General features: G+C 36.4%; 1 long non-coding RNA gene across 1 annotated transcript; it reads right to left on the bottom strand.

The window, feature by feature from the left end:
- Positions 1-17,101: 17,101 nt before the first annotated feature.
- On the bottom strand, positions 17,102-36,612 carry LOC122180505. Its single transcript, XR_006179116.1, has 3 exons — positions 36,466-36,612; positions 18,980-19,068; positions 17,102-17,218 (listed from the first exon to the last, which is right to left on the bottom strand). It is a non-coding gene; the product is annotated as an uncharacterized LOC122180505 (long non-coding RNA).
- Between the last annotated feature and the right edge of the window lie 35,477 nt (positions 36,613-72,089).

Here is a 72,089-nt window from a genome sequence, read left to right on the forward strand (position 1 = left end):
ATGCAGATGCTTCTATTGACGCATCAAGATTATGAAATATAATTCCCTCTCCTCTATTACAGTATCTCTTTCCAAAGGTGTAGAGCACAGTTACTGTGGTTCAGGCAGCTAGAGGAGACAGACAGTGAGTAAGTTACCAAAGTTGCTCTGAGATTAGTCAGCTGGAGAGCTTGCCAAGCCATGGGGGTGTGCCAAATGGACAGGCTTTGAAGATAGGGAAAGTAAATCTTATATGCTCAGGTTCTTGAACACTAACAAAGAGGCTTTAATTCTGAAGGGAAAAGGACTGATACATAGCCTGCTTTCTTACACTGACCTTTTTTTTTAAGATTATAACAAATATTCCAGGAAATATTCATATTTGGCCAAACTCTGAAAGCAGGATATAGGCCAAGAGACCAGCATCAAAGTGAGGGTGGGATAGAAGGAAATTTACCTCCATCAGGCCAAGCATCAGCACTACACTGTCTGCTTCAGAGCTGCAGAAGCCCCCTAAGGCAAGTTTGCTTTTTTTCCTACCCCAAGCAGTATATTCATCTGCATATTCAGCCACAATCTCAACCTGAGCAGAAGTTTTATGCTTGTGGAATTAAGGGAGAGAGATGTGAATCACAGAGCTCTGCTGAGTTGTATAGTACTGGTACTGCTTTTGGGAGAGCAGGCAGCACTTAAATTCTGAACAATCTCCTCCAAAGCATTTCTTGTGAAATGTGGTGGTGTGGCAACATGCTGCCTCTCAGCCCACTGCCATACTCCAGATTTTTCCAAAAGCATAGGAAGGCTGTGGGATGAGGTGTAACCAACTGTTGACCCAAACTGGACCATTAGCAGCACTGCAGCAATGAGGCTCATCAAGAGGTAAAATTATAGTGAACAGCAAAGATATTACTTTTAATGCTGTGCACTACTTGTTCTCCCTCTTTTCTATGTTCACAATAAAACATAGTTTTAGACACTTCATATTCTGAAATCAGATGCATTTTCCTGGAAATTGATATAAGTATTGATTAGATGCAGGCTAACATCTGCATCTAGATCTGGAATCAAATAGCCTCCTGGGATCTGACCTCAAGGACCAAATCTTTAAATGAGAATTTAGGCAGCATACTATAGCAACACAACTGGCTTGTTGGAAGGTTTGTATAACACCTACCAAACTGAATTTCCATCAGGTTACAGTAATTACACACTTCAGTGGCTTACCTTTTATTCCATTTAACTATATTTTATTTAACTCTTCCTCTGCTGACAAATACTCAGTTTCCAATCATTTTTGTTTTGTTTTTTACTTTTTTTTCACTTCAATAGAAATTGAAGTAAAACATGTGTTCTCTAAATTACTAGACTTCTATATTAGAAATAACTGAATTACTTCAGATTCATATCCCAGTATTAAAGAGAGTAAATTTGATGCAAGCATAGAGCAGGAGTTTAGGCAAAAGTAGAGCTAATCTGCTTCAGTGGGAAGGTCCAAAGCTGACTGAATAGCTAGCTGAAACAATTCAGAAATAAAAAAAGTTTGAAATATTGGCCTCTTCATTCATTCATAGTGAAGTTTTAAATGAGTGTCTGCTCAACCTTCTGAAGGCCAATAACTGTTCAATAATCGTATTAAAACAGTTAACAGAAAGGATGCCTGTAAAAGTCAGAGGAAAAGTGAGGCCAATGGACTGAGATTGATCACTTAATTCACAAGCTTTATCCTGCTTTTGTTCAGCTCATAGGAAGGGAAACAAGAGGATATTTGCTTTAGACATGGACTATGAACTGAATTGGTTATACAGGGCTATGCCTGTTAAGCATATGTATTTGTTATGCTCAACTGTGCATTTAAATTTAAATATCAAACACCAGTACAACATTTTAAAGGAGGAATACTGGTAAATCTAGCCCCCAGAATGTTTTAATTAAAATTATTTTAAATAGCATTTACAAAGTTTATACTTTTAAAATGTTTCCTGCATGTTGACTGCTAGATGTTTTTTAGATATTTCCTTTAATGTTGAGGTCTAATCCTGTGTTATACTCTGTGAAATACTATGAAACAGCAGAACCCCAGGCTCTGTTTCAGCCAGGAGTTAAGGTGAGGTGCAGGAAAAAAAAAGACTGCAATAGCTGTGCAGTCTTGTCACAGCTGTGTATGGTCTCATCACCCCTCTACCATGTCAGCCATACCGTAGATATTTTTGAATGCTATCACAGCATCTGTGGAACACTATTCCAGCTTTTCTCAGACTTCCTCATTTCTGGAAGCCTTCCTCTGCCTCAGCTCCAACCACAAACATCCACAAAATAGAAATCCAGTCTTCCTCTAGAAGATCAGTACAAGACTATCCAGAGATGAGACCAAAATACCTCTGATTTTCTTACCTCCATCTTTGAACCTTTGGAATTACAAAGTAAGGCATTCATTAGTTCAAAGTAACACATTGATGCTACTGTGAAATAACTTTGAGGTCACACAGAATTGTGTGCTAATGCCTTTCCCAAATTTACTGAGGTCTTCAGTAAAGGTATGCCTGAGCTGCAAATCTAGAAAAATAAAACATGCTTTGTTTAGTCACAAAAAAGCCCACAAGCATGGAATGAATATGTTTCCTGGCCTGTCTAAAATTTATCAGGTTGCTTGATGACAGCTGACATTCTTGTCACTTTCAGATGTCACTAGCCATTACTTGCTGCTGTGCTACTTTAAATTTGAAGTTCCAAAGGATCCTTTCCTTTGCTCTTTCCTTCTTGGTTACAAAAGTCTTCCTACTGTGCTGTCTAAGGACTTGGAAAAGCATTCTCAATACACAAAACTCAGTACTTCAAATTTGGAAGGAGAGAAGGAGATCTTCAGGATCCTGTGAGGATGTCTGCATCTATCTGATTCCTGCTGTGTATAAACTCAAATCTACTATTCAAAACTTCACTAGATGCTTGTTTTTAAGTGTTAGGATTCTTACATCTCACACTGGTTTTGCAGAATTCCCCACTAAGTTGTCTTATGCAGCTCATAAGAATACATATTTCATTAAGTATATGTGTATGTACATGTAACATGCTAGTGTGTACCCATATAAAATGTTTTTTAAAAAATTGCATCATTACCACCAAACTGTATTCTATGACTCAATTACTCTAATTACAGGATTTGCTGCAACGTATATTACTGGCATACTACAAGAATACAGAATGTAACAAATGAGTGCAAATTAACAAAATAGAAATATGGGGACACCGAAAACACAAATTTGCAATTGTAGGCTTATAGACCTAAGAAACGTGGAGCAGTTAAGCCTGCACATCCATCTAGTTACTGGACCATATTTTTCAAGAGATATCTTTCTTGTGTTCTAAACTTTTCTTATGTTGCAAGTTGTTTTTATTCTTGTTTGTATAATTTGCTCGTTCTGATTCTGTTAAAAAAGACAATCGTTCTGAATTTATAGAAAAAAACAAACTAATTAAGCTGATCATTTCATGATATTCAAATTAAATATGAAAGTCACAAAAGTAAGACACATTATTATAACTGTTTTTATCATTACATAAAGACATTATCATAAGGACAAAATTTACATGGCTCTTCTTGTGCAAGGCACAGGGAATCGATCAATGTATCCATTATCATGATACTGAGAAGTATATTAGCATACACATATTAGGGTACATCATTTTCATTCCTTGAGAGTCCAAAAGGGGATACTAAAAAGGAGGATTATTTTCCTCTGCAAGTAACTGTGATATTCCTTTCTTCAGGATGACATTACATAGCCAAGAGTTGATACGGTCTATTTTTTCCTTTAAAGAATTTTCTCTGTGTAGGATATTTTGAGTAGTCAAGGATAAGATCACAAGAATAAAGGTGAGTTGCATCTACGCAACTGCTAACTTCTAAATAATAATGTAAACACAACTTTTCTTATAGATATGTTATTCTGTAACAGTCTGAATTTCCTTCTACTCCAGTATACCAGTGCTGAATTTATTAAAGAAATTATTACAAAACTAGTTGGTGTAGAGAAGAAATACCCAATATGGAAAATTATTCACAATATAATCAAGAAATTTGTGTAGAAGCAAATTTTAAGATAAGGAAGGTTACTATAAAGACTACTAAAATTACCATATTATTCAGATTTTTTTTTTTCTTGCTGCTTTTTTGGCAATTAATCATTTTTCCAAAGAATTCAATAAATTAGAGTGGAGATAAGTAACAGACCAGCAGATTGAGATCACACATGGATGTGTATGGTTGCTTGTGGGGAAAAAAAAAGTCTTTCCTTTGGTTTAGACTTTTTTTTCTATGGAAGTTTTTCTTCATTTCTATGACAATAGAAAATAATATTTAATTACTTTATTTAAAACCTTTACATGATTTTTTTTTTTGGCTTTAACTTGGGTAATGTCAGAGTGGTGGTTAATCTAGGATTAGGAAGATTATGACACTTGGTGGTGTGGCAACCACAGATTTATTGTTTGTTCACCGAAAAGCAAACAAACGACCTATAGATTTTCAAATTTATTTTCCCTACTGAGCATTTTACGTGCAGTTGCTAAAACTAACCAAGTACATAAGTGAGAGAAAATGCATTTTATATTGTCTGAGTAATACATGCTTAGACAAGGACGAATGCAAGTCCCATCTTAAGTGGGTAGGGAGCTGTATGTTCATGAATTAATTATGCACCAGGGTGAGAGGAATAAAATACTATGATAGCAGGGAAACAATTCCCTTCATAGGTCTAGGTAATCAGAGCTTAATTTATATCGTTAGCAAGGCATTTGATACTGTCCCCCATGACATCCTCATAACAAAGCTGAGGAAGTGTGGGATAGATGAGTGGACAGTGAGGTGGGTTGAGAACTGGCTGACTGGCAGAGCACAGAGGGTGCAGAGTCCGGTTGGAGACCTGTAACTAGCGGTGTTCCTCAGGGGTCAGTGCTGAGTCCAGTCTTGTTCAACATCTTCATCAACGTTGAATCACTTGATGAGGGAATAGTGGCCACCCTCAGCAAGTTTGCTGATGATATGAAGTTGGGAGGATTGGCTGACACACCTAAAGGCTGTACTGCCACTCAGCGAGACCTGGACAGGCTGGAGAGCTGGGCAGTAAGAAGCCAGATGAAGTTTAACAAAAGCAAGTGTAGAGTCTTGCATCTAGGGAGGAATAATCGCATGCACCAGTACAGGTTGGGGGATGACCCAAGGAGGAGCTCTGCAGAGAGGGATCTAGGTGCCCTGGTGGACAACAGGTTGGCCACGAGTCAGCAGTGTGCCCCTGTGGCCAAAAAGGTCAATGGCATTCTGGAGTGCGTTAAAAAGACCGTGGCAAGCAGGTCAAGGGAGGTGATCCTTCCCCTCTACTCTGCCCTGGTAAGGCCTCATCTGGAGTACTGTGTCCAGTTCTGGGCTCCCCAGTACAAAAAAGACAGGGATCTCCTGGAAAGAGTCCAATGGAGGGCCACAAAGATGATGAAGGGCCTGGAGCATCTTCCCTATGAAGAAAGGCTGAGTGATCCAGGTCTGTTTAGCCTTGAGAAAAGAAGATTGAAAGGGGACCTGATCAAGGTCTATAAATATCTAATTATGGTGTGGAGGGCAGAGTGGTGAGGCCAGACTCTTTTCAGCAGCACGTGGAGACAGGACAAGGGGAAACGGCCAGAAACAAATGTGCGCAAGAACTTTATGGTGAGGGTGATGGAGCACTGGAACAGGCTGCCCAGGGAGGTTGTGGAGTCTCCTTCTATGGAGATGTTCAAGACCTGCCTGGACACCTACTTGTGCAACCTGGTGTAGGGAACCTGTTTTGGCAGGGGGGGTGGACTCGATGATCTCTGAATGACCCTTCCAACCCCTATGATTCTGTGATATCAAAATAAATAAAATTTTTAAAAAGTGGAGATTCACAGAGCTGATATGCAGTTCTATGAATCTGTAATTTGATAGCAAGATGTGTTAAGAGATCTTCCCAGTGTATTCTTCTCATCTTTTTCCTCACCTTTATCCCAGAAATTTGGTAGCATATTGCCCAGATAAAAGTAAAAACTACTGGCTTCAGAATAATACAGCTTCTTGATTTGTCTTCCAGGTTGGCCATCATGAAATGCTGCCCCTGGGAGATCATAAAATCTTTGGGATACGGGACTTCAAAATAATTGCCCAAAGTATATTTTAGTCAGTCAAAATATGAAATTTACCCTAAGCCCCCTGGGAAATGGGAAAAACTGCTACCCTATCCTACCTGTTAATGGTATTAGGTGAACATTATTGAAAGAAGATGGCACAGGATACAGAATTATGTGTTTCTTCCATAAACAAACATCTTTTGATGCTTATTTTTCTAAATCCAGCCCCTAGGTAACAGAATATGGTAGACGTATTTAATGTTGGAAGCTTTCCATATTTACTTGCCATAACTGCCCTTAGAGACTCATTAATGCTTTAAAGCTTCCTATTAAGTGGAAACCTCACAGTATTTTCTTTTTAATAAAATAAACTGAAAGGTGAAAATATTTTGTGTTTGTTTTTTAATTATGAATGACTGTCTCAAAAAATTGCTCCTAATTTGTTGGATTACTTTAGTTTTATGTCCTTCCATAGACACATAAATGAATAATGAAAAAGGTGCAATAAAAGCAAACAATAATTATTCATGTTGACCTAAGGCATTTAATGAAACAGAAGAGAGTCTAAAGAAACAGATTTCCTATAGCACTACTTTCCTAAGTATACTAAGGTAATTAGCTTTAAGAGGAGATAATTTCAGTTCACTGAGGTTGCTCTTTTAAGTCTTTCTGGGAAATTTGGATTTTCCATTGATAGTAGTTTTAACATGTCACACTGGAGCCAGAGCAAATTAAAGTGAAGAGCTGCACAGCCTAAACAAACAGTCCTTCCCATTATCAGAAGCCTGACAACATAACAGCATAAACTATAGCCACATACCCACAAGTAATGCAGGAACAATTAACAAAATAATAACACTGCAATCCATAAGCAATATCTGATAGCTTTGACTGACTAACATTTTAAGCTGTCCTATTTTCCAATATGATGTACACTTTCCTACTGATCTTAAGGAAATAAGAAATATTTCCTCTGTTCTAGAGTCTTTTTTCTTGATTAAATGGTGACATAGCAGTCCCGAGCAATTCCTCATGAAAATAGCTTACCAAGTCCTCAAAATGTTCCTAAACTACAGAAAACCTTCACTTGTCTTTCCATCTTGAAAGATAGTTAGGATGTTTGTGGTTGTACTATTTTGGATGCACCCCATATTCACTGGTATTTTCCTTCTCTTCCTTGCTCAGGCAGGGCTGGGGATATACCTGGGTCCTTCACCCAGCTCCAGCTGAGACTTAGTCACAGGTGGCCATGTGGCCATCACCCCACAGTGAGTGAGGGGATGAAGCCATCTCTGCAAAAAGTGATGAAGAGCCAGAGGGTGATACATACTTCAGAGTGTCCAAATGAATCCTTTAGCTGCTGGGTGTAGTCTCTGCTGCTGACACCCCAAGTGACAATACCATGCTTTATGATTCCCTACTCTGCTTTGGTTACTCCTCCAGCAGGGCCTTCACCTCAATGTCAGCTGCAGCCAGGATGGGAAAAAGCCATTCCATTATCTTTTCTCAAGTGTGTGTTATTGCAGGCGTTCTTGATGTTTAAGATATGTTTTTTTCCCTTACATCTCTGACTAAGTTGAAAATAAATAGTAAAATTGATGGCAATGCCTCTCACACATCTCATGTATGTACAGAAAAGAAGTGCTTAAAAAAAGACAGTGCCTCAGTGAGTTCCCTCGCAGGATAGCAAGTAGAGGGAGAAGTATATAAAGATGACTTTAGCACACAGAATGAGCACATGCATCTCAATACAGTCATTTACCCAGCTACCCTAACACTGCTGACATAAAAGGATATTAGATCTCTTTAAGTAACACCTTGCCCTTTCCCAGCCTCAATGTTAAAAATTTAGACCAAGACATGTGACTGGGAACTATGCAGGGAAAGAAAAAGCACAGTAAATGAATTTTGATGCAGGACATCAACACTGTTCTTAAAACTGTCTGGCACAGCATGGAGGAGCCTAATAATATTGGTTCCTGTTTTTCTGTTGTTGTTGTTGGTTGTAATTTTTTTCCTTCACTTTAAGGTATTATCACTATGGAGGCAGAATTTAAAATTTTTCATTAATGTGATTTTAATCGTTAATTCTTGCTTACAGATGTTAACAATATATTTTCTTGTGATTTCAGTTTGAATTATTTTTCTTCCTTTCTGCATCACATCAGCAAAAAACCTAAATCTGCAAGCTATTATTTGTGTTTTCTAAGGAAAAAACAGCATTTCAAAAAAGATAAGAGACATGAGGGTTCTCTTACAATCCCTAATATGGAGAAAGCTCATCAGTAGTTTTCCCTCTATAAAAAAAAGTAAGCAAAATGAAGCTAAAAGTTTGTTGTGTATTGTTATGGTTCCATGCTAATCACAGCAGTAATTGTAAGAAGATGCAATTAAAATATTAAAAGCCTAAGTGAATTAGGAGCCTACACGGCATTTTAGAATGACCTGAGTATTAGGAATAAACATTTTACCCAGACTCCTACAATCAAGACCAGATGCTGTTCTAAATACTACACTGTAATCCAACCATATTTTTATTGGATACAGTACAGGAATTACAGGGTGAAATTCCATGGTTTCTGTTATGTAAGAAGTCAGGCTACATGATGGTACAACCCCTTATGTCACTAAAGTGCCTGAATAACTGAAGATGTCTTCCCATCTTATTTGCTCAAATTTCATTTTCCTTGTTATTGTGGCATCATAATCCCACTCAATCTCCAGCCACTGGAAGAATTTTCTAGGGAAAACTTTGCAGACAAGACCTGAATTGTTTTTAAATGTAATAATTGGAAAATAATAAAAATAATTAAATAAAAATAATAAAATAATAATAAAAAATCCCCAAGCCCTGCAAAAACTTATGTGGCATTTTCAGCTTGCTTTATGTGTTTATTTAACTACAGAACAAGCTGAAGAAAAAGAAAGCATATCTCCATTTTGCATTCACTTTATAGTTATATGATAAGGGAATACAGTGAGGAAAGCATGCTGGGTTCATATCTTAAGCATCAACTTTATCAGAAAAAAAAAAAAAAAAAAAAAGAATGCAGATAAATAGTGGGATCTGTTTCTGAAATAGGACTTCCCATTGCTTTGCAAATTATACTGTCCACTGAAGAAACAGATTTTTTTTTTTTTAATATTATATTCACTCCTCATGAGATTCAGAGATTCTCTTCAGCTTCGAAAAATCTTTTAATTGGTTTGCATTATAAAAGCATGCCATTCAAAAGAGTGCACTTAGTGATAAAACTCCTGATATTTAATCTCTCTTTGAGTTTCAAATGACTTTGCTTTTCATATTAGACAAGATCATTTGAATAGAGGAAAACTGGAGATCAGCTCTGACAAATTTAACCCTCAAGAACTGGACAAAAATCTGACCCAAACCCCACCTCAAACAAGAACAAAAATCAAATCCAAAACAACCGAAACAAAATAATCCGTAGCAATCAGCGTCAGTGGGAAATGGAACAAAACAATAGGTATAGTTTGACCTCACAATTGTTTTCCTGAGGATTAAGTCATTAGAAAACTAGAGTTCCCTCTGCTGGCCAAGTAATAAATCTGTAGCCTCCGAACGGCGCTGACGTTCCCACGGACGCTTACATGCAAGCGAGTAGCTGCTTGGAAGAGAAAGCCACGTTGACTCACATAGGAAAAAGCACAAAGGAAAAAAAAAAACAAAAAACAACAACACAAGGAAGTATAAGAAACTGCAAAACTACTTGGGGAAACGTTTCAGGCAAGTCAGGGAGTACTATAAAAAGAACATGACATTTAATGTTTACCTTTTGAAGGTTTTCTTCTTATATAAATATACATATATTTGTATACTTAGCCTCTTTGTGACGATGTTGGGATTTCTGTGCTGTCAACTGACTGTAAGTGTGCTTCTGCTATTCCTCTTATAGTTGAGATTGGGATTCGCTGCTGCTAAGCAGTGGAATAACTAGCAAACCGTTTTCACATTTAAAAATACATCTAAACATTTCTTTGGAGTGGAGCATTTCCTTCTGTTGCAGAGATACGAGATCACTTTTAAGCAGAAACTGGTGAAGTTTAAACTTAGCTTTACCTGTTTAAAATAACATGTATTTGGTACCTTACAGTTCACAAGGTTAAAGAGGTAAATGGTTTCATGTATACCGTAGCCCCCCACTAAAAAGAGGACAACGATGATGAGCCAGCCACTTTTGCAGAGGTGGGAAGTAACTAGTTAGCATAGTTAATCTTTTGAGACACATCCGTGGCATTAAGTGGATTCTTTTCATTCAGCTGAAGGCGCAACAGCTGGATTCTGTCATCCCTGACTGGGGCGGTCTTGTTAGTGTAGGATGACCTCTGGAGCACTAACACAGATAATACTGGCACCTCTCTCTGCTCTAATCAACTACCAGTCTGAGCAATTCTACAGGAGATGGGGGCATTAAGGCCATATTATTCTAAACAAAATTCAGTGATGGTAGCAGAGTATTGTGACAGCAAAAGACAGATTCTACCTTTCCCACCGAAGGTTTTTAATGCTAAATTTAGAGAATGGTCTGTAAAAACAACACAGTACCGTATTTTCTCCTTTTTCTTAAAGTTATGTCTTGCAAAACTGGACTGTTTGTGTCAAGTATGTCTAAGCTAAAACTCTCACAGTTTTACTGCCACATATAAAGCTGTTCATTGCAAACACACATAGTTAATGTGGTCTCTCCATCTCTTTCCACATACATTAGGGCTGGCACAAAAACAAGGATTTCTGAACATTTAGCTGGAATGCAGAAGACTCAGGTTCAAGTTACCACTCAATTCTAGAGCAAGACATTGAACTAGAGCCTCCTACATCTGAATTGAAGAGCCCTGTGGATGAACTAGGGGTAATTTTGGAGATTGAAGTCCTGAATTTTGAACATTTTCAAAGAAGCTTCATCAGAAACTGACCAGTTTCCATGATATGCATGAATTTTCAGTAAAAATATTTCCTGTTGTAAAGTTTTCAATCATAGCTAATATAACATGCTGTGGATGAAGCAATAGACAACAAAGCTTTCAGTGGCTACGAAACAGCAAAACAAATGTAAATAATAACAAAAAGGGATGTATATGCCACATAGACAGCACTCTACCAAGTTGTTCAGGATCTCTCACAGGCATTTGGTGTACCTCTACTTCACGTACACAGATGTGCCACTAATAACAGTGTATGCACAACACACGTAGTATAAGATACTAATGTTACAGTTAACAGCAATTCTGTTTATCCTCATGTATGATTGATTAGAAAATAACCAAGCAGTCAACTTAGCTATAGAATCAGTTACATGAAATTCTATGATACAGGCTTGCAGGTGTAAAATGTTCATAGCCCGAATGCTTTGGTGTACTGTGACTTTCTCTAACTGTTACAAGTGCTTTCTGGATCACTGGGAAAGTGGAGCATTGCTACAGAGTCCTGTGCCTGAACAAGAGAGAAGTATCAGCTTCAGTTGCATTTGAGGGTGAACATCCCTGAAGTTCAGCTTCTACTGTAGAAATCATATAAGTAAATGTCCACCTCCAAGGCAAGAACACTTACATTTATTTTATTGACAATGGATAGGAAAAGGGTACTATTTATCCAACCAAAATAAATATGTAGAGTGCAAATGTCTAAAGTTAAGTAAGAAATCCCAACATTGATTTGCCCATCAAGTAAAAGAAGCAAAGCTATCTGAAAAACTTGGGGTGCTTACTTGCCTGCAGTCTATCATGTCAAAGACAGAAATAAAATCCAGTTCTCCAGAGTGGCATCACTGAATTGGTATAAGCATTGTGTTCCACCCTCTGTTGACAATTTTACTATGACAATACCAGTTTGATTTACTAGAGCTGTGACTGTCTATTGGAAGGGAAATACATTGATGTGAGAGGCAGGAGTACAGAGCGTCCATGCAATTAAAGACTGTGACATAACGAACACAGCCATGCAAGTCAGAAGCACTATTTCTTTTACATTAAGATGATGTAGAAGTAGTGCTGTTTTATAATTTCTTAAGGTTTTAAAAAAGCATGGAAATTGAAATCCCAATCCTCAAGAAAATCAGCAGCTGAATACTTTTGGTAACAGCATAATCCTGTGACTCTCAAACCAATGACAAAAAATGGATAGTAGGTGTCATCCTGTTTGTAAACCACTAAAAGGCTTTTTTAAGCTATAGTTGTTGTGGCATTCAGTACACAGAAAAATAAAGTTAATTCAGTTTTCCAGCAGAACAATTTTATTGGGGGGGTTGAAGTTAAGTAAATAGAGACAGTGTAATTCTGATGCAACTTTCAGCAATAAATATATACAAATGTTCACAAAGACTATACAATTATTTATTTCAGCTAAAAAAAAGAAAAAAAAAAAAAAAAGAAAAGAAAGAAAATCATGGGAATGACCACTAACTTGTTGCTTTGGCCAGTCAGCAGGGCCTTCAGCTTCTGTTCCTTATTTATTTGATATGGTCCAGTAATATGCATATAAAATATATGTCATCCTGATCTTCTGTAACTTGTAGGAGTTACTCTGCTGCAAGGAAATTCTTGTTCTCCTTTAAGCCCTTCCCAAATTAATGCTTAAAGTGCTAAAGCAAATGATATAAGCTTCAAAATCATGACAAATCAAGTTTTGCATCCTTTTGTCTCTACCTTAGGTCAGGTTCCAGTCCCAGATCCCACGCCATGTGAACTAGTGACAGGGGACCTCTTTGCCATCACCTTCCCTAGTGTCAACCATCTTTTTCTACTTGTGATCACCTCTGCTGTGTCTAGTCCTTGTCATATGAGCTTCCTCAAAGTGGTTTCTTCTCATCACTGTGCCCTCAAGCCCTTCCAATTCATTTTCCCGATTGAACGCTGTCAGCAGGGGGAGTGTCAACAGCACAGGAGTCTCGCATAGGGGTTACAGGTCTTCAGGGAAGGGACAGACCTACTAGGTCAGGTAGAAATTTGGCCAAGTTATACAAACCAAAGACACAGTCACACTAGAAAGCATTGACGCATATGAAGGACAGAGAGCTCTTTGTGAAATGGAAAGAAACCCACCTAAACTTATATTTGAGTTGCCATAAAAATAACACCAAAACTATCACATGATTGGGCTTGAGATCTTTGCCTTATTATTACTAATTTATTTTAAATAGCAACTCCTTGTTGCATACTTTTTTCATTATTTACTAGAGAGTTAGTCCACTGCTGGTGAGTTATAATGAGAATGAATTATGTTGAGATTGACCAAATAAAACATAAATCAATTTTGAGTATGCTGGTATTGAAACAAAATAGCCTGGGTAATCTGCACTGTCTGAACATTCTGTATCCCTAGATGATTCTTCCCTTCAGTGAGTCATAGTGTTCTAGTAAATGTTGATTACATTCTACGTATGTTTGTGAAAAGTTCAGCACAGCTAGACTATTGTAATTAGTCCAAACCTCAATATATTATCAGCATATACTTCAGGAAAAACATGCATTCAGGATAGTAACTTAAGAATCCAGATGCTATTGTACATAACACAATACATGAATGATTACATACAGTTTTCTTGCAATATTTTCATATACAAAAAGGAATAAAATGTAGAAATACACACACACACACAAAAAAACACTTACAGCAGTACAATAGAAAATGCAACAATAACAGCAGAGCAGCAAGATCCCAGACTGCAGCAAGTAAGGATTTGCTCAAGCACAACAACAGTAGATGCAGACATAAAGGAAAGAAGCTGCTTACCTTCAGAAGGCCTCAACTGTACAGGAGCCTCTACTGCCAGCCCTTAAAGAAGATCTGGGAAAGGAACTGATGCTGGCTCCAGCCCTTCTAATCACTCAGGTACATTGCATGCACATGAGCTCCCCTGCGTTTGCCCTGCCTTCCCACCAGGTGCTTAATCACTGGTTCAAGCTGTGGCTTAGCATTTCCACTACAAATACGAACACCAAAAAGCAAAACAAAACAAAACATTCCCCAAAAAAACAAAAAAGTGAGGTTTACTGTTATGTTGTTGAAAGAAGTCACATAGAGAGAATGTTTGAACTGCCTAAAAACAAGGTTGGACAAAGACAAGTTAATGGCCAAACCAAATCTGTTTAGTCAGGAGAACTAAACACTAGATAAAATTAAAATTTTAAAATTCTCTAACTCAAATAGAATTTAAGAGCCCTAGGTTTTCTGAAGTAATGCTACCTGGCTGTGTAAGTTTTTGCTTGTTAGCATTTGTAGACCTGACTGTCTTGTCTGAAGCGAGTAATGTGTGGCTACTTAGGAGTCACAGATAAACTGTCCCTATCACTGAACTCCTGGAGGTCCTGATGCAGGAGATACCTTTCAAAATGAGTTTTAAGTCATACCAGTGATACTGCATTCAGACATAGCTGTTATTTTCAGAGGAAAATATGATGCTGGCATTTATGGTGATAACAGTGGTGCACTTTTATTAGTACCCCACAGTTAGGGCACCTTTCCAGGTTTAATTTCTCCTTTTCCTTGTGTGTCTTTCTGTTTATCACCCTCAGAAGAAGGCCTGGTTCAACAAAGGAAACAGAATGGTGCACTCTTCCCACATCAGTACTAAAACCAAGGGATGATCAGTAGGGAAGCTTCTCCGAATAGGAGGGGTTAGAGGCCTGATGTCTTGTCACTGACTCTAAAACTGTTTCTGTATTTCCCTGTTATCTGAAAAGTGAAACCATTAGGTCTGTTTACAGCTATGGCCCCCAGCTAGCATTTTCTTTTTCAGCTTTTACTGAGTCATCTTTTGCCTTCATTTCAGCAATATACTAAGGCACTTACCTAAACATTAGGAATAAATAACAAAATTGCTACCAGTGGGAACAATCAGGAGTGTACTGTCCTACTCTATGTGACTAAGACCTATATGCTTGTGATATTCCATGCTTGTGATCTGAGTCTTGATGTTTAACAAGTAATGAGATAAGGATCCCAATATTTCATTACAAATGTTATCACTGTTGTGCACTTGATATTGTGACAAGGGTCATGCTTAATTTCACATTGTATTTGAATTTAATGTTTACAACCCTTTTCCTTAAAAAAGGTTGACGTGCACAAGAAAATCAATTCACAAGTTGTTTTCTGAATATTATATATTATTCCAGAAATCCCTCAAGGCTTCCTTAGCAAAGAGAGAAAAAGTGGATCTTGTGCAAAGGTAGGAGTTGTGAGCCTTTAAACTCCCACCTTAGAAAAGTGCAGAGGATGGTGTTGGTATGTATAGCTGACACCAGGCTTGCTGCTTCCTCTGAAGAGAAAGGAAGATGCTTCCCCCCGGTGCTTTGGCATCAGCAATGAAGCTGGTGAGACAGTGATTTTTCAGTATTAGAGGCTGTCTGCTGATGTAGATTGATGTCTTATGTGTATTTATATTGCTCCCTATCTAGATACTTATTTTAACACAGAATCAGAGTGTGCCACTATTATTTTTTATTTTCAAACATTTCATTTTATAAATATGAAAATACTTTTTCCCGCAGAAGTGCAGACTGGTGCAAGATCACACAGGAAAACTCTGGTAATGCAGTTCCTTGAACTCATTTCTTCTAAGCAGATCCCTAGCAAGCTAATTGTCCTACTCTGTATGTCTTTTTGGTAGCAAATATCATAAAACTGAATATTTCTTTTTCCTCTTGATTGTTCTTCTACAACATACATATACCTTAGCTTCTACAAACAGTGTGGGAACATTTTTTTTTAACCACTAATTCAATTGGTATATATAGTATTCCGATGTTTAAAAATGCCTTTGAAGGCTCGTCCAAAGCTCACTGAAATGACATCTTTATTTAATTTCAGTGGAATATATGGATGTGGACAAAAGGAAGATGTGGTCCTGCTTCTGCACTGAGAACTAAAACAGGCATCCTCGAAGGCATAGGGCATAATTTGCTCCTGGAATTAACAGAAGCAAATGGGATTCACAAGAGACTTCACAAAAATGGCTGTTTAACAATTTGAGAAGCAGTGTCTCTGAAAACACTTCTCTCTGAAACAATATCTGTTTGAACAACATTTTAACATACAGATGTCTTCTCTGAGATTTTTTCCCCCAAATTTTCTTCCATTCTGGATTCAGCAAGATCAGAGAGAAAATATGTCTCACCATTTGAAATAGGTTGAAGGACACTGTAAAGCAAGTGAAAATAACTGTCTGTGTTTTGCTTTACAGAGCAATGGATTCATTGGGCCAATGGCTATAATTCATTTTAAAAAGGTTGTTCTCGAGTTTCACAAGGTTATAGCTGTATTGAGTGAATACAGTAAAAATAATGTTCTGAAGAGCCCTGACAGGTTTGTTGCTAACTGTAGGAACATTGCGTCTCACTTCTGAAACAGAATGACTTATTACAACTGGAATATCTTCATGGATCAAGTAAATTTCCAGAGGTTTTATTTGTTTGTTTGTTTGTTTGTTTTTAAGAGAAATAGAGGAAAACATTGTGCTTTAAAACAATAGCAACATGAAAAATCAGCATTTGCCAATATCCTATTACTAGCAGACTTGATTGTTTTCTAAAAAAACCCTACAATGATGCTTTTTTCTTTTTTTTTTCATCTAAGAAAATGTATTTTTTTGAAAAAATATTCTTAAATAAAAACAAACATTTGATAATCTCAATTCAAATTCTGTTTGTTTGTATTTTTAAACTTAAATATGCTTTGTTTTTAAAAATCTATTTACTGTAAATTATAATGCAAGAAATCAGCTTTGATGCAAAGTCTTTTGATTTGACCTGAAACAGTTATTTCAAGGGAAGGGAGAAAAATGTGCACCACCCTGAGAGTGAATACATGATGGGCAACATTGAAGTACGCTCACTAAAACCACAAACCTTTCAGCTGCTGGCAGTAGTTCACTCCTGATAAATACAAGATGACTCCATGCTGTGAGACTGCAGAACCAACTTTGAATTGCAGAACACTTGAATGTAAGTGAGACATTTGCTGATGAGATGTGATCGGACAGAACTGTTTTATTTTTCTTGCAAAGCTTCGATACCATCTGAAGTCAGTCCTGTTGCAAATTTACCTCTGGTTGAACTGCTCTCTACTTTCCCTGTGAATTTGTATCTGAAGACAGCAGAAGTTGTTACAAAGAGAAAGAAAGGTAATTTCTGGTAAGCTACAGACTTATCTGAAGCATTTTGTGCTGTTTTCAGAACAGAAGTCCAAACTTCAACATCTTTCTAGACCATTAAGCCTTTTGAATATTTTTCAGGTTTCTCAATTACCAATCCATCTCAGCAATAATTCTAGGGTTACTGAGGAAATACCCCTTCAAGAAGAGTACTAGGAAAATCCATTTCAGTGATTATTTTATAAGGAATAATGACCACTTTGTTTCATTAGTGGCTTTCTGTTTCTAATCAGACATTTATTTTTCACATTCACCAAACAAGGATGTACAGCATATGTTAAGGGAAATGTGTGTGTACCATATGGCTGAAAAGAATAAATTCAGTATAAAATGGAGAGGGTGAATGAGGAAGAGTAAGGTAATATAATAGATAATGAATTCAGCCACATCATATGATTTTATTGTTATGGGGATGCAAAGACTAAGGAGTGGTATGGAGTGCATATGGATTTTAAACTCAGAAGACAGTTTTACTTTTAGTATTCTAAGATGCCCTTTTGGTCTCAGCCTAATCAGATGGCTCTGTAGTCATGAAATGAAAAAGACTGAAAGCTTAATTCTTGCATATAGCTGACTGGCTAACTCCAGCTTCAGCAGAAGTAAAGCCCAGTAGATGCAGACATGTAAAACTGAAAAAAAATCCCTGAGTAAATCCTGTGATGTGTTAAATTTGGGTAGGTATTCAGTGTTTCAGAACAGCACTTTAATAATTTCTAAATACCAAAATCATGTACTTTGGCTTGCATTTAGAAACAAAGGCTCCAAAATCAATCAAAAGATTTCTTTTAGAAATTGGCTCAGCTTCCGAAAATGAATTTTCTGATCAGCCTTGGAATCAGGAAGCATTTCAAGCTGAAATCTCTAGAATGAATGGTTGAGAAACAAATTTTGATGTCCTAATCAAATACTGCCATTTTTAAAAGATATTCTGTGTGTGTGTGTGTGTGTGTGTGTGTGTGTCGGAGGGGCGGGGGGGAATCCTGTGGAATATAAACATGAAATACGGATGGTACATTTTGGGCCATAATTTAATATAAATTGTTACGTGATAGTAGACTTCTTGTAATTCTTTGAAATTTGGATGATTCTATATCAAAATCCCACATTAATTAACTCTCCAGCCCTGGTATTCGTAGTGAAATCTGCAGTTGTCTGTGTAATTGTCTTAATTGTTATGGATAAAAAAAACTGAAATGCTCAGACTGTAAACTGGCACTGAGTTATCTACCTTACTTTACACACAGCCTCATCTTGCTAATGCCACCTTTCACAGGAGTGCTAGTGTTGAAAGAAAAAGAAACTGAATGTTCCTAATTTTACTTTCAGGATTTGCGTTATACACTTATGGTTGTACATCACATCCTATCTATAATCCTGTTTACATAGATTCTGATTTACATAGACTTCTGATTGTTGCAACTGTCTGTGGTTTAATATTAATGTCTAAAAATGTGCTCATTAGAATCATAGCTTGTGTCTCTTCCTTGAGGAGTGTATTATCATGTTTGGCAGTATCAATCATTTTTAATTAAAGCAAGTAGCATTTCCCTCAACTCACCCCACAGTTTTACAGTTTAAAGAAAGTTACTGAGAATTTCCTCTTCTTAACATGTAGTTTATGGTCAGGTAGAAATACACAAGAACACTCTTGTATAAATCCATAGTCTTCTTTCAAACTTTTGTTTTAAGCATACCTGGTAGATTTATTGCTTGACTGTGCTTCAGTAGTCTGACTCCCTGTGGTGATTTCCCAAAGTCTGCAGGCAGGAATACACCCCTCCTGCTGCAAAAGATTATGACATCATGGATGTTAAAAAGAGAATGAATGATGTGGTTAGCCATGCATTCAATATATTACTAGAGAGGGGGTTATATGGAAACATGGCCTTTCTGTCAGATAGAATGAATGAGATATATAATTTGTTTTGTCCTTCTCTTAAAAGAACAAGGGAAAGGAGATAATCTGTCTTAATAAGGGCATGCTTAGAGTATCAACCAACTAGAAAGTAATATATTTTTAAACATCCATATGTGATCCCTTTATTAAATTAGGATGTTGAGCTAAATTTAAAGTATCAATATATAAATCAGTCAGTCAGTTAAATTAGCCAATTTTATACTGATAAATGGGAGTTAATAAAGCAATTACTTCTTTCTGAACCATAAGGCTCTGGTTTCCAAATCAGCTGTATGAGTTATGGATTACTGACATAATTTACAAGTTTTCATTTATGTGACTTATATCCTTGATTTCTTAGGAATTAGTCCTTTATTGTATTAAAGGCACAACAAAACAGCATTTGAGTAACATTAAGGATGGAGCAAAGCAACAAAATTCAAGGACTATTTATGGTGATGCAGAGTTCTTAACTCTAGTTGCTGTTATTTTTAACATAGAGAGAGTTAAGGACAGAATTGTTGCCTTAATATTGAAGGTCATGACTTTTCAATGTGTGTGTCATGACCTGTGTTCCATACCTATAGGATTTTGCCTTTTTTCTCTCATTTTTATAAGCACACACCAGTAGCAGCAGTTCTGCACCTATGTTGTCCATTTGTTATGAAAGAGGTGGTATTAAAACTTGTCAGTGTATTGCCACATAACCTTCACATTTTCTATTTTTATGAGGCTCAGCTTTGTATAGGTTGACGCCATTGGGGGGTTGGAAATGGTTACAACGTGAACAAGGTCAAGATTATATAGGATGTGTCGTAAATAAATTCTCATTTTAATTTTTCACACGCTTTTCTCCTTGTAATGCTTACTGCCTGGTATTTATCCTTTTCTGCTCAACCAGAAGTAATCCACTTCTTGGGCCACACAAATTCTGAGTACCTGAACAAACTTAAGTCAGGTTGAATTTTGGAAAAATCCTATTAGTAATTTGCAAGGCAGTTCTGAAATCCAAGAAATAAGTTGTAGTTTGAAGATTAAACTTTTTACTATCCTCTCCTGTGTTATAGTTAGGAACACAAAAGCACAGATAGTAGCAGCCATTATGAAAGACAGTAACAAGAATGTGTCAGGAAGACTTCACAATTCTTACTGATGGCATTTGTGAAGTTCAGTTCATTAGGTGTTACAAAAACAACAACAGAGAAATCTCAAATCAATGAAATAATATTGAAATTGTGGCTTTTCCTACTAAATAGATACTCATTGGAAAGTGACAAGAGGCTTTCTGAGAAATCAAAACTGGCTAATAGAGACTGAGACATTTCTGGTTAAAGTAGGGAATGAATAAGAATGTAGACAAAAAAAGTCAGACAGATGTTAGCATGCTCAAGGAGCACTGCCAGGGGAAAAGAAATCAAACAAAACAGCAAAATAAAATGCAACACAAGAAGATTTATGTGACCAAGAGTAGGATTCATTTGAGATCTAGCCCTAATGTCAGACTCATTTTACAGACTGGCAGAGTGAACAGAACGAAAGAGTTACTTTAGTCACCTTATCTCCTATGCTCTGGACCTAGCACTTTGAATGGGGAGAACTGTTAGAAAGATTGGCTTCAATCTCCCCAGTGTATTTCCATTCAAATATCAACAGCTGGTAGATAGGAATAGGTAAGGCAGTCAGAACTTGTATTTCCTAATGAAAATCCTATTGTGAAATATAAAGTTAGTTAACTACTCACTACAAAGGAATTTTTTTTTCATTTTAAAAAAAAGAACTTTTAATAAAATGAATTACAGCTTTTCCCTCTGAAATGCACTGAAGTACTTTGAAATGCTTACATTGAAATTCATATACACCAGTATATGTACAGTGCATTTTATATGAGGCTACTCCAAAAGTAATGCCTCCTATTTTATCATATTGGACCATGATATCAGAGGTGCATGTTGGTGGTATAGCAGTGTAGGGTGAACCTTTCCAGTCCATGGAGTGGTGACAGCGAATTCCCCACCAAAGAAGTTCAACAGGTAAAGTGATGTGCACTGTCTTCTGGGATAGGAAAGGAGCACCAGGCCCCACACCAATTTTAAGTCTGTGGAGCACACTATCAATCTTGGCTGGACTGTCATACCACATCCACAGTCCAGACTTGGCAACTTCTGATGTCCTTTTTGAGCCAATGAAAGATGGACTCCCTGGGCAATATTTTCTTAGCAACGACACTGTCACAGCTGTTGTGAAAAGGTGGGTCACCTGCACTGGTGCAGATTGTTACAAGCATGGCACACAGGCTCTTGTTCTTTGCTGGAAAATGCACAGTTATTAGTGTGATTGCCGAAAAATAGTGTTTTGTAGCTGAGAATTTGCTCTATTAGATAATGTTATTTTGCTCTTTGTGTCTGTTGTAGTTTTTGTGGAAATCACAGAATCACAGAATCATAGGGGTTGGAAGGGACCTCCAGAGATCATTGAGTCCAACCCCCCTGCCAACCAGGTCGCACAGGTAGCTGTCCAGGCAGAAATAAATAGGAAACATTACTTTTAAAGCAACATACGAATTTCAGAGCTCATGGACCCGGGCTTCAAATACAAATGAGCCAAAAAGTAACTAACGAAAGAGTTATTCGGCTGATGAACTTTCTGGTATGTTTTGGAGAGGAAATATAGTTTTTAGCTGTCAAATTTTTAAAGTATGACTTTGAGGAAATATTAAAATGGATTTTATGCATTTTTACCAAAATTTGCCCTTGAATCCTATGTAATTGGTTAAAATCTATAAGGCAATATCATAGCATTTTGTTCTAGCACTAATGTTATAATAAGACAATTAACGTCTGCCATTTATGTTGGTGTTATCAATTATCTGAACCCCTGTTTTCCTAACTGAAAATAACTGGATTTAAGTGAAACATAAACTCACTGTTATTGAATAGGATATGAGCTCAGTAAAATACTAAAGCCTCTTAATAAATTTAATTTAGAGGGTCAATATTTGATAGACCTAGCAGAAACTGGAAAAACTGACTAAACTCTTCTGGTGTTGACACAAGAGTAACCCAACTGATTCCACTAGCATATCTTTCTTTTTGGCCCCAACTAAAACAAATTATAAATAATTTTAAAAAATAAAGGAATTTTGACAGAACTTCATTTTTCCTTTCAGTAACCTCTAATTTTGTGGGACTTTAGATAATATAACTTCCCTAATACAATTTAATGATAGCAACCTTACAGGATGCTAAAGAAAGGGCATTTGTTTACAGTATAGAGAAATGCCAGATCTGGCTGGTGTGCAGGCAAGATTTCTCAAACTTTTGATCTGCAAGTTCTGCTTTCCAGAATGTCAAGATTCATGTTAAAAAGGGAATCTGGTGTGCAGAGTTTGTTCATCCCATCACCGCAATTTTAAAGCAGAACAGAAGACTGATAGAGATGATTAAAGGTATGGTATAAATATTGTATTGGCCATACAGACTTTTGGCCTGACTCAGACTGGCTCTTATACTGCCAGGATCGTGGATTGCATTTGATGGGTTTAGCTGTCAGGGAGGTAAGGAAGGGAAAATTCCCATCAGTTATGAGTGACTTTTTTTACTCTGTTCCCCTGAATTGTCAAGTAGTGAATGTCTTCCTCTTACTCTCCTGGGGCTTCCTTCCTTTTCCCCATTTCTTTCTTCTCACATACACACATTTTAGCAATCTTTTTAGGAGGATAGAGTGAAAGGAAGGACCTGAATTCCTCTGTGTTTAATATTGATGTTCTACATGGCAAAATCTGTGCTTCATAGAGAGAAATTTTCCTTTTAAGAGGCAAAATTGAAGCAGATGATTGATACTTAGTCTCTTCAAACCCTGAAAGTTTTCCTCGAATGAAATCTGATCTTTGAAGGAGTAACCTGCCAAGTTAAAAATAAAAAAATATGAAGGAAATGCATATAATGCACTGCTCAATTATTTACCACTGTATAATGTGAAGCCACCAGCATGTTTCAAGTATTCAAGTGCAGGAATGAATGTAAAAATGCATAGCTTCACAGAGTATCTCCTTCTATGGTAGGAGTGTGGTATCTATACAATCACAAAAGATCTATGTCTGGGAGAATATTGAAAATATGTTTGCTTTTAGAAGTTATAAATTGCTGTTGTTCAGATGATCTAAAGTACAAGCTACATCAGTACAAAACTACATGAGGCTGGTGAAGTATTTAAACAGGAAAAATAATCAGAAATGTAAGATTGCAGTCACTCTCTAATTATGATCCTGATTTATAATGTGAAGACAAAACTCATTTTGGACCTCCAGGTAATGACAACAGTGAGGCAAAGTATTCAAATACTTTTCACTTTCTGAACTTCTATGTTCATCTCTGCACCCAAATAAAAACTACATTTTCAAAACATAGGTTTGAATAAGATTAATTAATAATATTTATCTCTATTATTCTACTTAGCATAGAGGATGGTGGTTCTACTTACAATGACCATGATAGTTAATGTAAGCAAAACTAAAATAGTTTTGGCTTTGAAAAAGAGGAAGTTGGACCAACTTCAGGCCTTGTGAGCTTAACATTCTCCAAAATGTTGCAGATGGGTTGAATGGAGGGCTGAGTTTGATAAATGGCTTTGGCTCTGAAGCCACAATGCAATACTTGTAAATTCTTTTGAGATTATTAGCCTGGTAGTTTAACATCTATCATTTGAGATAGACTAGCATTACTATGGATACAAGTAACTCATTGCGCACGCATGCTATTACTTTTCCTCTGGTATAACTGATATTGCTGATACTCAGTTGCTTATCCTGATAGATTTGATGAAATACTTTTTTTATTATTAAAAGAAGGAAAAAGGAACCTTAATTTAAGGGATTAAATACTTAACTCCCCTGTACACTTTAAAGGATGCAATCAGAGGTGATTTCTTATTTATTTACTAATAGTTTTTATTTATATCTCAGGTTTTATTCTTAGCTCTTATGCACTAAATGGGAAGACCTGTGTAAAAACTTCATAGCTTGTAAAGATGTAATGGAAAATAACCTTGTAAACTGATTCATTTTTTGGCTCAACATGAGACATTTTTGTAATGTTAAAACCAATGCAAACCATTTTGGATGGTTTTATTAACTTCCCTCTCCCCAGAGGAGTTTTAGTACCTCTGTCTTTGGCTTTGCCATCAGCAGTGTTGCACAGCTGAAGGGGCTGGCATCCTCACCCTGCAAGGAGTCATTGGCTGATGTAAACAGATGCCCTTCCCTTGGAAGAAACACTTTTGGGCATTGCATTGTACATGCCACGCAGGTGTTGGGGAGGTGCAGGAGCTCAGAGGGATTCTCATTTTGCATGCTGGTAGTGGATCCTCAGGTCCCATTCCCATCACCATTACTGAATCTCCTCTCTCTCAGGGGAAGATTTACATTCTCTTGACATGGAAGAGTTAAACAAGGGGGAAAAGGACTTTTACACAGCCCTGTAAAAGTCATGTTTTGCTGGCAAACAGCAGCAAACTTGCTAGGCTTTCTTCATTAGAGCCTCACCATTTAAGCCATCAGCGTCATTTTGTGAGGACATCAAACATGTGTACACCAGATGCCTGCAATGCAGAGCAGCACTAAGGACCTGACTCAACTTAACAATAATCTGTGGACAGCGGGTGTGAACCTGAGCTGGGCCAACACCTCATCAGACTGCATGGCTAATTGATTTCAAAATTAGAGTTGGTATTTCTGAACAATAATCTTAAAAGGCAGCAATAAAATACATCAGAATCCTTTGAGCTAGCCAAGCTTTCATCCAAATGGCTTATTACAAAGAGCTGGCACACCTGAACTTTGGCATAGACAAATAAATCCCAAAACAGTAAATGGAAACCACATTTGGCACTGGAGGTTTGTCAAGAGAAGTTTGTAGTCATCAGGAAACAAGATCTTGGATTTTTTTTTCCTTAGTGGCAGGAAATCATTCACTGAATGTATTTTACTACAACTGCTGTGATTTATGTAATGAAAATGTAGGTAGTGTTGAGAAGAATACTTTTTTTTTTTTTTGCATTTCACAATCTTGAGGATCCCAGGAGCTCTAAAAAGCACAGCAAGGGTTACAGTTATCCCAACAGTGATAACCGAATTGCATGTGTGTCGGCCTCCCTCTTTGAACTTTGAACTGCTAGTTTGTGGCATCATGGTCCAAAAGGATTTAGATCTGACTTTTGTTTGGCTACAATAAATTATACCCAAGTATCTGAGCAATGCCTGGAATCTTATCTTGAGGACAGAATGAGGCATCTCACTTAAGGGATGGTATAAATTTGGAATACAAATTTTTCCAGGGAATAATTTCAGACCAGGTAGAAAAGGTTGCTTTTTTGTTTACTATAGGTTGAATTAGAATAAACTCTGGAATATTTAGGTAAGCTTATTAATTTATTAATGCAATATGGCATGGAAAAAAGGACTCTCTGAAAGGCATAAAAACAGGACTAAAGAAATCTGTGATGTCAGTGGCTGATCTGTGAAGTACCTTAGATCCATTTGGACTGCTTGGCTCTTGCAATTGCTTGTAGATAGCTTTATACATTTGATTTAATGAATTAAAAAATGTGTAACAGGCTAGAAGCAAATGCAGCTTTTATCATCAGTTGATCTGACTGAAATGTTACCTACTCCTGTGTTACTAGCTTTGTTTTTAAAATCAGTGGTAAGTACTGTCACTGACAGTCTCCTGGCTTAAGTTTGTGACAACTGAGATAGTTCTGTTCATGGTTTTGAATTATTTTGATCTATACTATTTATATTTGTATTGGTATGATGTTAAGCTTAGCTCAAAAATTGCATCTTTTTGAAATGTATTACATCTTCACTAACAGTCCTGAGACAAGTATGAGTATAGATGGCTACCTTACTTTGTCAATGGATATAAACAGCCTTTTAGATGCATGTCTAATATATGTGCTAAGCTCAGCTTTAGACAATTCAAAACATATTTTTTCTTCCTTCAGTTTATGTCTAATTTCAATTTTCAAGCATGGCCTGATTCTCATTTCACTTGTAAAGTTATTTTCCAGATGTATCACATGTATCCTGGATTTTCAATGGATTATTGGTACAAAAAAAAAAAAAAAAGAAAAGTCTGTGATATGGCAACTATCCCATTATTCAGGGCTTCATTCAGTCATACATGTTTAAAACAAGTCCAATTCTGTTAACTGTTAATCTGTAGTGTAGTGAGAGGATAATCAGACCTTGAAGATTCCTCTTGCCTTTCTGAAAAGTTTTAATATCCACAGTGTTGCATCTCTTGATCTTTCCAGTATATTATTGTGCCTCCAAAGGGCTAGGCGTGTGAGAGCTCCTACTCACACTCCACTCTTGGCTACTTTAACCCTGATCAATTTTAGAAAGGTTATGTTTTTCAAGCACACAGTTTTAGGGTATGTGGGGCAGTTCACATTTTGACCCATTAGCGACATATTTTGTTCTTCTCAATATTTTAGTCAAGTAAAATGAACTGAAATAATGAAATGAAATTCTGACCAGCTCTTGATACAATAACTTAGGTTTCTCATAGACACGCACGCCATTTTAGCATTCATTTACTTAAGTATTGATGTTCATCTGCTTACTTGTCTAAAATAAGGTATAAACTAGCCTAAAGGTGCAACATTCAAATAAAGACCGAGGGGACAGATTCTGGCCTCTTTTACATCTATTCAACTTCACTGACTTTAGCAGAGTTTGCATAGGTGCAGAAGAGCGAAAATTTGCCTCTAAATTTTTACTCTTTTGATAATGACATTTTCTTTAGTTTGTGTAGTAAAAAATAAAGGATTTGTTTGTGTAAAATTGAAGAAGAGAATAATTTCTGACCTAATTCCAGCACGTGGCTCTTCATAGTTTCTTCCTGCTTCTGCATGTATTCATATGCAAAGCAAAAGAATACATCAAAGTGACACAAACGGCATAACAAAAGCTGTCTACAAAGTCCTGCACCAGCTGGTACTCTTACATGTTTTAGATTAGAGTCCAGAGAGTACTAAGACTGGACCACCACAGGAGAAACAGCTAGGGGACATTGAATGTTGCCATGCACAGTGTTATGCAAACAGCTGTATCAAATTAATTTAGGCTTATCCACTGTGAAAATTCACAGGGTTCAATGGCTTTTCTTACCTGTGAAAGGGTGGTCTAGTCATAGGACTTCTGTATAGAGTCTGAAGCAGAGGGGCAGGTTTCAGACTTTTGTGTGCTAGTGTTAAAGGTCAAAATATATAGTAGCAGACAAACAGGTGGAAGTTAAGATACAGCAAAGACAAAAATGCAGCAGGAGCATGAATTACACAGTTTATATTTATTTTTTGAATAACAAAATGTGTCTCAGAAACTACTAAGTCAGTTTTGAAAATGAAATTTTTGCTAGGGAGTTTTCTCTAATGCAAAAAGGAAGTGGATCCATGCTGTATTTTGCAGGATTATTTTATTTTAGGGAAAGATAACTATATATGTGTGATAGGTCTGTACTTCTGCATAGTTTAAAAGCCTTTCCATTATATTATATTATATTTCCCTCTTAGACTACTTTATGCAGAGATAGTTCATTACCAGAAGGCTTTATATTTTCTGAAGATACTGTTCACAGGATGTCTTCCTTTGTTGCTAAAGTGTTAAATAGAATTGTGCTGTATTTAAGCAGAAAACAGCAGAACTGAACAGAAAGCATTGTGGAACTATCCATTTACAAAATCAAAGCCTGCTTCTACCAAGTAGTTTTAAGAATACACTGCAAATACACTGATAGTCCCATTATCTGCCATGCATAAGGAGCAGTAATCAGTGGGTTGCCTAGTTCTAATGCTGTAGTTAAAATACTTTGGATTAGGGTTTGTTTGTTTGTTTTATCCTTGCCTTAGCCTTTGATAACAATGCTGCAAACAAGAATACACTTGTCTTCTATATGGAGATGGATGAACTGGCTGCCTCCAGAACAAGTCCAGGAATTCCAAGAGATAACGTGAAGGAAATCAAAAAGTAGCTGGAATTTTTACAGAGCTTTTTCTACACTGTTAGTATCTCCTAAGGTTATAGGACTAGCCATAATAGACGCCTGACTTGGGGCTTCATTGCTGAAAGATTAGTGGGTACCTCGGTGTTCTGAGTGGACTCCCTCAAAAATGCAGTGTTTTAATGTGGCCTGCATCAGCCAAAAGCAATCTGTGCTGTGGTGTAGTGTTACTGCTTTATCTGTAGTGATAAGGCAACTGTCTTCCTGCAGCAAGTAGACAGTTCCCTTATCGTTATAGCTAAAGTAAAACTCATGCCAGCAATGCCTAAAGCTTGGTAAGTAGTAAGCTTTATCTCTTTTTTTTCATACATATTCTCTGTCAGTGTAGCTGACAAAAGCTTGGGTTTTGATTTCAGTTTAAGTAATCTGATCATCAGCCTATCAATACAAAAACTAGAGGTGAATCAGAAGGACAAAGAAAATGAAGTAGTTTCAACAAGATAATTTGAGTAAACTCTTAATTACACTAGAGAATATCCAGAAAACTCTAAACAAATGTGTTATACTGTAGAAGAATAAAGATTTGAGGATTGTAAAGTATTAAAATTTAATATAATTCCAGAAGCAACTTCAATATTTAAACTGTAGCTGTGTATGGAATGTTCTTAATGTGGTACATAATAATTAATTTATAATGATCCTGATACTGAATCCTAGAGACAGCACTACATGACTATTGCTGTAATACAGGAAATTTTGGAGAAAGGAGATTTATAGGATTCTTAAGCAGAGAAGAAAAGAAATGAGTTCTACAACATTATCTGCACTGTAGATCAATATAGACTGCTTTCACTGCAGCAGATCATTGAGGTTACATGGTTGCCCTCCAGGGAAAGAATGGAAGACCTCTGAAAATGTGTTGCCCAAAACTTCAGCAAGCTGGATTATAGGATGATTTTTCAGGTTTAGCCCTCACAAAGTTACATACTGAAAAAAAAATCCATAAAAAAAAAAACAAAAACAAAACAACAACAATAAAGAAGAAGGACAAGAAGTCCTGAGAGTAGTTGTGGAAAATGTATTTTGTAATTTTCAAAATAAACATTATGTTGGGATGAAGGGTTTTCTTTTTCTTTTTTTCCCAGATGGTTTTTTATTTTTAATCATATGGGAAGTTTCAGAATATATAATCTACAAGGTGCTGCGTGGCAAAGACAGTGATGATATAATATCTATTCTTCCATTGTTACTCCAGTGTGCCTGATTGGCTCTGCTAGCCTTGACTTAGTGCTGATGGGATTGTAACAGACAAGGAAAGTGAAATCTCACTGCATCACCAGCTACATATAAGTGTCAGACTGTGGCCTGACCTTTCAAAACAAAGTCAGCAACCTTCTGGTATAAAGAAAAGCATGCACCATACAGAAAGGCAATGTATTAACAGCAGTGCTAATAAATTTTACTTGGATCACAAGGACTAAATCATCAAACTGGGAAGTGGAATTTAAATGCTCAAAAATTAACTGTTTATGTTCTACCAAACATCCCCAGCTATGGCAAAATGTCCAGTATGGCTCCACTGACTTCAAGGAAACAGTGCTAATTTATGTCAGCTGAAGATGTAGATGGCAGTGATGAAACAGGACAAACAGTATAGTTTGAAAGTGGGGTGATGCTAAAAGAGAGAATAAGGGTACCACGTTAATCTCATGCACAACATGAAGACAATAACATCAAGATTAAATAACATGCTGATTAATCTGCCTAATTTAGACAGATTTTTTTCAGAATTGATTTAAATTTTCTAGTTACCACTTTATCTGCCCTGCTGTGAGAATCAATCTACACGATTTTTCTCCTTTGCTAATAGCCTAATTTTTCTTTCTTTGTCCAGCATTATCAAACCATGCCACATATTCTATTAAGTTGTTGTGATGCCAAAACTTGTGGTCCTGGCAAAATGTATCATGCAGCATATCTAGGTAAGTGAATTAAAAAAGCATCTGAGCAGGTATCTGGTGCATGTCACAGTTCGTTCTTCCATAATAAACTGTGTTCTCCTTCTCATTCATTTGTCAATCATAGTAACTAAAGATTATTATTTGCTGTATGTACGGGACACCAGTAATTTGCAAAGTCTGTTGGCAAGAAAATCAGGTTAGAATGACAGAGTGAGAAATTAAGCAGAAGTCTGATGTAATTAGCTACAACAATCAGTGCTCTAATTTCTGATTTATTATTTCCTGTTTTCCTGCTGCTTTCAGTCCATGCATACTGTATACGCTTCATATAGGTCAAACAATTGCCTTATCAGTCCTGGCAAACCAAGAGGTCAGAGTTAACAATATTTATTTGAACATGCAGGATGCTTCCCACTGCAATTAGGAAATAACTATTACTAATAGGTCTTTGGTGCTATTTCCTCATTTATACAATTTTGTAAAGGAACAGGCGATAGGGAATTCAGATTTCATACTTCTTCGTAATTTTTTTTTGCAGATAGATTTACTTGTCTAATAGTAGCCAGTTTGGTTAAACTGGCCGTACTGAATTCTCTTAAATGACAATTTGACAAGGTATTAATGTGGAATTATTAAATTTGCTTGCATGAGTTTAATAACTATCTACATACAGCATATTTTGCATTATGTCATGTGAGATCTTAAAAAGACACTAGCCAGTTATTAGTCCCCCTGAAATCCATGAGAGTTTTGCTTCTGACTGAGATGGGATTAGAATATGTCCCTGTAAATTTGTTCTGGCTAGCATTTTCACACTGTGCAGAGTTCAAGGTCTTTGGATCAGCAATTCTTTCTACTAATACAAGACAGTGCATATTTTACTTTCACATGGTTCTTGCAATTCTATTAGGAATTCCTGTGACTGTTCTGATTTGAAAACTGTACGGTAAATTGTGTATTTCAGCTGAAAAATATTTACTATATATATTTAACTCTTCAGAATATGGACACATTTTCCTAAAAAGTGAAGCTAGATGAAACCCTCAAAGGCCATATAGTCTGGCCATCAAACTATTCCTAAAAATAAATGATAACTAAAACATTCCTGAAAGAAGTTGGCCTGGCCTATTCTCTAAAGACTCCAGAAATGGAAATCCTACAACCTGCTCACGTAATCTATTCTATTATCTACTCTTACAGAGGGGGAATAGCAATAAAATTCCAAACAAAAAACCCTTGCTGTAAATTGACTCCATTACTTGTTTTCCTTCCTATAAATAGGCATGAAGATACAGAGACCTTTCATATAGGAACATCGTGTCTCTAAATTTTTTTCCTTTGTACGACAGTATACAATATTTGTTCCTTCAAATTTGCATTTTGTTAAGCTCTGATCATTTGTTTTTTTCATGCTAGACCTTGTCCTTGATAGAGCAATTGCAAAATCATGTGTTCAACACATAACTCTCATAGCTATACTTTACATTATTATAATTGCTTTATTAAAATTGTGGCACTGTTTTGACTCTTGATCCCTGCATCCAGATCCCTTTCTATAGACCTACTGTCTAAGCAAGTCATTTCTCATCCTGTATTTGAGAATCTGATTCACTAACTAGAATTGCATTCTATTTATTATAGTCTATTTCTTCCATTTGTCATTCCTATTTTGAATTCTAATCATGTCCTTCAAAATGCTTGCATTCCTCCCAGCTTTATATCACATAAGAATTAAATAAACTTACTTCCTTTTGTATCACTTAAGTCATTAATGAAATAACTACAATAACTACACTCTTTGCACTATATTTGGACAAAAGAGTTATTTTTCTTTATTTTTCTTTCCAATCAGGTTCTCATGTATGCAAAACAGTATTGACTGTTTTAATGGAAAAAATACACAGCACATATACTACTCTTTCTCTACTTCTGAGACTTGCTTCCTGTCATACAAAAGAATTAGCTTGCTTGATATATTTATTCTAGTTACATTATTTTTGGCCATTACTTATCACTGGTTAATCTTTTAAGTGCTTGGAAATAGATGCCTTGTTTATTTCTCAGTGTTTTGAAGTCAGACCAGCTCTTCTAGGATTCCTTATTTCTCTCTCTTCTGAGAGTAAGCACAACATTTGTATTTTTTCAGAGCTCCGGAACTGTGATGTCCGCAGATTCTCTAATTTGTAATAATTCTAGGATTACTTTGCCACTTCCCTAAATATCTACTGGATTTCATTCAGGCACAGCCTATGTGAGGTCCTTTTTATCTCAGGGCAGTTGAGTTTTTACCCTATTGTTAATGCTAATCATAGAATCTATGCAATCTCAGGTAACTACCTTTCATGAGAACTGAACAATTTACTTCACTTTTCAACCCTTTTGACTACCAGACTTTATTATTGTTTAGTTGTCCTCTACTAATAATGTAGATATAGAGAATAATTTCTTATGATCTATTTGATCACTACATGGGCCTGATACTGTCTCATGTCTTCATCTTTCTAATTTTTAATCCTACATATTGTTATTTTTTTATGTATATGCTAAAACAAATATATGTCAGGTCATTGCTGAGCCTCAAAGTAGAGCCAAACAACTTCACAGACAAAGCTCAGAACTAAAACAGTGAGTGTTTACTTTCTTAAGCTGCAAAAATTCCTTTACATCTTCCCATTCTCAGTTGTTTTTTTCCCTCTTTGTCAAAAATAAGAGTAACTCCTCCTGTGTACTTTTTCTGCCTCTTCTTTCAGAAACTTTTCCCATGACCATAAATCTGCACTGTGCTTCTCCATTCTTCATATAGCTTTAGGTATCAATCATATCATCCTGTACATTTAAAAGTTATATTGGTTTATGAAAAGCTTTTTCCACTTTAGACTCTCATGTGACAATGCCTTCTGTTTTTTTGTTTTTTTGTTTGTCTTCTGAAGGCTTCTTAGAAAATATAGCTGCTACAAGGACATCAACCTGCTCAGAAGCACTGGAAAAGTCTCAAATGTGAAGGCAAGTTCTGCAGACAGCTGTGCCAGCTCCAGGGTAGCTCTGAAAAAAGTAGAATTATGACTGCAGCATGCAGTATTATTAAGTCATATCAAGGATCTGATATTCTGCAGGCTTAATTTATATCATGCAACACCTGCTGCCCACAGATATGTGTGACTTTGCTTCAGCAAACGGTGAATGAGAATGGGGGGCAAAAGAGGAGTGGAAGTGAATGATGATAGTAAACAAGAAACATTAAATTAGTGACAGAATGAACTGCTAACATTTTTATTTTCAGAGACTATGAATTCCAGCCAGGGAGATATTCAAACAGAATATTTTTGAAAAACAAAAATTTGAACTAGTATATCTTAGAAATTGATGTTTGGAAACAAATAAAGGGAGCCTGTAGAGAACAAAAGACATTGGAAGATTAAATTCAGAATTCAAATTATTTTTTAAACAGATTTCTTTTTTCTTTTTTCTTTTTACAGCTCTGTAGCAGTTTTTATGTTGAATAAAGTGATTCAATTTGACTATCCTGCCTATTATTTTATTTAGTCTTTTACATTTTTCCATTGATTGGTTTCTTGGATTGCATTAATCTTAATTCTATAGCAGGTTTCTTCACTCCACATTTCTTTGTTAAGACTTCTTTGTGGACTGAAGAATACGTTCACAGTATGAAGTTTGCTCCCCCGCTGAATGAAAGTTGCATTCAATTCAGGCATTCCAACTATAATTTCAGCAGAGTTTTTTTACTTTTTATTTTTTAAGATTTTTAATTTTCAAATCATTCACCTTTCTTTCATTTTTCTCATAATTATTCTCCTTGAACTGTACTGCACAGGCTGTGTTACAATGCAGGGAAGTAAAATTGACCAAAAGTTTTTTTCAAAGTTTTGTAAAATGGATGACTACATTGGCTGAGAACTTATTTATAAGCTAACATAACCTAAATAGAATTTTTTTTTGGTTGGTTTATATTCCCTTAGGGATATGTCCCATTCCCGTTGCTGTCAGTGAGAAATCTCCCATTAAGTTAAAAGGGTGTGGAATCAGGTCTTTAAAAACATTATATTGAAACACAACATGGTTATAAATGCTAGTAAAACTTTCAAGAGTGATCTTTCAATGAGACTAAGAATTGAGGGCTGATCCACAGCAAAACATGCTTTCTGAAACAGTGTAATACAAAATCCTTCCTTGTCCCCCTGCCTTCCAAAAGTTAGAAAGAAAAGTATAGAGCACTCCTTGGAGAAACTGGAGTGTTCAGAATCAATAGTTTTTCATGGAACATATGAATCTGCTTAAACTCCAGCACACATCCAGAAGATTTCTGTGTGTACCCTGAACCAGCCAGTTTCAGGGCTGCGAACTCTAATGAAGGCCTGACTTCGGGCTGGAAAGAGACCTCCTGAACCAAGAGGGAGTTGTTGTATCTTCCCATCTGTATGGTGAAAGACACAAGACACCAGAGCAACAGAAACAGATATTTAATAGCCAGGTAAATCCATACTTTAACTTCTCTTTTGGTCTATTTCCTTGATGCACTGTGTGTTAGCATTTCTGGTGGTTTCTGAAATGTATACATATTTTTGATAAAGAGTTACTACTTAACCAGGAAAATTTATTTCAGCTGTACTTTTCTTGCATTTCAAAGCACTTCATAAACAGGAAGAGCCTAATTCATCATTATTCACACATCAATGTTTAGGTCAAAAGGGACAGCACAATTGGAACTTCGTTGTCAAGTGTGTGTGTGAAGGTACTGTAAGAAAACATCACTGTGCTGCTTTGCTGGCTATCATTCAAGGATATAGAACAATATCTTAAAGCTTCCTGGGAACACAGGATAAACCACTGTAAGATCCAAAATAGAGATCAAGAATTTTAATTTCCTGTAACTGACAGTTCAATACAAATTAACATCTTGGCCAAATGTTCAGCAAACATCAATCATGATAGTTCCCTGAAGCCAATTTACACCACCTTATGGCAGATGAAGATAGCTGTAGAATATCATAAAGATAAAAGACCCACTGGTATGAAAAGTTCTTTCACCATACCAGGCTAGACAAAATGTGAGGAAAAATTTACTACAAAAAGAATAGATTTTTGGCCAATAAACATTGTTAAAAATATCATTGTTCTCCTTCCACCCACTGGAAAAAAAAATCTTATCACTCTCAAAATTCTCATCTTTAAAATACGAATTAGTTTTGTCTTATTTTCTTAAGAACTTTTTAAAGCTTATTTAAAATGCAATGAATGGCTATGACATTCTTGAGCTCTGTCATCTCTGTTCTTCAAAACTGAAAAACACTGACACATCATATCAGAGCTGATTAAGTGAAGAAATTTAGGAAAACATGTTATCAGATTGTAATTTCTGTGGCATTTGGTCCTTGAGAAAAATGTCAGAAATTATGTAGAGCAAAACTTCTGAACTCTTCAAATTACTTCTGCTGAAGAGTCCTGTAGGTCCGGAGTCATGATTTCATTTATGGACACATATAGAGCAGAACATCTATCTATTCTGAGTAACCAGAGCATCAAAGTTACACTGTTTAATATTATGAGATGAAACTCAAGACAGAAAGAGTATTTCTAATCCCAAGCATTGGAGGTATCATTCCCCATGTATTAAAGTATCAGATACTTACATTTCAGAAGACAGAGACATACAAATGCTAACATTGTTTGCATCTTAACATTTGACTGTCCATGTATGTATGTATTTTTTCTGTTGTGGATTGAAAGAAGCAATAACTAATATTTTGTTCTCCAGTTAAAAAAAAAAAAAAAAAAAAAAAAAAAAAAGGAACACTTTATGACTTGTTGACTCCATTGTATTTATGCTCTTGCTTAACATTGAAGTTAAACACATGCCTCGATGTCTGATAAATTAACAATATATTTTTAAAAAGAAATAAGTATTTATTTCAGCAAAATTAACATTTTCTACATTTCCATTCATAGCCAGTTATTTGCTGCAAATTTAAATCTAATGTGACATTTTGAGTATAGTACTTAAATTAAAAGTTTGTGGCCAGTAATCATTGCCCAGATTACTAATACTAGATTTTAGTTTAATTTTCTAAAATTTCAGGTAAATGTCAACTGAACAGTATTATGGTCTGCAATCGTCCTAATATTTATGTCCCCCCAATTTTTAGTGGGCCGTTATTTTTTTTTTCCCAAAGAAAGTGACTTAATCTTTCTTATTTGCTTCAAATTTTATATTAATGATAATTTTCTTTGCCAGTTCATTTGGAGGTAGAAAATCTAACTCGGGCTCAGACCCCCTTGTTTTATAATTTAATACCGATATTACTTACATTATTAGTTTTACTGGTAAATCAAGGAGCAAGTTGCCGGAATCCAGCTGTGACCCCAGGGCAGGAACTTTCTGCCGGCTGTCACCTTCTGACAGTTCGGGCTGTTAATTACCTCCAACAGTTGGAGCACAAGCACCTCTCTGTCTGCCAGCTGGCAGCCTCAGCCTCAAACTGGCAGCCTGAGAAGATTTAAAACCTGTAACAAAAGGCTGCTATGTAAACAGTTTATCGTAAAATACACAATGGCAGCAGTAGACCCACATCAGGAATCAAAGGTAGCCCATGCGCTCTTGGGGACTGAAAATGGTACAACCTCCTGCTTGCCTCTTGCTGCCAGCCAGTGGACAAAAACCAAAGTCCAAAGGGAAACTCCAAAGCAGGTCAGGCTTTGCAAAATCTGAATAACTTGAATCTAGAGATCTGAACTGTTGAGCTACCATTGAACTATACCAATTACTGCAACAAACAAAAACACTGCAGTGACATTTTAACTGCTTCATTTGACAGCCACTTAAGTTTCGAAAACAGAACCACAGGTTTCTCTGGAAGGAGGGTCAAAAATGTTGCCCAGAATATTTTGTTACCTGCAGCTAGAGCATTTACTGAGAGGCAGTGATTTAGTTAGAGGCATTGCTGTGCACCTCAGCCCTGAGAAGGTTCAAAATGTGGTGATGAACCCTATAATTTCCAGGTGAGTTTGGGCTGCTGGAGACCTGGAATTGCAAAACTGACTAAACCAGAGCAAGAAGGAGCTTGCTCTGTTCACAGATGTGTATCAGGATGAGAGAGTACTGCCTGGCAGGGAATTGTTGTGGATCTGATTCTTACTCTCAGCAATGCTGCATATAAGCATGCATATTTTTATGTGCTTGCTGTTTTCTGCAGTAAGCACAGGGTTTCTTCAATGGAAATTTGCAGTTTCGTAGTTCTGAAGTAGAACTGACAGTAAAACCACGTTATCCCACACTTTCCAAATGTCCAAATGTGTATATATGCATTTTAATGAAATGCACGTAAGTAAAGAGTATATGTTATTATTAGGCTTGCATATGCATTTGCATATCCAATTTCAGACAAATACAATGTGTTCTTTATCAAACTTAGGTAAAAGATCTTAACAGTGGGGACAAGTGAGATCTTTCTGGGGTCTTTCAATGGTGTCAATAGAACAGCTGAAATTATTGTTTAACTGTAAGAAACGGAGTAAAAAACTTCACATTTCTTGATAGAAAAAAAGGGAAGGAGATTTGTAGCAGTGATTGCTGTGGAAATATTTTTGATTGATCACAATAAGATATTCTTTTTCACAGCCTCTCTTGCTAGGTTTTCACTCAGAATCTAAATAATTAATTCATACATTGGTATAAATACTACTTCTTAAGTGGAAATGAAGTTTCACATCAGTGATATGTTTTCCATGGTTGTCAAAATATTGTTTATTAAATGCATTCTAAGAAATATGTCAATTAATGTCCTTTGGAATTACTCTTAGTAAAAAGGATCAAATCTCAGCTTGTGGAAAAACATTCCTATTGAACTAGCAAGATCCAGGGATTTCTACTGTAGAAGTCAGCCTGAGTTCCCTAATAGATGCAGATTCCACTATTTTTCAATTAAATTTTAGGCAAATTTCAGTACAAAATTTTCTTCTGAACATATTTCAGATCAGGCATGGAAACATCTCTATCTCCTCCATCTCTTGCAGATGTAAGGAAGCCAGAATAAATTGTTCAGAAAAAGGGGAGGCTGAACTTTCAGTTTTGCAGAATTGACAGTAGCAGTCCAAGTTCCATTGCCTGGTTTCCTGACTTGTAAATGTGTCTGCAGCTCCTAGGTAAGAGATGTCTGAAATATTTTAAAATTGATACATCAGGGAAAGGCTTTTACATCACTTTGGAGCATGCAATTTCATTCCTATGCTTGCAATTCCTTTGTTCCTAGTTGTTGTCTCAAATATGCAAAGTTAATAATGCTTACTCTCAAAATATCCATTCAGACTGAATGTCTCCAGTGATGGGATGTACCAAATTCAGGCGTTGGTTACAATGGAGTTGCCCAAGTTTTACACTGGCACAAATAGGAGGAAATATTGGTCCATTGTCTTCAATTAGTAACTCCTGAGAAATTCTTAAAATGTATACATAATCTGAAGCTTGAAATGTTGGATACAAGTAATACAAAAGTAACTTTTAATCACTTTTCCCTATGATTTATGCATCTTAACCATTGCTTGTAAATTCTTTGCACATTAGTATTGCCAGATGCTTTCAAATAATATCTAGAAATGCAGCCACTCACTGATGTAGAGAAAGCCTGCCTTCCCTACCAGCCAAGCTAAAGTAAGGTCAATTCCTTACCATTTCCCTCACTAAAACTGCGACAAACCTTTCCACAGCTCCCGCCCCTATATGCAGTTCCACCCTCACATGGTTAACTGCTTCTTTACTGGCCCAGCAGACACAGCTGTGTCAGGCTGATGCACCCTTGAAGCTGGCAAAATGTCAGCAGGACATACCCAGTATCCATCATCCACAATCAAGCTATCAGATAACCGCAGCAAAAACATTTCAAAGTAAATTACAAAATGTTCTAATATTTTCATAGATCAGAAGCACCAGAGTGGTATTGAATATCTTTTTTTTCAACCAAATGAAGCTCTCTTTTAATTATCAGTTCAAATAGCAAGTACAAAGATATTCCAGAATTGTTGTTTTTAGCAATGTATTTTTTAGGAAGGAATTTGTTTAGCCGTTTAGAGTGTCTTTATCGTTCATTGGAAAAGTTTATACAAAAAATAAATACATAAATAAAAGGATATAAACATTAAAGACCAGATTTCACGGTCACTTTCATTAAAACACTGTGAAATTTTTAAGCCTTGTGCTTAGACAAGCTGCTCTGATGAAGATGAAAAAATCTACGCTGGGGATTGGAGGAGATGCAATCTGTGGGGGAGGGATGCCCTCACTTCCCTTCTTTTTGTGATTTCAAGCACCATAGAGAAGAGGGAAGTGTAGGAAAGATAGGTCAGGGAAGAAGAAGCATTGCTCAGACTTTCTTTGATCTGCTCCAGGTGAAGCTTTTCTGACCCAGGCAGAGCAGATCAAAGAAAGAAACCAGAACACAGAGCACTCGAGTATTTCATGACTGTAGAAAATACTGCCACAAAAGTGCCCCTTCTGTATTTTGAAAATGTGCTCAACTTACATGTAACCTGTCGTGGCACTTCTTACTAAAACCAGATGATCACAAACTATTGATTATTTCATACACCTCTTTCAGGAAGGCATTAGTTCAATACAGTCTCAGAATAAAAAAACCCTACAGAACTGTGCCTGCCATGCAATAAAACCAACAGGAAAAAAATTATAAATCTCACACCTATTCAATTTCTAAAAAGATTTTTGTGTAAAGAAAATCTAATTTCGAATCTTCATTAAGTTAGTGATTAGTAGAAGACTTCCTTTAATCACCAGTAAGCCCTGACATTATCTTAATAATTCAGCCCTTTTTCAAAGGTTGCTAGCTAGCTCTTGTAACCAGCAAATTGGGGTTGCAAGCAAGATGATGTACTGCTGTCTCCTTATACTCACAACACTGAATAGTGTTTAAAATGTACAGTAGTACGACTTGGTAAGGCCTGAATCCCGATATATATCAGTTATTAGATGAATTTATATCTCATATACGTATGTATATGCATGCAAATTATGCTAAGCCACATGCTTCATGCTGCGTAGCCATTATTGGTGGCCCCAGAGGCTGCTAGCGAGTCCTTCTCCCTGGGGCTACATTTCTGTCAGTGGATTTCCACTGGTCTTCATGGACATGGAAAGGGTTTCTCACATTGCTTGCACATTGCTTGTGGGACAGGCTGAACCTCAGGGCCTGTTTCGGGACTTGCTGAATAGCCTCGGCTGTGTAGTTCTGTTGTGCTTCCCATAGTCTGAAGATATTGCAGTCAGAGAGAAGGGTGCCATCTACTGAGGCTGCAGTTCACTTCTTGCTGTGCACACAGTGCTCCCAAAACACTTCTCAGCACTGCACCAAACCGGAAAGCTCATCAGACTGAAGTAAACTCAGGAATTTGATAAAAAATCGTTAAAACAAGCACGTGAGGCTGAGCTGCATTTGTTTGAGATAATGTCTTACTGCTGTGGCCATGTATTAAGTAAATCCAGTAACTTTATGATGAACAGGAATCTGATGCAAAATTGCTTTTGGCATTTATGTTTTAAAATAGCAAAGCTCATGATAAAACCCTGTTATTTTCACTCTTACTGGGTGGGTTGGATTGATCAGCTGCCCTGTAGGTGCTTCAATTGTTAGCTCTGAATTTACTCTGTCTTCTTTTAAGAAGCATGAAATTTCTGTTCATTTGTTAAAATCCAGTTTATGTTGGTTGTAACACACTGAATTATCATTTTACGCCACACTTGGAACTTTAAACTCATTACCCTTAAAATATATTACAGAACTATTTCTGCTAATACTTATCCAATACAAAATCCATCACCGTGAAACTTTTTGTAATGAGGGTTACATACATAACTTTGTAATCACAGCATATTTTCCTTGTACAAGAACATTTCTGAAAGTTGTCTTCTAAGTGCTTAGGTCAGTATGTTTGCCTTAAAAGCCAGATCTGTATTTTGCAGAACAGACTTGTTTCATTATCTATTGGTGTCTGTCTTCTTTAATGAGAAAAGGACACTAAAGACACTGGAGTGAAAGAACGAATACCTTTGTATGCGGCTGTGAGTAAATCACAGGCTGTGTGCAAGCCCAGCACATGCTTTCTGTTCATAATCCACAAGGGAGTGTACTAATCATGCATTTTTACTGCAGCTCCATGTATCCAAACATTTGACCAGGTAAAATTATTGGAGATGTCAGGGAAAAAGATATATTTGCTGTTCTTACTTTCACCTCATCTTAGAACATAAAACCCTGTAAATAAAAGCTAATCTTGACAAATCATCCACAAAAAGTCAAAATCAACTTGTCAAAGTAATAAACAGTCCAATACAGCTGACAGATTCCTTTGTTACAAAATAATATACACATATGTCAGCTGTAAAAAAAAGGCTGAGACCTTACTGTACTGCTTTTGAAAAAAACAAGTTTGTAAAGTTCTTGTTCTAGAGATTCTACGCAACTGGGCTACTGTGAAGTTCAAAAGAAATATTTAATGTATTTTTTCCTTAAACAATTTCATCAGCCCAGTAATTTATGCCCTCTGATAGATAGCAAAACCAGAGAGGAACACTGGTCCATAGCTGCATGATTTGGGGGGATTTTCTTTTCTTGTACTGAAGATTGACAGTTGAAGTTGGAAATGATTCAAATATACGCTCTTTGTGTCTTTGTCATTCTCATCACAGGTTTATGAAATAAATGCAGATTTCCAAATGCAGATGTAAATTCCATGAATGTGTTTGTTATCAAGAAGTATTTATGGCAGACCAAATTGTTCTCTGATGTTTTTGGACAGATTTTACACTCAGCAGGTTGAGTTAACAGGACTTGTAAATTGTATCTAAAAAGCATTTCTAAACAAAAGTCAGATTTATGCGTGTAAGAAAATACTGAAGAGTTTGACTAACACTGTCAACATTTCTGATGCCAATACAGTCCTCTCCCTCCCTTTCAGTATTTCTGGTAGGATTCTTTTTTTGAGATAGCTTACTCCCTAACCAAATACGTGTGTATTGTTTTAAGCTGCCAAATGAAACAAAGCTGTGTGGCTGTTATTCCAGAGGTTACCTGCTTGTAAAAGTGTGTTTTTTTTTTCCCTGATAGTCCTAGGATATTTCTGCTTCTTTGATGCAGATGTACAGAATTCAAAATATTTCAAGCCAAGCTCATATTTCTGACTAAGGGCCTGGAGAGTACCAATTTAGTTTAGAAGCAACATGGCTTCAGCGTCTCTTTGTGTTTTATATTGTCACCTATGCTTTGGACAACTGCATGCTCTTCTCTGAAAGAGTTAAGAAAGTTAAAATTAGGTGGATTCTTTATGTTTTCCATGCTTATTTTTGTACTGTTTACAGAATTTCAGAGCTCACCAAGGCCCTGTTGTGAGAGGCACTGGATAGAAACCAAACACCAGGCCATGCACGTTCAAAATATACCTTGTAATGGTTCATACCCTGTTACCACTGCCCACCGTGAAGTCATAAAGACTCACTGCAGACTTAATGCAGTCTTTCTGGACTGCTTCTAGGGTAAGATGTCATGGTGTCATAGTCAAGCTACTACCAAAATAAATTTTTAATGAATTGCATAAAAAGTTGTCAATAATCAGAAAATAATCAAGAAAATTCATTCTGCCCTTGTTTTTCCCAGTTAAATGTGGAAAATATACATGTGAACTTTGTGTCCTATTGCATATATAGAGGGCTATGAATCATGAACTCTGGTATTTTAACTCTGGTTTTGTTTGGCTTTGGGCACAGAATTGAGGCACTCCATACTTAACTTTTTGTATATTTAAGAAAAGGGAGAGATGGCAACAACGTACTTACCCACCTCCCCTTTTAAGGGATGATCAGTTAATGTCGTTGCAACACTTTGAAGATAGGCTTTCCAGAGCTTAAATATGATTAGACGTTTATACAGATAATAAAACATCCATACTTACCTAGGATAAGATACAGAAGATTTTAAATACTAAGCTTCCTGGCATAACTAACTGCTTGAGATTATGAGGGAAACTTTTCCTGCAGGCGGGTTATTACTCAGGGTATTACAGTGGGTTGTTATGGGTTATCATGCATTTTCCTTTGAAGCATCACACTCTGCTTGCTGGAGTAGAATATGAAGTTAAAAAACTGATGGTCTCACTGAGAATGGCAGATACTCATCTCTGATGGTCCTATATCCTGCATGCCAGGTGAAGAGAAGCCCTCCTGCTTCCCCATGTTCTAGTAGTACTCAGAACATGCCTGCCTATAGCTACAGCAGGGTAAGATGTGTCCCACCCTGTCCAGCACCTTAGGCATTCCTGTATTTTGTATTTATTATAGGAAATTTTCAAGCTTGATGTTGACATCAGTGGACATCATTCAAATACGAAGAATCTTACTAATTAAAAGCTGTTCAAGTACTCTGGGTCCCTTTGACAGAGCTTGAATAGAGGGTGATTAAATCTACAACTAATTGTGCTGACAGATTTGGGATTGGATTGTCTCCAGTGCCAGTGCCAGAACTGAGTATCCTCCTTGATACACTCAAACAACATCTCGCCCGCTCATTTCTGGAGCTGGAGTAGGGGGAAGCAAACCTGCAGCAGATTGGTAGACAGGACCTTGGACTACCCTTTGTGACCCAGCACTGTGCCTGTGAGCTGGTCACTTGTCATCCTGGTGCTGGACTGGGAGGTGCAGAACCTGTTCCAAAGTGTTCTGCCAAGATGTACTGAAACAGTAGAACTGCTGCCAGGATAAAGTCCTCTGTTGGAATATTTCTAATAAAAGAAAAAATAAAGCACTAGATATTGACTTACATCTAACAAATAAGAACTTTCCTCATGGAAAAAAATGCAGTTTGCTCCTTTGCCCTTGTATTTTTAAATGTACACAACAGTATGCAGTGTGTGTGTGATATGTATGCATGTGTTTGGGTAATAACTAGCTTAAATTCAGGCATGATTATTTTTTTGAACTTGCTTACTGGACAGCATGTCTCATTTAATTTCTATTCAGCACACAGTTTATATTTTACAGCCTTATTATATTCTCTGAGTTCATTGGATATTTCTTCTTTGTCACTGTTTTTTTCCTATTGTTACATAGTTTTTGTTATATAAAAAGAGAAGTACACACACAGAGCAAAATAATAGCTTATGAGAAATCTTAAAACTCTTTCACTATCCTGAACAGCAACAAGAGATTTACGTGTACAAGCAGGGAACTGTGGGTAGGGAGGCAGGATGCAAGCATACGACAGCAGTGAAATTACACAGATAAATTTTTTGGTTCTTTTATCTAGTAAACATCCTAATGATCAACATCAAAGGCTAGAGAGAGAAGTCGTTTTTCTCTCTTGTGCCAGACTGAGAAAGAGTGGGCTCTTTTACATCTCATATGGGAGATATGAGGAGCCTTTGAATGGATCATTGCTTTTTATGAGTAGTAATGAGGTGAGAAGTATTCTAGTGTGTGGCACAGGCCTTCATTAAAAGCGTGAAGCAGAATGGCTTATGGTTAAAAGGAGTAATTTGTTCTAACATACTTGCTAAATTGTGCTGTAACCATGCCAGGTCACTGGACTACATTTTCCATAGGATTCCCGAATGCATTTGTGTGCAATTACTCTGCCTGCAGAGAGTTCAGGGATTTTTCCAAAGGCTTGTGCTAACTAGTTGACAACACTCATTCCTCTACTGGAAACTTCTCTAAATGCTGTATTTTAAGAGGTGTGGAAGAGCCCTGATTCTGTTGCTTGAGCCGGTATTTCCTCAAAAGAACCAGCAACACAATATAAAATCAATGTAACTGCTCTGAATGAAGATCTTCCTAGCATGACAAAAATAGCAGGAAAACCATCCACACTGCTGCCTCCCCAGGGCTGCCAGGATATTGACTCCACATAAACCAAGAGCAACTTGTTGTATATTGTTCTCTTTTACGGTAGCATGTTTGAGCCTCCCGAGCCCCTGATAACTCTGATCAACTGCTGCTGCTCACATTATTGTCAGTGGTCAACTGTGACAGGTGTCACTTTGGGAAATCAGCAACTTGCACCCTATGCTGCCGAGAAACATGATAATTAAGCAACACCACAGATAACACTGTGCACAAATGCTTTTCCAAGTTCTCATTCCTCTCATACCTTAGGAGAGGAAACTTGAATTACATGTGTGGCACAAAATTCTGCTCGGATAACTTTCTGAAGCAGAAAAAAAGGTATGGTCCCTGGAAACGACATTTGTGAACTGTGAAGTACTGGAATAAATTATACTGGCAAAAGAAGTTTTTCCAGTGAACGTTATATGCACAATGGGAGTCCTTTTGTCAGCAAGACACTCTTAGCATCTAGATCTGACCTTTAGGCATTAAAAACATGCAATCTGCTCAGGATTATGCGTCAAGGCAGTGGCAGAATAAGGAAGAGAATGCAGACTACAGTCTTTCCTCTGCTGCACTCGCTGCACCGTGCTGCCTCCCAGCTCTGTAAACATGTTTCTGTTCCCAGCACTGAAAGAGAAATAGCCTTAATCCCTTTCACGCATAGCAATGGCCGGTCTGAATCTTCAACTTCATCCAGCGTAGAGGTAACAGCTCACCGGGGGATTTTCGGTGGAGCTTCTTTAAAAGGAAGCGCTAATTCATCTACATGAAAAAAGAAAAAAGAAAAAAGAAAAAAAAAAAAAAAAGAAAAAAGCAGAACTGGTCAGCTAGAATTTATGACTTTTCAAATAAAAAGAACTAGAGGAAAATCAAAGTGGACAACGTATATATTTTCTGTTCTCTTTTTAGGACTATTTTATAGAAGAAACATCAACAAATCACAATGTTTAAAAGTAATTTTAAAAGCCCAAATCTTACCAAAATGTTTTAATTAAACCAAGCTTTCATTTGGAAGGCACACTGATGAAAATTTATGAGATTCCAACTTTCTGGCCTGAGTCAGAGCAGGAAAATGTTTGAGATCTCAGAACCATTTCATTCCTAGCTTTGAACTAAGGGAAGGAAGACTGTGTGTACATTCATGTGTGTGTGTGCGTGTGTGTTTGGCAGCAATTAAAATATGAGAACTGAGCTTAGAGCCATATGCTTCCTCAGAAACTGATAAAAGTTGCATGTGTATAACTGATGGAGAAATTGTCCTATAATTTTAAGTCAGCTGAGTTAAGCACAGTGGTTTCTTTAAATAAGATATTTCTTCCTGTACAAATCATGACAGACTAGACCACTTTAACCTATGGAGATTAATGAAAAAGTAAAGAATATTGAGAGGAACACATGAAAGTTAGTCTGCTTACTGTTCATCTTCTGAGCGTCAGTCACTCAAAAAACTGAGAAATAGATGAATGAATTTCTCCACATATGCAGAATATATGTTTTGTGTTCATCAGTAATTGCTAGGGTCATTCCTCATAACTGTATTCACAAAGATTTGTTTTAAGATGCTAATGAGAATTAGTTTATTTCAATGCTGTGAAAAAAAAGTAGAATGAAGCAGAGCACAGCCTGCTTCACTTAGACACACACAAAAAGTGTGTGTATACATATGTGTATGTGTATTTATGTATAGTGAATGTGTGCTACTACATACTACATATAAACACAGCACAAGCAAAAATTGTGAACAAGCAAAAAATATGATGTCTTTCTCGTATAGGTTAGAAAGTTTTTCTTAGTTTTTCAATCAGAGAGACTGCAACAGGGCAAAGATTGGGTACTGTGTCTGCAGACATCTGGAAATTATAAGGCAATTGAACATATTCTCTCCCTAAGCACGAGTGAAGAAATTCATGCAAACTGATCCAGGCTTTTACTAACAACTGGGTGAACCCAGGTTGTCATGAAGGTTTCAAAGGCTGCCTCCTACAAGTATCTGCTACTTGTTTATTGAGATGATCTGAATGTCTGGCATTGCAAGAGCTGCCTGGGATGCATAACAAGATAAACATGCCTTCACACCAGATTAATTGGGAAGCCTATATTTATATACTCTGATAATACTATTATGATATTAATAGAAATTGTCAGCTGCCGTGTGTTATGAATCAGAACTTTTAAAACACATACTGAACTGACGGCCCCTATGGTTATAAACAGTGTTTGAAATGAGCTTTCTGTTTTTTTAATGATGCCTTGAATTTAGGTCTACCGTGCCACCTTTGCTTTTAATCTGACTGCCTTACAAACAACATAGAGCCTATACTGCAACTACTATTAAATATAATATTTCTTCCCCTTTCTCCTACCTTAAGTGCTCAAATGCATATTAGCTTTGAAACCATTTGTCTGAAATAGTTTGTTCCGTGAATAATTGCTTAATTGCTAATAGCTTAAAAAGAGGAGAAAATAAAGCTGAGTAAATAAAATCTTGAGGCTGTTTGGAAAAGAAGCAAATGCTACACTCCATAGCTACCAGCAGGCAGGATCCTGATCACAGTTTGAAGCAATGGAGCTAAATTTATCCATGAAGATACCAAAATCTACAGGTGATTGTCACAATCCTGCCCAAATGTCTCAGACTATTCAAAATATTTTTGTTTCACAAATTCTAAGGTTTTAAAATTTATGAAGGACTTTCAGATTCTGATAAAAGGACTATAATTATTGATGTTAATGCCCTCTCTATTAATAATTACTAAAAAAGCAGGAATGCAAGCATTATGAGAGTCAGTCTTCCTCTGTGCCTCAGTTTCTCTCTGTAGTGTGTGTACAGATCTCAGTTCTCTGTGACTGAGTTTCACAGAGTTCGAAGTACTTGATAGTGGTCAAATTCCTTAATAACAGACAGTCTGAAGAAGGTAGGGCTCTCTATATTCAGCTGCGTCACACAAAATTGCAGTCAGTGACCTCAAACCCCTCTCAATTAATTTTGAGTTAAATTATCATCTAATATTTCTCTACATATTTCTTGCTTCATGGTACTCATCAGTAATGATGAAAAAAAACAAGAAAAGCAGTTTCAGAAGGGATACGTATTTACAGAGTCTAGTTTCTTCGTTGTGTCAATGTCCCTTTATCCAGATCTGCTTGTAGAGCATCACATAAAAAAGGAGCTTATATGTCCACTGTGTATTTTTTCAGACTGTTCCTTTACAACATAAATCCCGCTGCTTTCTCATATCATGAGTCCTACATGTGAGCCTGCAACAATCTAGCTTACAGGAAGAAATTGTAGGAGGCAGGTGTATCAATCCTCTTTATCCCTCTAATTTTGTATGGGACTGGATTTACAGCTTAAGCTATTTTTTGGCCCGTACAACCTTCCGAAGAAAGTGACTACATTCTTAAAGGTGACATACTTCTGCTGACAGTTGTATTTATTTGCCTGCTTTTCATGCTTCTTGCCCTCAGGCAAGGCTCCAGGTCTGCTTTTTGGGCTTTGGGCCTTAGTGCTGTGTCATTACTCCTGCATGGGGCCACAGTCTTGTTTCCCATTCATGTCCACACACTGCCAGAATCTTTTATTTAGTCACTCAGAGTTTCCTTGCCTTCACAAAGTCTTAAGTATGTGATGAAATGTCCAGTTTGCCAGAACAGCTCTATAGCCAACTTAGTAGATTCATTTTGAATGAGAAGCTTAACATCTTGTCCTCATCCTTATTCCAGGCAAATCTCATCCAAGTTAAGAGTATTGCGAGTATGACGCTATGGGTACTCCAGCAATTCCCTACTTTTGGCTGTTGTCCATCTGCAAACCTTAATGACCTACTGAGAAAGCAGAAAGACAGAATAAAAAGAAAACAATAAGAATTAGCACACTGTGGTTTCTATCACAAATAGGTGATCTTGGTACTAAATTTTTATGTGTTTTTGGAAGCTTTATATCTTGCTTGGAATGCAGAATTTTCTTATATCACTTATGGAAGAGCTGAAAGTTTATCCCACAGAATGGCATGTTTCTTTAATAAGTGAAGGATAAAGTCTAAGCCTATTGCTGAGTACCCAGCGATGCCAGCAGCTGGGTTTGCACAGCTGATGGAAGGCAGCAATCTACCTCTCCAGCTGAGACTCCTCAGCTGTTCCTAGTGGAAGCTACAGGTCAGTACCACTGCTTGTCTTCTATACTTACAGATTTGGCCAAATCCAATAAGACTCTCAGACTTCTCCTTTAGATCCTGCTGGAATTTTGCCCTTTATTCCTTTACTTACAATCCCCAGAATGTGGAATGCAATGAGAAAAATAAGTTATGCTGTTAACTGCAAGTATGAAATGGAAACGTAGCTACAAAATATGGAAACATTTCCAAAGGAATAATTTTCCAAAGCTATTGTCCAGTTAACAAATACATGAAAAATGTGACAGTCAATGAAAGGAAAAATTACTGCCATTTCTTTTTTTGTAGGTCTTTTGTAACATTTTATACCACTCTGCTAGGCTGACCTAGAGCACAGCCACATAAACAGTTGCAACTGGCACAACTGGGGTGGCAATAAGTTGGAGCTGAGATTAAGAGAGTAAGTGGATGAAACAAAAAATAAGTGTTTCTTTTCTCATTTTGCTGCCAAGCAAATTATAACGTGGTAACAGACCTATGCTTTGTGAAGGTTTGTGTTTATGTCTCAGGTTTAAGCACATCTCAAAACTCTGTGCAGGCAGAAAAGGGAACCGAAGATTTCCTTTTGGTAGCAATGGTTGTACTAACCATACCTGGTAGCGGCAAAGGGGAGTAGGGATATAAGGCAGAACAGTGAAGTATATGAAATATCCTGTAAAATCTACTGGAAGTAAAATATATGAGCCACAGGGTGCTTAAATTATGCTATTCTGGTGTTTGCTAACATTTTTCTTATAAAATGCTTAAAGAAAACCTTATTTTTATAAAAATGACAAACAGTTAAGCCTGACCCTTCATCCCTAAGCTCTCACTTGTGCTGTTGAGATCCAGCACATACGGTACAGTATGTCACAACCAGCTGCTAATTGGGTTCCCTGCAAAAATGGCTATTGAGGTCAGTTGCATCAAATAAGGAGAGCTTGATCTTGAAATCCAAAGGATCCACGCCCTTCTGCTGCTTGCTTACAGGCAAATCCCTTTGCTACTAATGAGTGTAAAATGGATTTATCCAGAAAGAATAGGCTTTTAGCTAGTTTTGTGATCACGAATAATGCTTCTAATACTGTTCACTTGCATTTGGAGCTGCACATCAGGAAGTGTAATGCTCATTCCCCAAGTACTTTGAAACAGAAGTATATTGTATATCTGCTTTGGATTATACAACATAATTAATTTTCATCTTTTTGTTTCTGTCCTCGACTTTTTTTCATTATGCCTAAATAAAAATGAACCATAGAATTAGAAAGCTAGAAATTATCATATTTTCGAGTGTATTAGAATATTAGAAGTCCCAGCTTTTCTGTAATGTGAGAACATATTTCAAATGCTACTTTTCTGATCTTGTTGATTCTGACATATATTAACATGTCTATTTCTAGCACAAGTTGAATGGGTGTGAAGCAAAACAAGAGAATTCATCAGCACTGTCTAATAACAAAAGTCTGCTAATCTACATGCTATCTTGACAGTGGCCATATAGCATACTCGTTTTTGAGGCTGTTGTTTTGTGAACATCCTACCAGCAGAGCAAGAATCTCTAATACATCTTGAGTATGACTACCAAAGTCAACAGAAAATCTCCTATTGTCTATAGTCATAGGCTGTGTAAACATTTGTGAATACCTCACTTAGCCTGAAGCCTTATGGAACTGTTGCTGATTAAGGAGTCTCTTTACTTAGCATTTGTCTTTCACATTTATTTTTAAAAGTATTTCCGTAACAGGCCAATGTGACTGAAGTTTCCTGACCCTCTGCCAATCACAATATAACCTTCAAAGGGAAGAGATAACCTCCCACTAAAGTAAGCAACAAAGAAATGTTCTTTAGAAGAAAATCCAGTAAAATTCAAGTAGGGAGTGCAAAACTGGACCTGTATTTGAAAGCCAAATACTGAGATTAATTTAACTCTTTAACCGGTAGTGAAGGGACTGAATTAAATCAGAGTTCCCTCTACCCAACCATGCTGCAGGGAGTAATAGCAGGGTGAGATAAGACCTTCTGAAGCAGGCTCTTTGAAAGGCAGTTAGAAGCAAGGATCTTTCAGCTAGGACTGCTTGATGATTATCAAGTGGGAAGAGGTGAGATAAGCAGATCTTAGATTCCTGTTTTCATTAGATCTGAGTGATGGTGAGATTTTGGTCCCTAGAGGTGTTCTGATATACTGATGTTGTTTTCATCCTAAGTCTCAAGAAACTTTGAAATATCACATTTTGTGGGATTTTTCATGATTTCAAAATTATGGATCATTTTGTCCATGTCTGTTTATAACTCTGCATTGCTGCACGAGCATGATAATCCCCATTCCTTGTGCCCAAATTTTTTTTTGTTTCCAGTTTTTTTCTGGCTACATTATGTTTCTTTTCAGGAGCTGGATGAATCATATCTCATCCAAAGGAATGATGCCAGACAATGACAGGAAGTGCTACTTGTTCCAACAGCACCCATGAAAGTGATGTTTCTCCATTTATACCTCCCAGATATAAATGATAACTTCTCAATTACATTAAGAGGCCAAAATAGCACTCTGTAGAAGAAAATTCAGTTGTTGGAAAATGAAAATAATCCAGATATTTATTTATTTAGTTAGTTAGTTAGTTATTGCTTCATATATTTCACAGAAAGAGCTATTTCCACTGAGCACAGCCTCATACCTCTGTGTCTATTGGCTATATTTATTGACAAGTGATGTTTAACTGGAAATAACCAAGGTTATTAATTGTAGCAAAGAGTGTTACCAAACCATCACTAGATGCCTTGTCTATTTTCAGCATTTACTTTTACTCTTCTTGGGGGAGAGGGGGAAGAGGGGGGTGAAAGTCTTTCATACTGCTTCCTACAAATGCTCCTTTTTTGTCTGAAAGTATAAAATCTGTCTTTGCTTCATAGTGGTCAAAGCACTTTCATTTTTTTTCCCTTTGTTTTGTTGTTTAAATTCTGAAGGGAGGTAACTAAGAATCAGGCTGTGGCCAGCCCTTGCACAAAGCAGAGGCAGGGGCAACTTCTTAGCATTAGAGTAACCTACAGGAGCATGTGTATTCATGCAGAATATATATCAGAAGATATTGCTCACTCCCTCAATATCTTCTCCGAATTAAGAAGGAATAATTAGTCATGCCTGTAAAATGCCACAAGAAAGCACTGTTTTTTAACTAGTGTCATCCTTGATTTACGAATGTGAAACCAAAGATACAAGGAAGCAACAGAACCTCTACTGCTGTTCTTGCCAATATTTGGTCTAGGTTTGCAAGTAAATTCTGCATTTCATCTTATAAATCAAGTGACATTTTATTTGTGCAGGTCTGATGCTTTCCTGAAGTCTAGAGGAGGAAAAATGGTGACAGATTGTAATAAATGATAGTTCAGAACTTAGCTAATTGTGATCACACAATCATTATCTGAATAATTATTTTTTCACTTGAAGTTACTTGCCTTTTATCTTGGACACCAAAACTGCTAATTAACTTACTTGTTTAAAAAACTTCTACAAATGAATTGATGTACATTTACCAACTTTGGGCTGAGAAACTTGTCTCATCCTTCAACAGAATTAAACAAGGCAGATTTAACCTGAGGCAACAAGTACAGTGTTATTACAACTACTTAAACATTGTCCGTGAGTTTCTCTCCCAGCTTTCACGAAGGCCACTTAAAGTTCTGCTTTGGTATGAAAAGCCTAGGAATATGGAAGGGGAGAAGAGGAAGGAATCCCAGCTTGTATCTTTAAAGCTCTGGAATGGTGTAAACTATTACAGTGGTTTCACATTTTCACGGGATCAAGGCAACAACAGTAAGCTCATAAAACAGATACCACTAATTATGCAGAGGAGAAGTCATAAAGTCACTGGTGGAAGCATGTTTTATATTCATGAACACATCATTAAAACTTTAAGACGCACTATCAAATTCTACGTTTTAATACTACACCCAACTGCATTAAACCCTCCCAACAAGAAAATCAGATTGTTTAATGATGGTGTTTGTCACACAGGTTTTATGTGTCTGCTGTTGAAGCAGATGTGGACTTTTCTGTTGCAGGACAGCTTTTATCACTGGACAATTAAAAATAATTTTTATGCAAACAGCTTATAGAAAAAATAAATACCACAAAAAGGAAAGGAAATTACCAAAATCTTACAAATGTTTACTTGTAGAAATATTTAAAATTACCTAATCATATAAAAATGTTTTTATAGCATTGTCAATTTGATTTTACTTCTCCTGTATTTTCCTTTTAATTAAAAAGTTGTTTTAAAGTAAAAGGGTAGGAATTCCAGCAGGCTAGAGGCCAGCATGAAAATGGTAGGTATTTTAAAGGAATCTTTAAACATGGGTTACCCATTTAAATAAAGGGAAAATCTGATAGTAGATATTTCAGGCTCTGCTGCATCTCTTGGAATACCTGGCAGTGTCCTGAGTGACTTTTCTTGTGACTACAGTCACAAGGAGGCCACTGTGAGAAAGGGGAAGATAAATTTTATGGAGCCAAATCCTTTGGTATGGGAAAAGGTGCAGCAGGTGGTAGATGAATGGGCTCTTGTCGAGACAAGGACAGCACTGGTGACCCTTTCAAAGCTGATTCTTATAGCCTACAAGAAAGACTCCTGGGTTTGGACAGGCAGATGCAAATAGCTGTGAAGTCACACATTTGCACGTTATGTCCCTCCCAAACCTCTGGTATGGACATCTCCTGTTGCTCTATTCCCATTCTATTCGGTGAGTGTACTGCTGCTGACATTTGGGACTGCTAGAAATGTCCCCCTCCAGAAAGGGTGAGCACAGTCAAGCAAATCAAGTCATTCTTAATAACTAGTGTCTGTAGCTAAAATTGCAAGTTATTAATTCTACATATAAAATTCATGTTTTTAACATACACTAACTGCATTTTGTGAAAACATCAAAAGAATGAAACAGGTCTATGTCAAGTTAATTGTTATATGTTGCCCAGGTATCAGCTCATACCATAGTTAAACATTTATCTGACAAACAGTCAAGTGGGAGTTTCAATTATTAACATAAAATTGTTGCCATGAATTCAGTTAGAAGTCGGCGGAGACTTCTGCATTACAAAAAAAAAAAAAAAAAAAAAAAAAAAAAAAAAAAAAAAAAAAAAAAAGTCAATGGCTCAGTAAGGCCTAATATTAGTTCTTTTCTAAACCTTTCTTTCTCCAGAACCAATATTTGGCCTACACTATCTGCCAGCATCATTTTAATGAGAAGCACACTTCTAAAACCTCTCACAGCTCTCAAAATTTAGGAGTAAATATTTTTAAATTAAAACCGTATGCTAAGCAGTGCAGATTTGCTGGTGCAGATGTTATTTTTGGCTCATTTTCTTTAACTGATTCGTAACCATTATACTTGGGCCTATGTTTCTAGTTTTATTATTATTATGAATTCTACAGATAAAGCAAAATATGTTAATAGAATTAATAACTCAAGGTGTTTTAGACAGTTTTTTATTTAGCAGTGAAATCACCAATAAAATTCTGTGAATGAGGTGTATCCCCAGGACACTATCAATGGGGAAAGGGAGGGAAAAAAATAGAGAATATGGAGATAAATATGACCTATGTTCTTGTTCCACTGTCTATATATATATATATGTACATATAGTCAAATTTTAAGTTCTCCTGCACATCTGCACATGCAATCCTTTGGCAATTGTTTCTTTTCTTTCTTTTCTTCCTTTTTTTTTTTTTTTTTTTTTTTTTTTTTTTTTTACAGTTGGTTGTTTTTTTCATCAGTAGTGCTTTGGGGCTCCCACAGCCATTTCAACACTTGGGGATTTGTTACAACGTCTATTTCTGCTGACTACATGTGTCTGCTGTCATTCTCCTCTGCGAGACACCGGAATCTCTGATGGAAGACACAGTCTTCTACACTCTGCTAAGTCTTAATTAATTTTTAGTCAGAGTTAATTCTCTGGTTGTGAATGGTCCTGTTGTTTGCCAAATTATTATATTACCCAATGATTTATTATAGAATGGATCATGATTTTTTAAAATCTAATTAACCTTCTTTCAAATGCTGGGGTTGGGCTAGTATATCTTTGGGATCTTGAAACCTCATTATTTCCAGAGATCATGGTGTTCCTTTTCATCAAACATGGAAAAATACGAACACAATCATCGAGTTTCAAAATTAAGGAGCTACTCAGGTTAGCATTCTGAGTGGACAATACAGTGACATAAAGTTTAAAGAAAAGAGATGCTGTCCATTTCATTTGCAATAGCCTGTTAAGATTTTTTTTTAAGCAAGCAAGGAAATGTGAAATTTGAGGATGAGAAGTCCCAAAGGCATGAAGACAAAATAATAGTCTAACATCAATTAATGATGCATGAGCTTACACAGGGAGTGTGAATATAGGTATAAAAAATAGGCTGTATGTACTAAACATCTACTGTCTAACATGTAGGCCCAAAACAAGTACACATTAAATGAAGATTTTTTTTACAGGATCAGGTCTTTTGACAGAATTGTGTAGGCAGAGCTCCAAGTTTTATGCCACTAAGTGTTTTTGTTTAAGTTGTTGTTCTTTTTCATCAGTTACATTTTAGACCTATATAAGATACTGTTTTGTCCTTGATGCTGCAACTGCCACTTCATAGTTTTCAAAATTACTTTTATTACTAGCAAGCTAAAAGGTAGGAAAACTAAGTTGTTCCAGGACTCTTACATCTTCTGAAATGTTTTTCCCAAAACTGTGGATGTTTTGCAAAGTGTCACATTTTTTGAAAAGAAACAAACCCCAAACCTGCAGGTTATTCATTTTTATTGTCCTCTGGAACAAAACAGGAACATGCAAGAGGTGGAAAATGTCAAAACCAACTTTTCACCGCTTTGTTAAAAAGAAGTCCTGATATATTTGTAAGAAAAGATTCAAGAAAAAAGAAAAATCTTTGGAATGTCATGTTCACAGGCTGTCATTCCACAACCACAAGGATTCATATATAAAACAGATAAGAAAATTCTCTTTAGCCAATCTAATAATGACCCCCTGCTATGAAGACTGCAAAGTCATTCAGCAGCTAAATTTAGGCATAATTTATAAGGCAAACTTCATTGCATAATTTTTATTGTTTATCAAACTAAGCTGAACTCTGTGGTTCATTTTAATTGCTACCTTCATCTGTTTTAACGCTGGTCAAGGATTAGGTTGGCTTGGAGAATGATTCAACCTTTCCTTGGTATTCTGATCCCACCAAAACATTTAGCTGTCAAATTGCTAGTTAGAGATTTCGGAGAAGACTGCTAAAACATGTGTTTTGATGCTATATTGACCATTGAATTATCCATACCATACTACCTAACTCTATAATAAGCTTAAAGCTGCTTTGAAAAGCAATGTGAGAATTAGTAAGCAACTAATACGTTTTATTGTTCTACTGTTTTTTTTGTTACAGAATGCAAACCCAGGCTGAAAAATGAGCCAAGTTAAAAAAGAAAATATGATGGAGTAAGATTAATTTTTATGTTTGTAGGGAGAAAAGATTTGAAGTTAATATGGATAACTGAAAATTTCATATAAAAACTTTTCTATGGAAAAACAGTTTATGATTTCAACTTTTCATGAAAATGCCCCTAAACAAAACATTCTCAGCCAAAACTTTGTCTGGTTTTGGTTATTTGGGAGGGAGGAGGTTGAGAAAGAATTAAAATTTTACAATATGGGTCTAAAAGAGCTCTTCTGCAGTTGGTTATGTATATTTAAGACATATCTCCCTCCTGGCATGATTTGCAACACAATAATGGAGCAATGTTGAGAAACTAACTCTATTTCTCTCTATTTAAATTCCCAGAATTGTCAATCTGGCATCTCTCACAGTAAAACATTTACATAATTTTTAAATTACAGACAATTACATAAAACCCTTCTCCATCAAAGGACCAATTTTCTTCCCCACCCTCCCCCTGAAGTCAACAGTAAAGCATCCTTTCTCATCAGTGGAAACAAAGTGTTTGGTGGTTATACTCATGAAATAGCACAGTATGATTAAAATCATTATATTTTTGCTTTGCCCAATACTATGGTATGTGAGAAAGCATGTCAGTAATGAAGATGCTATGGACAGTAGCTATGAAGTCTTTGACAGTATGCATTGCTCGTATAGAGCAAATACAGTGACTAGTAAGAAAGAAAGAAGTTAAGAAATAAACAGGTAATGCTGGATTTTTGGGTTTGTAGAACTGGCAACTCAGACAGGAATAAAAAAAAAGGTTTAGCAGGAAAATTACCGATAGGCTTTATGTTTGTTTGTTTGTTTTGTTTTATTTTGGAGTGTGTGTGTATAAGTTAAATGAGTGTAAACAGTAATTGTCAGCCAAAGAAACATGATTTCCCTAGCGTCCTCTCTTTCTTGCCATCAGCCCTTCAGCTACATGAGAATTGCACTCTTTACAACAGCTAGCATGAAACAACAAAGGATTCCTCTTATCTGTCACTGGTACCATGGATTTTTTTACAAAATTGTAGACAGATGGATGCAAATATGAATGACTTACTACTCACTTTCTTGTAAACTGCAGTGTAAGCATGTGCATGTTCGTGTATACATAATGTTGATGTATACATTCACATACACACACACATTGTAACTGGTGTTTGGCATATAATTTTGGGACAAACACATGAGAGAGAAGATTTGATTATTTTTTTCTACATTTTCTGTATTGATTCACAAATGTGTCTAGTTATAAAAAGCTGACTCTAAATGTTTGTTTTTTTTTTTTTGCTATAGCAGCTGTTCATATGAAAAGAAAAACAAACAAACCCGAAAACTTTTCTTTGATTTTACTGCAGGATGCATTCTCAGTTACTCTCCTTGTGATGAATAAATAATGCCCTCAGTGCGGTGTAGCAGTGGGTCTTGCCCCTTTTTGTAGTTAACCAGCAAAAAAGACTGCATCTGCTTATTCTCAGACATTAATGCAGCTAAAGGAATAAGACATCAGAGGCCTGTGAATAAGAAGGTCTTTTTACATTTACAAAGCATTCGCTCCTGAATCCACCTCATCCAGATTGGGGAAAGTGCTTTTGGCACCAAGTCACCCTTCAGGGAAATACTGATAATGATCACTAAAGACATACTATGGGCTCCTGCCTCGCTCACTTCAAAGACCTTCTCTCTTAATCAACATTAAATCATCATTTTGCTTTGGATATAGGGACAGCTGTACACAATCTATTTGTTTTAAAACAGATTAGGAATGGTTTTTCTGCCAGAGTATAAGCTGCATGATAAATGTACTTTAAAGATATAACAAGGAAAAACATTGCTCCTTTGCTTAGCTAGATCCTGATACTAGCTGAGAACATGAGGCATTTAACTGGGATTGGATCCTTACTTAGATGTTCAGCAACGTCCAAGTGTACTCAGGAAATATAGTAATTTAGAAATATATAATGTATCTATTGGTCTTATTTATGCATTCTGTTGAGTTGCTCATGGACAGCAATTGTAATGGTAATAGTAAGTCATAAAGCATCTTCTAGATCTTCCTCTTTTTATTTCTTTATTTATATATTTATTTATTGCCCTATTTTGTCCATGACAGTCTCACAAATGGTAAGGTGACAACAAAGGCCTTTTATTACCCAGTTAAATACTGATAGTCTGATAGCAGCTAAGTAATTAAGTGAAAGATCCTAGATATAAGGCTACACCCCTCATCTAGATTCACACAAGAGACATTTTACACAGCTGCTAGGCATCTCTCTAAAGACAATGCAATGTAAGTGTAAGAAACATACTGACATTCAGGATTTAAAAGAATAGCCAAGAAACAAGGTGTATTTCCAGAACAGAACAGAATGTTTTGTAAATTAGTGGCTCTAGAAAAAGGTGTGGGAATCAAAATGAGTATACAAATCAGTATTAGTCCTGTAAAAATTTGTGGTGAATTGAGCTACTCATCTTTTGTGTGAGCAGAGAGAATGGTGGAACTGGGATACTGTAACCAGCCCTGTTGATGTTTGCTTTTTATAGTGCTATACTGAAAAATGAAAGTGAACATGAGAGAGTGAGCAAATGAGAGTAAACATAATATTACAAAGCAAACATTTCGCAAAAAGAAACTTAAAATGTTCTATCTGTATTGCTCCCCAAAAAAACTTAAAAAAGATTGATAGGCAACCTGATTATGTGATGCAATTTCCTTCATGGAGAGAAACTGATGTTTGTAATCTTTCACATATTACAGAAATACAATAATAATTTCAGGAACTGGAAGCTAAAGAAAGACAAATTCAAATATGAAATGAGTTCCAACTTCTAATAACAAGAAAGACAACCAGAAAACGTTTATCAAATGAAGCCATCTTTTCTGTGCTTGCTCTCTCCTTTGCTGTCCTTTAGCCAAAATCAGCTATCCTTTTGGTGGACTCAAGTTGCCTTAATCTCAGTGGTAGTTCATTCAAAAGGAGCTGGTTGAAATGTTGCACCTTCCTAAATAAGAGTGGTCTGTGTGATCCAACATCCCATCTTGGGCTCAATCTGTCTCTCACGTTCTTGATTGAAATGCAAGTGTCAGTGCACACCTAATATTTTCAGGCAGCTATCTTATTTGTGAGCATGTGACAGATGTGCAAGTGAATTGAAGTGATTGTGAATGGGAACAATGATACCTACGTTATACAGAGAAGGGATTAGGAACTGAATGTCTACAGAGAGTGAACATCTTATCCACGTAGTAAGGCAGTATCATTCATTTCTTAAAAAAAACCAACAAACAAACAAAAACAAGAAGAAGACATAAACAAAACCCAAGCAACCAATATTGTTAAGACCTGTGAAACTAAATTACTAAGAAAGGAAATGCCATGTTTTATGTTTTTATGATAAATCTCAGTTTTGTCTTAACCATCTCATCTTTTTGTAAATATTCATTTCAAAATGAGGAATGTCTGTTACCTGATGGTCTTATGACAAAACTAAGCTATTCCATTGTAAAAGAACTCTAACTTTTTAACATTTATCTCTATTATATATACATAAGCATACTAATTTATGATAATGATAAAACAAGATAGGTTTCCTTGCCAGAAAAGCATGGTTCAGTGTAGCAAGGCAGATCTTAGCACTGATTTTATTCATGTTAAATTTAGTTTTATGATGGTTATTTAGTATATGAGAAATGCAGCTTAACTTCTTTGTGTAGATGTTATCATAAAAAATATTAGACTTCTGAGAAGTTACTCTTATGCATGGTAATGGAGAAAGAAAAAAGGATGAATAAATAACATTTTAGCTAGCAAACAGTGCAGAGATATAGCTATGTAAAGGGAGGTCAGAATACAAATGGAGTAAAAATCAGGTATATTATTGACAAAAAAAAATAAAATTAAATATTGAGATAAGAGTAATTCTGGTACCACCATAAAGAAAAATTACAGAACATGTGGAAAAATTTTATCTTATCTAGAAAAAGGCTCCACTTAAGAAATGCATGAGTAACATTTTGAGTAAAGGGTGGCCAGTTCCTTATCCTCCCAGAAAACCTATTTCTTGATGGCTGAGAATTCACCAGATGATCTAGTTAAAAAGCAGGATGTAAGGAAGGAAAAGGCATATAAAATGAATGGTACATGTCTGAATAACAACAGAATGCAAATCAAGGCAACATACATTGAAGAAAAAGAGGGAGAGAAGGTTACTGTAGGGGCTTTATCTCTCTCCCCCCACAGGATACAAGCTATTTCCTTTGACTTTTGCAATAGTAATTTCAGAATTCTACTTCTGGCACTATCTGAGCTGCATGTATTTTCAGAACTTGGCAAGAAGACATTTAGAAGATTGAAGTTCTTTTATTTGAGACAGGGAATTCAACTTATTGCGCCGTGACAGTAAATAATGCATTTCTCCACTGAGGTCATCATGGCACAGACAACAGTAAATTTGCCATTTCTTATTTTTTTCTCTGTTTGACTTTGCAGCCTAAATAAATTTCTTCATTGGGTAATTGTCCACATGGAGTCCATTTTTATTATGCTCATGCTCATGGCTAGCTTCAGGCACAAGGAGCACGTACAGTCCAAGAATGGACCACATATGGATAACACATTTCAAAATGTACAGATTCTGAGAGGTAGGTCCTTATTAACATACATTTTACTGTGCAGCGTTGAGAAAATGAAGACTGAGTTCTCTGTCTATTGCCAATGCAAATTGCGGACCAGTCATAATGTGCAGTGGATAGACTTAGTTCTGTCTTCTCATCACATTTTCACTACTGAGTAATTCCACAGCATACTTTAAAACAATAATTCAATAAGATTGAATAATGTTGTCCCTTTATAAAGTACATAAAACTGACTAGAGAGTGAAAAATTAATTTTCCAAAATACATGTCAACATGTTATACTTCTTAGAGATAATTACATACAGCGTTATATAAAAATGCTGAACAGTGTGACCAGCGGTAATGGCAAGGGGAATAGCTATGGCTTTAATTAATGAAGGCAGTTATAGGACGTAGGAATAGCCATACTGGCTTAGATCAAAGCCTCAGTCTGTAATGGTGACCAGTAGCAGATGTTACAGGAATATAAGAAAGAGATGGCAAGTCCTGCTTCTTTTTGTGCAGTCAGGCACTGTAAGTTTATACAGTCAGACTTTCCTGAGGAGGGCCAGATACACAATAAGGCAACAACCAGCTATATCTTTAACTGCTTAATAACAGAAGTCTCCATTTTCCAGAGTCCTGTTTCGTGTTGTGAAAGATCGCATTCTCTTGACAGAAGACGAGAAGTGGCTATATATTGCTAATATTCACTGAGCAGAAGGTATCACCCTCTTTAGGGAAGCTATGGCACGCTGGATGCCAAGAGCAAGCAAAATACCTGAAGCATAAATCTGAGTTCATTCCTCATATCCAGCAAAACCACTGAAATTGCTGGGTGTCTGCCATCTTTCAGTATCAGTATATAAAACTCACAGACTCAATCAGATAAGTGATCCTTATTGAACTGACAAATTATTACTTTGATTTTTAGTTTTATCTGGTATTAAAAGTAAAAGTAAAGTATAATTTGAGAAAAACACAATACTTGAAACATGCATTTTAATTCACTGAGTGGTGCTATTTCTTCTTTGCAAGCGGAGACACCTTTTATAGTTTTACTGGGACATAAGAAATATGTTTCTAGTAATTTATTTATTTCTGGACTCACTTTATCAGTAACTCTAAGTAAACTTATAAGGTAACATTAAAAAAAATGACAGTGTAATTCCACTTTTAAATAGTAGCCAGTGGCTGCCAACATGAAGTACCACTAATCTTTGGAACTCAGTTATATAGCTGTCAGATACAAAGGAAAAGGGAAGAATTGAAATCATGCCTAAGCTGCACCTGCCTTACCAACCCAGTGAAGAGAATCGGAGTCCACAGTTTTGGTCAGTTATGAAAAATCAGTAAAATAAGAAAAAAATGTACTGTTTCTAAAAAAACTTCTGTAGTTGTTAAAAATATTTGATTAAATACTCATTTTAAGGCTATTATTTCCTTCATCATTAAGCTATGCTGGAGTGAATCCAGCGATCTTTACATTTGTATACATTATGTATACAGTAAAGCAAAATGCATCAGATTCGCTTTAGGTGGATATTAGGAAAAGAATAAGAAATGCCTGTTTTTTTTCATCCAAGATGTGTGACTTCCCATCTGTGAATGCTGAAATAAAACAAGGAGAAAATTTCTTTATTCACTCAGTTTTGAAAAACTGAGTATGTGTTCAAATCAAAAGTAGCCAACAGTATGTTCAATTCAAGATTCATAACTCAGTAACTTTAGAAATTTAGGCCCACCTTTGCATTGCAAAGGTGGCAATCTAATCTTGTGCCATCATTTTTTCATTTGAAAATGGCATAGTTACACGATATAAAGTTAAGGAATGGTTTAGTATTTAGTTAGACAGTGAAGGCAGGACCAGAAGTAGAAATTCATCTCCCAGGTATTCGTTTACTTCCTCTTATTTGTATCCTCTGGTGTGAAGAATACAAAATTGTTCTGGTTGTATTGCTTTGTGAATCAAACTAATTATCAACAGCTTAGGTTGATCAACAAACAAACAAACAGAAAAAAAACCCAACCCACAAAACAAACACAACAGCAACAAGAAAGGCGAACAAAAAGCACTAAAGATGTCAAAAATGCTAAGGAGGATTCTCATTTTCTTAATACTTCAAAAAATAAAGCAAGGATTTTTTTATTCAGCAGCACAAAATGTTATACTGAAAATACATAATGGATATAAAATTTATAATGGAAAGGTCAGAACTTCAACTCAGAGTGGCGTCACTTGGTTTCATTGCTATGTTTTAATACTGTCTTTGAGGGAATATCAGATCCTGTGTGGAAGGAGTATAGCAAAGTGAGTTAGTGTTCATTTCTTTCAGCTTACACACTTCCTCAGATGAGAAAGGGTTAAGCATGAATTAGAGATGCATGCAAAAATATATGGGTGAAGTAGGAAAAAAAAAAAAAAAAAAGCTGTTCTAGCTTGAGTCACTCCATCTGTTCCCTTAATTCAGTGGCAGACCTTGACTGGACCCTGGGATCTGCTAGTTCCACACTTCACACAACTTCTTTCTGTAAATTAAGTTGTTGGCCTGTGTTGCTGAGGGTTTAGGAAGGTGAGTGATGACCTTGGTTTGAGTATGTTTGTATAGAAACATGTCACTGCAGGATGATGTCTTTCCTCCAGGGACATAGGGCCCAATACTAACCATTTGTTAAGAAAATACCAAAGCTAAACATATCCAGCGTATTAAAGGATCCTACACCCTTGCCAAGTGTAACTTTCACTCATCTTTGAAACATCAACGTGCACTGTATTTTATAGGTTATTTTTAGCACTTGTCTTTTAAACTGTTTCCCATCTGATGTTAACATCTTGCAACTTTAAAACTAGTATGAGTTATTTTTATTATTGAAATGGGAAATCTCTTTAATATATTGTAGTATAGCAATATGTTTAATATATGCTTTAAAAAGGAGATCTAAAATAGTATTTATGCTCAAGAATGAGGACATCTAATTCCAGAGAAGCCACATCATGCTTTCAAGTTTGATGTTTCTTTATATAGCAAAGATTAAAAATAAAATTTTAAGGAGGTTATAGTTCTCCTTTTTTTTTTTTTTTTTTTTTTTCCCCCATCTTCCTTGTAGTATTTTCTATGCATAGAAACGAGCTGTTCTCTAGGTTTCTGAGTTCTAACATATGTCTGTCAATGTCTGGAGAACTCTTTGAGAAATAGTCTGAGAAATCTTGTTAAATAGCAGAAGTTGTCTTGCTGTAATTATTTTGAAACTGTATGAAATCCTCTTGTTATCCCATGCTGACTCTGTCAGAGCAGTAGCTTTCCTTAGCTTATGATGCCAGCAAGAAAACATGTAAAGATAAATTTGGACTAGAAACAATTATTTTCAGATCAGGTAGTCTTAAAACTGAATCCTCAATTGTGTATTTAGATACCTAATTTTAGGCAACCTGAAACGCTGGCCTTGTTTAATATTTCTATTCAGGATTGATTAATGTACAGTCAGAATATTTTTCCATACAGGCAGCCTATAAATGTTACCTTTCTAAAGTTCAGTCCATACTTACTTGGTGTATCTTCAAATAATTTATCTTCTTTCCCCACACTCTTTAAATATTTCAGCCTATTTTAGGTTATTAAACAGTTGTGAAAATGCTGATTTGGCTCTAGAGCTTTTCCAAAGTATGAGACACAGCTAGTGTGGGAGACAGAACTTTGTTTAAACAGGAGAGAATGAAATCTTAGCACAGTTAAAAGTCAATGGGAGCTCTGCCACTGGCTTCCATGCAGCCCTGATTTAACCCAGTGAGCCAGCTTTGCTCTCAGGTGATGTAAATCAAGCAAGATTGCAGCAAAGATTGTGAGATCACAAAATATGAAACTGGTATTGGAAAGGAAATCAGACTGAAAACTGTTAGAAGAACTGTCATGAACTGGTCAAAGTAAAGTACCTATATTAAAGGATGGTGCATTTCAAAGTTTTCTGTAAAACTGCAAAATTTTCTCTATAACTATGTTTCAGGAAAGACTGTCTACTTCCATGTGGAACTATTTCCAATAGATGCATCATTGAAAGTAAACAATAAAAATACTGTCTGTTTTTGTTTCTTCCACAGAGAAGGGCTACCAAAGTCGCATAAAACTGATCACGAATCATTTCAAAATGTCTCTTTTCTTCCACATGTAAACAATCATTTTTTGTCATACTTGAAGTCTAGAAAATTCCCAAATCCTGCTCACTGTACCATAAACACAAAACTAGCAACACGTTTCAGTTGTTCCTTTCGTGCAACTGTGTACTTAAATTTTTCTCTTCAAAGGATCCTCATAGGAATGGCTTAATGTAAAGAATGTACTCAATCTCTTTAACTGAAAATAGGTTTTATTTACAGCTAGTTTTTTGCTTTTTGGGGAAGCTGTCATTCCATTAGTTTTCACATAGGTCAAAGCAGAAAAAAAATGTACTTGAAGAGAAAAGCAGGAACCAGAGTTCATTTTTCCCAAGAAAAAGCATATATTTTAGTCAGGGCAGGCCTGAAGAGAAGAAAAAAAATGATTGGACAGTCACGTGGAGAAATATTCAAAGTGCTTTCTGGGTGAGAAAACACTTTAAATTTAATAAATTAATAAATTATTAAATAAACAGAATAAAATGTCAAGTGCATTTTGTTTTATTCTGAACATAAAGAAAAGAATAACAAGCCCTTTTAACAGCAGCCAGGACAGCATTCCCAAAATAACTTCAAGAGATGGAAAATGCTGTGTTGTAAGAGGGCTGCAGCTAGATATCTTTCAGTAAAGCTTAAACAATCCACTGGGTATAAACCACCAGCCTTCACCTCCTTCAGACATACAACTCCACTTCATAACAACTAACAGATTTTAACAGAAAGAAAATAAAACCTTTCAAACCCTCATCCTGTGGGAATCTCATCATGTGATGAATCCTCATGATGTGACCACTGAGTTACAGCTTGAACCATTGATCAAGCACCTGGTGGGAAGGCAGGGCCAACCCAGGGGAGCTCAGGTATGGCCAATGTATCTGAGTGACCAGAAGCCATGGAGCCAGGATCCACTCCTTCACAGATCTCATTTAAGGGTTGACAGTAGAGGCAAGAGTAGCTGTTTGGAGATTTTATGTATGTGTCAGGCTTTCTGAAGGTAAGCATCTTCTTTCCTTTGGTTTTGTGTCCATGGCTGTTGCATTTGAGCAAGTTCTCATTTTCTGTAGCCTGGGATCTTGCTGCTCTGCTTGTCATTGTTGTGCTTTTCATCATGTTATATGGAGGAAGAGAAGTTACATTACTGGGACAAGTGAAATTTGGAGTGGTGCTAGAGATACTCTGGAGGTATGCACTAGGGCTAATTATCAGCCCTTGATTACCCCCTTAATTGAGGAGATGGACTGTAAGATATAGGAGTTGCATTCTACTCTGCAGAAGGCTTACTTCTGATAGCAAAGAGGGTGGATTTACTTCTTAAGCTGCGTTAGTTTATGGGGTCAAAATCCAGAGGCTGATGCTCTGCCCTTTCAATAGGGAAGTGAACACTTCACTCTTTATTTCTAGTGATTAAGTTTCTCTTTTTACCCTACCTGTCATGGGCTAGCTCCCTTTAGCAAAACACTTTGCTAGTTTACTCTCCACAGAGGAGACCTGGGCCAAAACCTCCCCAGAGTTCCTCTCCTTTGCGGTAACAGCAAATAACTATAACCTGACCAAGAAGTAAAAACAATAGCTATTAAAGATGTGCCAGATCTGCAGGCCCTTCAGGCTATTCATATGTCAAGTGAGTATCTCTACCCACTTGATTGCTGTCCCTGCCTGTAGAGGGAAGGTGGTACTTCACATCAGTTCTATTGCTGTACTAGTGGAGTGCTTCTGCATCATAGCTGGGGAACAGCTGTTCCTCCTGCTTCTTTCTTGCTTTGTTGTTTCTTGCTTTGTTATTTACTGCTATCTCTTGCTGCCAGTTCTGAGGAAGAATGAGATTCTCCTGCAGCAATACTTGAGCACAAAACAAAAATGATTCCTTGAATTTGTTCCCCTTTGCTACTATTTTTCCTGGGTTTTGATACAGAATAGTGAATGAAGTAGTACAGCAACAGTCTCTTAAGAAGTATTTTTGAAAGGGATGGTAGTCTTGCTACTTTTCTCTCTGAGTTGTATTAGGATATTCTGGTCTATGTCAATCTGGCACAATTACAACAGATTTTCAAGGGCAGTTTCTTTACAGCAGTTTATAAACAGAACTTGAAACAATGCTTCCTTTCCTTGGGACCTGTTATGCTAGGCTCTAAGGTAGAGGAAAGGTGCATGGACTAAACAAAACCTGTTTGTACTTATCACTTAAGTCAATTTACAAGCCCGCTTGAAGACTTAAATGAGCTTTTGTCTTGAAGATCTTCCTGTGTCTTGTCATCTGCTTGTCAAATGTGTATATTAAGCTGATTAATGTGAAGCTGGGGAAAATGCCTTTTTTTTTTTTTTTTTTTTTTTTTGCATATTGTCCTATTTTCTTCTCCTCTGTACTCTTTCATCAGATAAGCTAGCAGTAAATTTCTTAAACTGACGTTTTTCTTACTATGTTTGTAACTGCTGTTGTAGCCTTTCTGGATCACTTTTATCCCTGGTTAGTAGCGACAGAGGTTGGTTATAGCCATAAGGTCTCAGCAGAGGACTGAACAAAAGAATAATAGCAGGAAGAATATCTTAAATATCTTCTCTCTTTGTGCTCATTAAATCTCACTGTGGTGTAACACCCTGAATGTTTCAGATTTTATTTAAATCTTTGGTGTTATAAAGGAAATGGTGTGCCTTTTCTGCATCCTTTTACAGTTTTCTGTTATTTATGTAAAGATAAGTGTGTTGGTTTCAATCAGTAGATCTGTAACACATGAAATTACATCACCTCTGGATCCATCCTAGAATTAATTGTTCTTGTGAAGTATGAGAAGTATAACCTTGTACTGCAGGCAGATATGAAAATAACGGTTTGTAATTTTAAACCATACTTTATCCAATAGTATTTTTAGTAATATTTTAAATGGAAAATCTGTAGCTGTCAGTCAGTGTTCATGTGCATGCCTGTGACTATATTCCTATTTTATTAAGAGTTAAATATTTCTTGGTATTCCAAAGCAATACGCAAAAATGTTAACGAGAAAGACATATTTCCAATGGCAAGTACATGGTATTGTAAACAGAAAACAGGTCTAGCTTTCAAAATTGAGATTTGGACTCCATTCAGAAGTTCATAATTTACAATCCTCTGCTCCCTTTTAGAAATGAGTTTGAAGTGTGAAATTTTGGTGTGGTTGACATCTGCATTTGTCACACTGTCTTACCAACAGAATCTGGATTCTGATTAACAAGTTCTTAATCAATGACAAGAATGTTTCCTGGCAGGTTGTAAGAGTTTTTCTGCTGCATGGTTTTTTTTGGTGATACTCTTTCGTCTTTGTTATGGTTTAAGAAAACCACCCTCCAGCAGACTTCCCAAAGAACAGGTAATTTAGCCTTCATTTCACTTAAAATTCAACTGAAGTTTAATTTTTATTTTTATTACTGTTTCCTTTCTTGGTTTGGTATCTTGGGACGTAAAAACAGTAATGCGACCCCAAGATTGCCTTACTGCAGTTCTGAGAGCAGAGGAAGCAAATGAGAGTTGAGCACTTCTTCACCCTCTGGGCTCTGTCTTGGGGCACTACATGTTCAAAAACAATCCCCTGTGTCTTGAAGCAAGGAGAAATAAAATGAACTTGTTCAGGCAAGGCATTCCCAAACTGAAAGCAGTCTGGTTGTGCCAGCATAGCCCTGCACTGCAGCCAGCCCAGCTTGCCCTGGTGCTGCTGGAGGTTTATGCACCTCAGTGTTCAGGACTCAAACTCCAGTGGTAAAAGTGAGGAGGAACTCATTAAGGGCCTTGTTGTCTAAACAAAAACAAACTTTGGAAACAACATACAAGAACAGCGTTAAAGAGGTGAAGTTGAAAAATCTTGGATTTGAAAGTGGGGGCACTAAATTTATGTATTCAAAATATATAAATTTATATTCATATAGATTTTTTTTTTTTTTTAAGCAATTCACAATCTTAAACCTCTTAGAGTGTGTACCAGGTTATAACTTTCCCTTTTGCTAATCACAAACTGGAAAAACAAGTAGGGTGAAACTTATAATGAAGTAGTTACTTGCACATATACAGACAAGGAACTAACAATTACACAAAATTTGTTCTAAATTAAGAATAATTCCTTAATTTGGGATATTTTTGCATATGTATCTTAAAATCACTCCTCAGATTGGATCTTTACTCTTCTAAATGAGTCCCTAGTATTCTAAAGATGGTGGAAAAGCATGTAGTGGACTAAGAAGCCAAGTCAAAAGCAGTTTAAGTCTTTTAATGATTCTCAAACAAAGATATAACTTTAGCCATCTCACTTAAGTAGGGATGGCATACTGTTAAATGTATTGAGCACAACAGAAATTATATCAGTTCTTTCCAAGTGTTCTGGAATAATAATTTAAAATAGTCTTCTACTGTAAGGCACATTAATAAGGATGTTGGGAGAAAATAAAAACAAGCAAGATAAACTGACTTAATACAATGCTGCATCAGTTGCTCTCTATTAATCCCGCAGAAAACTGTATGAAAAAACTTCTTTAATGACCAATAAGAAATTTTGTTCGCTTCCTTTTGATTCAATGCTTTTTGAGTTTAGATTTTATGCAATTTCAATAGCTGTAATAGCGTCTGATAGTTTATTTGAGGGGTTTCTATTGCCACCTAGTGGCTACATCTCCCTCTTATGCTCTACTACAGGATTTTCCCACTCTGTGGCGAAATCGAGTTTATTGGCAAGTGAAGGAATGATGTAATTAATTTTTGAGACTTTCACAAGAAAGGAAAGTGAGAGTTCAGGTGTCCTGATTATATGGACTAAAAAATTCGTAGAGCAACGAAGATGCTCTCCATTTCTTATCAATTAAGACTCATGCAACATCAGTAGTGAATATTAAAGCTGTACCAATGTGCATTCATATCTGTTTAAAGTAAGTGATGCGAGTTTGTGGTTCTTTCTTGGTTGATTTTTAATCTTCTATAGTGTGTGCTGGCTTCTCAGGAACTGAATTAATTTTTAGCCCTGCACAAAAATTGCTTCAACTCTTCTGAGAAGAGTGAGAAGTGTGCATTGCTCTTGATAAAGTATGTTGAGAGAACCTATATGAAATGTGTGAGCTCTTCAGTTCTAGTCGATTTTAATCAATAACAGTGGACACAAAACAATCTGTTTTTTTTTTTTTTTTTTTTTTTTTTTTTTTTTTTTTTTTTTTTTTTTGCACTTGCTCATTTACAACTGAGAGCTGAAACAGAAATGAACATAGTGATCCAAAGTGGGAGTATCAGCCCCCCCTTATTTGCGCCAATATGAAGTCTGAACATGCACTGAAGCCAGTGAAGGACCTCTTAACAAGGTGTGAGCAAGATGTGCCTCCTATTCTATTCTAAACAGAATTAGAATCAAGCCCACAAACCTGAATAAAATGTAGATGGTTTCCTTTGTACTTGGTCTCACATGGATAATACAGTACTGTAATACAGATTATATCATGTAACACCTGCACTAAAGAGCTCCACATATCAGAGTCTTATTTGCCACGAGGCAGTTGTTCAAAATAGCCTTCCTTTTTGATTCAAAACTTCACATAAACTGCTGGTGTTTTCAGCATAGGTGAAATTTGGAGTGAAGTAGTCTTTTTCTTGAAAGTTCTGTTTTGTGATACATAAAAGCTGTGTTACTTTTGTCTCCAAGAAATGCTGTATTCTGAGTGATAACTACTCTTCCTTTTAAAATAAATCTCACAGTTTTGTCTCAGTGCTCATTCAGCACTAGAAGACTTATCTGCTTGTGAAGGTTTCCTTTGCATACATGGTCACTCAGTTTAAATGCATTTTCAAAATACAATTCAAGTCAAGAGAGGACTGCAGAATGGAAAAATAAGTGAAGGTATTGATATACATGATATCTTAATTGCACGTGTACAGAGTTAACTATCTCTTTCTTAGTAATATTCCTTTTCAGAGCCACAAGAACTGCTCATCTGAAGCAGACATCTGCAGCCGGAAGCTTTTCTAAATGCTTTTAATGCCCATAAGTTGGCTGGGAGAAGGAGGACTGCTAGGAGACTGCTGTGGGACTCAAGGGCACGCATCAATTTTTTTTATTTGGTCAAAGACTTCCTGTGTAACCTTGACCGGTTCACTTGGATTCAGATTTTCATTTATGAAAGTGCTTTTAAAAAGGATTTACTTCTTACATACTCAGTTTTCCAACTCTAAAATAACATGCTCCACAGAAGCACTTCTTTTTTTTGTTTGGATAACATTTTTGTATGGATAACATTTAGGAAGAGCAAAGAATTTACCTGGCTTTTGTCTCAGCAAATCCCACCTTGAATCATTGCCATGTTTCAAATAATGAAACTGAACAGCACAGTGATGTGGATGGCCGTTCCTCAAAGAGAATGGCTTATTTGCATTGAGACTTATTGCAGAATGAGAAATAAGTGATTGCACCCTGAATAAATGAGCACAGCTGATATAGGAGATAGAAAACTTAGGGAAGTGTATGGGCAATATCTGCCAATCCTGATGCTTGACAACTTCAGTACAGGAGTTAAGCTAATAGCCCCAGGAATAGTTGTCTGCTGTGACTGATGATTGAAAGAGAGCCAGCAAGCACCAGCTGGGGCTTGCAGTTCTAATTTTCTTATTCAAATGCTGGCTGCTGTCTATTTAGTTTTGATGTATATATGTACACAGATTCAAACATCTGAATT

This window comes from Lagopus leucura, unplaced genomic scaffold (genome assembly GCF_019238085.1).
Source record: "Lagopus leucura isolate 7727_CA_CO unplaced genomic scaffold, USGS_WTPT01 Super-Scaffold_100004, whole genome shotgun sequence".
NCBI classification, from domain to species: domain Eukaryota; kingdom Metazoa; phylum Chordata; class Aves; order Galliformes; family Phasianidae; genus Lagopus; species Lagopus leucura.